This window comes from Ictidomys tridecemlineatus, chromosome 9, assembly GCF_052094955.1.
Source record: "Ictidomys tridecemlineatus isolate mIctTri1 chromosome 9, mIctTri1.hap1, whole genome shotgun sequence".
Taxonomy (NCBI): Eukaryota; Metazoa; Chordata; class Mammalia; order Rodentia; family Sciuridae; genus Ictidomys; species Ictidomys tridecemlineatus.
This window is the reverse complement of record NC_135485.1, coordinates 85915488-85987576: the sequence shown is the minus strand read 5'-3', so window position 1 is coordinate 85987576 and position 72089 is coordinate 85915488. Positions and strand designations below refer to the sequence as shown.

The window sequence follows — 72089 nt, the reverse complement described above, 5'->3', positions numbered from 1 at the left end:
AATTTCCATTTCACTGAACATTGTAAAGTAAGAAGTGCACGGACCCCTTAATATCCCGGATGAAAACCCTCAGGCAAGTTAGAGATGAAAAACAGTTCTATGTGTAAATAGTCAAACTAATTTAAGTCTTGACTCTCACTTTTTTATCCACACATATGACAACTCACTTTAAAGATCATTCAAGCACAAACTCATCACCTTATTCATATTGGCCACAAGCTTAAGCACAGGTGCTTTGTTGGCTTTTCCATTTCTTCCCATTTTTCTTACTTTTACATACTTATTTTTTTGTGACCTTGAAAATATCCACTTTGGAAACTCTGTTATTTGGGGAAAGAACAAAATTAAGGCAGCAAGAGACACAAGGAAGCTACAGTATACCTTATTTTGACCAAGTCAAAAACATTGGTGGGAATCTCACAAACTGTACTACCTGCAATTCAAAAAAAAAAAAAAAAAAAGACACAACCACAAACCAGAAACAAACACATTTATTCAGAACAAGTGTTAAAAAAACAAGCCAGCAAATCCTCTGTTCTAAATCAAATAGAAAACAGAAGTAAAAATTAAATCTGCTAATTTCAGAAAAACAATTCTGATCAGAAAATTTCTGTCATAATCAACTCTACTTTTTTGCTCACTTCAAATAATAAAACACATTCCACTTAGTTTTTGGAAAAAACAATATTTTATAAATACCTATCACTTTAGCATAATTCCATTTGGTAATGTAGCCAAGTAAACTTGAAAAAAAATCTAAATTCCTATTGTTACTAAGTAACAGATTAAAACAACAGAAATTCATTTTTTATAGTTACTGATGTTTTTATTTTCATGACCCAGGATTAATATCAAAGTGTTAAAAAAGCCACATTCTCTCTAGAGGCTCTAGAAGAGAGCTTCTAGGGACTGCTTGTGTTTCTTGTTTTATAGTCACAAGTATTTCTCATGGTGATGCAGCCTACAAAATATAAAGACGACAAACTAACTTTCTGTAGAACATGATGGTATTGCAACAGGTTACAACCTTCAAACATTACAGAATCTGGAATCTATAGCATCATAGATGGCAGATCCTCTAATGGGCTAATCTTTGCACAAATTGTTTGATAGAATTACAGCAAAGGAAATTTCATGCCCAAGAGAATAAAGAAAGTGAGGGGACCCTGGGCAAGCAAACTGAGCAGGACAGGTTAAAGATCCATAAATTTTAGATGAATAAAGAGTGGTATCATATACTGCTTCAAAAATCCTGAAAAAACAAAATTCATAGATCACCAAATATAAGTGCATTCATTGGAGAGAGTGAAACTCTGATGCAGAACAAAAGACAGAATCATGTCCAGAGAGCAGTCTTATCATGTTTTGCCTGGAATGTGAAAATTTTTTGAATCATTTTGGATAATTCCAATTAATATTCTATTTATACTTTGTGCATGACCTTATTCATCCTTTTACAATATACGTGCATGGTGCTTATCTGAATACTGTGAAGGGGAAATCTACATATACCAGGTATCACTGTTACTCGACTTCTAAGACATTTCCTTGTAAATTTTTATGTATTCATATCTCTGAAGGCCATGTTTTATTAAAATTTAAATCAGTGTACATCCAGTTATCAAAGCTGGAGCATGAAGTGGGAGAAAATATTTGGAAAGTGCATATGTAGCAAAATATTTTTTTTATTGCAGAATAAATGAAGTATTATATTTGTGAGGAAAAAAGACATACCAAAAGAGTAAAGCACAATGAAAGTATTTGTAAATGTATTTCACAAAGAAGGAAATATTCAAATAGGAGTATAAGTCATTACTACCAAGAGAAGTTAACACTAAAGCCAATACATTATTGCATATCCATCAGGAGGAAAATATGAAATAAAAAGGCAAAAAAGAAATCTAACAGTTTGATTGGCTGAGCTCCACAGGGATCTAGGCCTGGAGGTCAGCTTTAGCTCCCAAATTTTTGCAGCCGCCGAGCAGTGACTTGGCTGCGGTCACTCATCGCCTAGGTCGCCGAGCCCAGCCAGGACAGGCAGGGCGGCTTCAGCTTCGGTCCCACCTGGTTTCATCCCACCCAGAGCCACAACCTCAATGGAGCATCTTCTCCAGGGCCCAGGAGGAACAATGGAGTGGATCATGATTAACATGTGCGTGGGCCAGGAGACCTTCTATGATGTCTACCGAAGAAAAGCCTCAGAGAGACAGTATCAGAAAGGCCTGGATGACACATCTAAGACTGAACTTCAACAATCAATAAAATGAATATGAATAAAAAAAAAAGAAAAGAAATCTAACAAAACAAAATGTCTTAAAATTACAAACTTGTTAAGCAATGGCAATTTTCAAATCTTCTGTTGGTGATAAAAATTTTTAGAGCCACTATGAAAATTTACTTTGTACCAACTACATAGTCATATTTGAGCCATGATTTTATTGTGACAGAACAAAAATTTATCAAAATATTCTGTGAATACTCCAAGTGGTAGCTGCCACTGCTGCTTTCACCAAAAAACTAGACTGCAACTGCTATAACCTTCCACAGTCCAGGCCCCCTAACTCAGAGCCATAGTACACATAATTTTCACAAGTCTATGTTCAGTCCCACAAAAATGTCAAAGAAAGTGCCATAGTTGAAAGTCAAGGATCTGAAGAAGTAGATAGTGTAAGAAAATAAATACCGGGCAGAGGAGAAGAAAACATGTTGAAGTAGTAGGAGAACAAATCTGAGGAGCAAGAAAAAAAAAACTGCTGAGGATGCATAAGATTCAGAGATAAGAAAAAGGTGAATCCCAAGTGGGAGAAGACAGAAAATGTGACAGTATGACACTTATGCCACTGGCCTCATATTTGAAAACCCTTAAGACCAGGAGTTAATGGGGATAATCAGACAAGTATGACACATACCTGGCTACCTGCTATTGGAGACCTATTATATATGACACATTCATTTTTATTACTTTCAAGCCTTGTAATTTCTTTCTCCTCCAGGCACTCTTCAACCAACTTAAATATGTTGTTACTCTACTTTCTGACCTGTTGCATCTGAGGTCCCCAGCTTGATGCTTGTAACCCACATCCATGTTTTTCTTTTTCTACAACCCATCCCACTCATCCTTTTTCTCAGGTAAACTTTCAGAACCACACTCTCAGTGCCCCAACTCTGAAATTCTGAGCTATTGTTCTTGATTCTGATCATTGGACTACCCTCACATTTACTCCAACATTAAAGCATCATACAAGATTGTGGTCAGATTGGTTTTCTAGACAAGAAACTGTTAGTCTACCTCCTTTTTTGGTACAATTAAATAAAGAAATTGTATCACTTATGTTTTTTCTTTGTATTTAAAAGAGATAATACTTTAAGATACCTAGTTGTGACAAAACAGTTGTTACCAAAACCAAGAAGATATAATATGGTATTATGTAAAAATGTGGATGTGTAACTGATGTGATTCTGCAACTTGTATTTGGGGTAAAAAATGGGAGTTCATAACCCACTTGAATAAAATGTATGGAAGATGATATGTCATGAGCTTTGTAATGTTTTGAACAACCAATAAAAAAGAAGATATGATGGTATACTCTTAGAATTTTTAATGTTGTATTTCTGATAGAAATACTAGTTATTTTGTATGTTCCTGAAAAATATGTCATGTGTCTAAGTTAAAATTAAGGAGAAATCACACATTGGCTGGGGTTTTATCTCATCAGTGGAATCCTTGTCTTGCTCATGTGAGGTCATGGGTTTGATTCTCAGCAATAAATAAAAAATAAACAAATAAAATAAAGGTAATATGTCCACCTATAACTAAAATTATTTTTTTAAAAAAATCACAGACTATTAAATGATAAATTTACAATGAAACCAACAATACATTAGCTAAATATTTGTTTCAATATTTTGGGTAAGGCAATTTTTATACAAATAAGAGTAAAGCGCTAATAATAGGCAAAAAAGCAAAATTTAAATATATTAACAGTGAACATACCAAAGAAAGTATCAGGAAAGCCAGGTGTTGTATTTATAACACAGATTAAATTACAAAAGCTCTAGTAAATTTTACAAGAAAAAAATGCATACTATTTATATATTATTAAATTTAACATATAGTTTTATATAATGATGCTTCACTTAATGATGGGGATACATTCTGAAAAATGTATCATAAAGTGATTATATTATTTTGCAAATGATTCAAGGTCCTGCCTCAATTCTAGATGCTATAGACCACTACAAACCTAGGTTAGTATTTATCTATTAATGTACATGAAGTGCATTATTGATGACAAAAGATAGAAAACTCACTGCAGTAATAGAAAAAAAAATTACATCCTTTTCAAAGAAAGCTCCTGGGAAAATAGAGTACCTGCATGACACAAAATGCTCCTGTATTCTCTCCTGTTTTGACTCAATAGATCATTCACTTGTAAGAAATACTTGAATAAAAAAGAATAATAGAAGACAACAAATTTATATTAAGAAAGGGATTTAAACAGTGTATATAGTGGTATATGACTATAACACCAGGAACTTGGAAGAAAAATATCATAAAAATTGAAGGAACAAGCTAAGCTTGAGCAACTTAGTCAGAAGATTACTCAAAATAAACTTTAGAAAAAACTGTGAACATGGCTGACTATTATTCATGTCTATCTTCAATTACCCAAAAGAATAATACTAATAATACAGAAAGATGGTTATTTTTTACAAAGTTAAATACTAACTTTATGACAAAATTGGGAATATTAAAGTAAGTTTCATACACACACACACACACACACACACACACACACACAAACAAACACACACAAACATGTCAGAACCGCCCTCCAACAGGGGTTGAGGAGAAACACTAGACCGGCTAGTGTCTCCAGGCTGAGCGAGAGGGTGAGTATCAACGACTAGGCCAGCCACCCAGCCTGGCAAAAATCACACCAAGTCGGGAGTTGAGTCAGTCGAGATGGCGCAGCAACTGCACTTTATTGTGGAGGGGGTGGACTTGTATAGTGGAAGAAAGAAGAAAAGGGGGGGCAAACGCAGGGGACAATCAGAGATCAGAGAGTCCCCCAGGTTGGGGTAGCCTAGTCAACCCAGTTACAGAAACAGAGCCCCGTTACCCTAGTTACAGAAACAATACCCCATTAGGTATGTGTGTCCCTGTTGCTGGGGAGTTATTTTTTGTGTTTGCAGAAGTCATATCTTGGGGCTGTTAAGGCATGTATACAGAAGCCATTTCTCAAGCTCTAACTGTCATGTACATGGAAAATCACAAGACCAGAATCACGAAACTGGGGATTTCCCAACAGTGTTTTTTCTTCCTCTTTCCCCAGCAATTGCACTTCTGTGGTCAGCAGAGGTCCCAACACACACACACACACACACATACACACACACACACACAAACACACACACACTTGATACCATTAAAGAATATAAGCTGAAGTGACAGGTTGGAAGAAAGTGACTGCCTCACATATAACAAAATACTTTGAAACAGAAAAGAAAGAGGGTAAGGCAGGAGGATCTCAAGTTTAAAACTAGTCTCAGCAACTTGTTAAGGTCAAAAGCAACTTAATGAGACCCTGTCTCAAAACAAAACAAAAAAGAAGAGAGAGAAGAAGAAGAATATTACAGGGTATTGCACACTGGTTAATCATGCTGGATTTTACAATAAGTACCATAAAAATAAATAAAGAAAAGAAAGTTAAAAAAAAAGTAGGCACCCCAAGGAAGATAAGGGAAAGCCTGGCTCAGTGGCACATGCCTATATCCCCAGCAGGTTGGGACACAGAAGAAGAAGAACTGGGAGTTCAAAGACAGACCCAGCAATTTAGTGAGGCACTAACCAATTTAGTGATATCCCATCTCAAAATAAAATATAAAAAAAGAGCTAGGGATGTGGCTCAGTGGTTCAGCACTTCTGGCTTCAATCCCTGATACCAATAAAAGGAAAAGAGAAGACTTGAATGGCCACCTCATTAAAACATACATACACACAAACACACACACACACAAGTATTCAATAATAATTAAATCACTCTATATCTTTATAAATTAAAAAAAAATGTTGAAGTTAGGAACGCTGGAACAGACCTGTAATCCCAGTGACATGGGAGGCTGAGTCAAAGCCAGCCTCAGCAATGGTGAGACACTTAGAAACTAAGTAAGACCCTGTCCCTAAATAAAATACAAAACAGGGCTCAGTGGTGGAATGTCCCTGAGTTCAATCCTCAGTATCAAGGCAAAAAAAAACAAACAAAAAATGCATAATAAAATCAAATCTGTGAAACAAAATTAAATATTATCAGTAAGCATAGAGAACAAATAAATTCTCATGAACTGAAGAGGGAGTGAAAATTTATATTTTTTGAGGAAATTGGCTATTGAAAATACATGATTATTCTATAGCAGAAGCATATGCTTATAAAAATCACTGCATATATGAACCACAAAAACATATAAGACTGTGGCAGCATTGGCCCAAAGAGATAAAACCTAGGGTGTAAAGAAAAGGCAGTGTACATTGGGAAAGAGATAAGAAGAAAAGGGTGAGGAAAATGATTTCCAGAACCCATTTTCATCATACTGTATCCTGTTTGACAAATACTGTGAAACACCACCTAGTTTTTATGTAGATGACACATACATGCAATATTTTACATGCATATATTTGTAGAAAAATTGTAGCATTTGACAAAATATAAATATAAAAAACATAAAAGGTACAATGATACTCATAATTTGTGTACATCAGTACCAAGATGTAAAATTTCCCCTAAATCTAAAATACTACCCCATTAAAATGGTAGCATATTTTACTTTTTAAAAAAATGTTATTATTTTTCTTCCTTTATTTTATAATTAATGTGATGCTAAGGATCAAACCCAGCAACTCATGCATGCTAGGTGAGTGTTCTACCACTGAGCCACAACCCCAGCCCCATACTTTACTTGTAATGTTCAAAACATTAAAAAGCTCATGACATCATCTTTCATACATTTGATTCAAGTGAGTTATGAACTCCCATTTTTACCCCAAATACAGATTGCAGAATCACATCGGTTACACATCCACATTTTTACATAATGCCATATTAGTAACTGTTGTATTCTGCTACCTTTCCTATCCTCTACTATCCCCCCTCTACTCCCCTCCCATCTTCTCTCTCTACCCCATCTACTGTAATTCATTTCTCTCCTTGTTTTTTCCCATTGCCCTCACAACCTCTTATATATAATTTTGTATAACAATGAGGGTCTCCTTCCATTTCCATGCAATTTCCCTTTTCTCTCCCTTTCCCTCCCACCTCAAGTCTCTGTTTAATGTTAATCTTTTCCTCATGCTCTTCCTCCCTGCTGTGTTCTTAGTTGCTCTCATTATATCAAAGAAGACATTTGGCATTTGTTTTTTAGGGATTGGCTAGCTTTACTTAGCATAATCTGCTCTAATGCCATCCATTTCCCTGCAAATTCCATGATTTTGTCATTTTTTAGTGCTTCATAATACTCCATTGTGTATAAATGCCACATTTTTTTTATCCATTCATCTATTGAAGGGCATCTGGGTTGATTCCACAGTCTAGCTATTGTGAATTGTGCTGATATGAACATCGATGTGGCAGTATCCCTGTAGTACGGTCTTTTAAGGTCTTCAGGGAATAGTCTGAGAAGGGCAATAGCTGGGTCAAATGATGGTTCCATTCCCAGCTTTCCAAGGAATCTCCATACTGCTTTCCAAATTGGCCTCACCAATTTGCAGTCCCACCAGCAATGTACAAGTGTACCCTTTTCCCCACATCCTCGCCAGCACTTGTTGTTGTTTGACTTCATAATGGCTGCCAATCTTACTGGAGTGAGATGGTATCTTAGGGTGGTTTTGATTTGCATTTCTCTGACTGCTGGAGATGGTGAGCATTTTTTCATGTACTTGTTGATTGTATGTCCTCCTCTGAGAAATGTCTGTTCAGGTCCTTGGCCCATTTGTTGATTGGGTTATTTGTTCTTATTGTTTAATTTTTTGAGTTCTTTGTATACTCCGGATATTAGGGCTCTATCTGAAGTGTGAGGAGTAAAAATTTGTTCCCAGGATGTAGGCTCCCCATTTACCTCTCTTATTGTTTCTCTTGCTGAGAAAAAAACTTTTTAGTTTAAGTAAGTCCCATTTGTTGATTCTTGTTATTAACTCTTATGCTATGGGTGTCCTATTAAGGAATTTGGAGCCCGACCCCACAATATGTAGACCGGAGCCAACTTTTTCTTCTATCAGACGCAGAGTCCCTGATTTGATATCAAGTTCCTTGATCCATTTTGAGTTAACTTTTGTGCATGGCGAGAGAAGGGGATTCAGTTTCATTTTGTTGCATATGGATTTTCAGTTTTCCTAGCACCATCTGTTGAAGATGCTATCTTTCCTCCATTGCATGCTTTTAGCCCCTTTATCAAATATAAGATAGTTGTAATTTTGTGGATTAGTCTCTGTGTCCTCTATTCTTACCATTGGTCCACTCGCCTGTTTTGGTACCAGTACCATGCTGTTTTTGTTACTCTTGCTCTTTAGTATAGTTTGAAATCTGATATCGCTATGCCGCCTGATTCACACTTCCTGCTTAGAGTTGCTTTTGCTATTCTGGGTCTTTTATTTTTCCATATGAATTTAATGATTGCTTTATCTATTTCTACAAGAAATGACATTGGGATTTTGATTGGCTTTGCATTAAACCTATAGAGAACTTTTGGTAATATTGCCATTTTGATGATGTTAGTTCTGCCTATCCATGAACAGGGTATATTTTTCCATCTTCTAAGATCTTCTTCTATTTCTCTCTTTAGGGTTCTGTAGTTTTCATTGTATAAATCTTTCACCTCTTTTGTTAGGTTGATTCCCAAGTATTTTATTTTTTTTGAGGATATTGTGAATGGGGTGTTTTTCCTCATTTCTGTTTCAGAAGTTTTGATGCCAATATACAGAAATGCCTTTGATTTATGCGTGTTGATTTTATATCCTGCCACTTTGCTGAATTGAAGAATTAATACTAATACTTTTCAAATTATTTCAGGAAATAGAAAAAGAAGTAGCTCTTCCAAATTCATTCTATGAGGCCAACATCACCCTGATCCCGAAACCAGACAAAGACACCTCAAAGAAAGAAAACTACAGACCAATAACTCTAATGAACTTAGATGCAAAAATTCTCAATAAAATCCTGGTGAATCGAATACAAATGCATATAAAAAAATGTGCACCATGATCAAGTAGGATTCATCCCTGGGATGCAAGGCTGGTTCAATATACGGAAATCAATAAATGTTATTCACCACATCAATAGACTTAAAGATAAGAACCATATAATCATCTCGATAGACACAGAAAAAGCATTTGACAAAATACAGCATCCCTTTATGTTCAAAACATTAGAAAAACTAGGGATAACAGGAACTTACCTCAACATTGTAAAAGCTATCTATGCTAAGCCTCAGGCTAGCATCATTCTGAATGGACAAAAGTTGAAGGCATTCCCTCTAAAATCTGGAACAAGACAGGGATGCCCTCTATCACTACTTCTATTCAATATAGTTCTTGAAACACTGGCCAGAGCAATTAGAGAGATGAAAGAAATTAAAGGCATAAAAATAGGAAAAGAAGAACTTAAATTATCACAATTTGCAGAAGACATGATTCTATACCTAGAAGACCCAAAAGGGTCTACAAAGAAACTACTAGAACAGATAAATTTTTTATGGAATGCATAAAGTAGCCAAAGTCCCAGCCAGTAAAATAGGGAAATAAAAATATAGCAGAATACAACAGTCACTAATATGCCATTATGTAAAAATGTGAGTGTGTAACCGATGTGATTCTGCAATTTGTATTTGGGGTAAAAGTGGGAGTTCATAACCCAATTGAGTCAAATGTATGAAAGATGATATATCATGAGCTTTGTAATGTTTTGAACAACCAATAAAAAATAAATAAATAAATAAATGACTTCCAAGTGATCTAAAATAATGTAACTAATTTTCTTTTTATTATGGCTTCCACTTACATTTACTTGAATATGCTATGGCTATATGTATATGATGATTATTTTTTATTTCCTTATTGCTTGTTTATAATTTGTGATAAATATATGAGGAAAATATGTCTGTATACAAACTACAATTGTAAAGTTGCCAAGATTTTACTATACTTACATAATTAATATGCATTATTTTTTGATTGTGTCTCTGTGTGTTTTCAGTGCTTGAGATCAAACATAAGCATAGCAAATGTTTTACTGTTTGGTCACATCCCAAATACAAATGTACATTTATAATCTTGATTGCTTCTCTCTCTTTGTGTGTGTATATGTGTGTTTCTTTCTGTGTCTCTCTTTGTTGTTTTTGTTGTGGTTGTTTGTTTGTTTTCTTTGTTTTGTAACATAAATTGAACCTAGGGGAGTTTTACCACTGAACTACATTCCCAATCCTTTTCATTTGCTATTGTGACCCAGGGTCTAGCTAATTTGATTTGGCAGCCCTCAGATTTATAAATCTGCTGCAGCCTTTCAAGTTCTGAGATTAAATAAATGGGCAACCATGGCTGGATATTAATTTCTTTTGAAAGAATATGTAATGACACATTATTTATTTCCATTGTATGTATTTCTTATTGTTAAAGTGAACTTTTAGCACATCCTAATTAACACTGTTATGATTGTTGTTGCTGTTATATTAGTGAGTAAAAATTCCCCATTATTAACCATAATCTTCTCCTTCAATCTATTTATTGTATTTAAATTTTTTTAGAGAAAGAGAGAGTGAAGGAGAGAGAGAGAGAGAGAGAGAGAGAGAGAGAGAGAGAGAGAGAGAGAGAGAGAGAGAATTTTTTAATATTTATTTTTTAGTTTTTGGTGGACACATCTTTATTTTATTTTTATGTGGTTCTGAGGATTGAACCCAGTGCCCTGCACATGCCAGGTGAGCGTGTTACCACTTGAGCCACATCCCCAGCCCTTATTTTGAATTCAAACTTAATCGGCCTGCTGATTAGTGTGCTCAGTCTCAGAGTCCTCAGTTCTCTGGCCATCTCAGCCTCCTTATTCCTGTTTTGCTCTAGTTCAGTGTTAAAAATCTCCCTTACCTATGCTGTACATATGTCCTGAGTACAAGAATCTCTTTACTTGGGCTAGTGCTCCAGCCCTGGTTCTGAGTTTAGAACAGCAAGGCACAGTATTGTGTTAAAATAACAAAAAATTCACCTTCATCTATATCCATGTTTTCAAACATAACCCTTCAGATTTTTTTAATCGGATCCAAATAGTTACATTCAGTGGTCAAGAAATGGCATAAAGTATACCTTGAGCTGCCCCACAAGAACCACCAATTAATTCTAAAAAGAGAATGATGTAACACAATGGAATAAATAAATAAGAAGGTAACACATAAGTACTAAATGAATTTAAAAAGAAATTAAACCAGGCATGGTGGTGTATATCTATAATTTTAGTAAGATGGAATTGCGAGGCCATCCAAACATAAATACAAGACTCCTGATGGTGCATGTCTGTAATTCCAGGAGCTTAGAAGTCGAAGGCAAGAAGTTCTCAGGTTTAAAAGCAACCTCAAAATTAAGCAAGTCCCTAAGCAACTTAGTTTGACTTTGTCTCAAAATGGAAAAAATAAGCGGGGCATTGTGGCATGTCTGTAATCCCAGTGGTTTAGGAGCCCAAGGCAAGAGGATTGCATTTTCAAAGCCAGCCTCAGCAACTTAGCAACACTATAAACAACCTAGTGAGACACTATATCAAAATAGAAACATAAGATCTGGGGATGTGGTTAATGGTTATACATCTCAGGATTAAAAAATAAATAAAAAAGGGGAAGGGGCTTGGGATATGACTTGGTGGTTAAGTGCCCTAGATTTTAATCCCTGGTCCACTATATAAATAAATAAATAACAAGACCAATTGGGCAACTTAGCCAGAGATGGTATACCTCAGTAACAGAGCACTTCTAGGTTTGATCCCCAGTACAAAAAAGAAGAAGAAGAAGAAGAAGAAGAAGAAGAAGAAGAAGAAGAAGAAGAAGAAGAAGAAGAAGAAGAAGAAGAAAATAAAAAATTGTTTTATAATGAAAACAAAGAAATACAATCATTAAAAACAAATAAGAGCAACTATCTAATGTAAGGGAGAGAACCACTAATTTAGTAAATTAATTTCCAAAGTAAATAAAATAAAATAAATTAATCAGTACTTGAATTAAGTTTGCTGATATAGAGAATTTATAGTCTTGAAGCTTTGATTGTACCCTGAAAACCATTCATAAAATTAAACCGGTATTTTCTGAACCAAGCCAAATATATGTGTATTGGTGATTAATAAACTTGTTAAACACTTGAATCTGAATAGAGTTTCTATTCTTTTACATGTTTTTCATCATGAATCTCAATAGATGTTTCAAAGAAGACAATGAAGAATCTTGAGTATCCTTCCCAAAGAACATCACATCTGAAATGCACCTGAGAGAGCAGGCCACAGGCTCCATATGTAGATAAGAAAACTCAACCCAGAGACGGGGCTCTGCACTCAATGAAGTGCATGGTTGGTCCTATTTGGGGCTATCTTCTATTCCATCTTCTGCTTCAAGTACTGACTTTGTTATTGTGTGTGTCACTAGAACAACAACTAAAATAACACTTATTGAATTTCTAAAAGATTTTTTCTCAGTTTGTTCTGCATTTACATTCCCAATTGATTTTCACAATTTTCTAGTGGTTATGGTTATTATTCCAATTTTCAGAGGACAATGTTGAGGCTTGGAGAAATAAGGAACATTTTTTGGCTCCCTCACTTACTGCACATATGCCCTTGAATAGAGGCTATTAAAGCTATCATCTAGAAAATTATCACCATACTAAATTCCTAACATGGTATTTTAAAAGGTAACATTAGGCAGTTTATGTGACTACCCAGCACAGTGGTGGGTATAGGGTATGTCACAGCATCAGCCAGAATTTCTCAGAGTCTTCCAGGAGCTTCCATTTCCCAAAAATAAAATCCAGGTTCTTGACTCATCTATAGGGCCTGAGCTATCTTGAAACACCCAGTCTTTCAGTTTTGACCACTCTTCCAATTCTTCTCTTCATGAGACCCTCTCTACCCTAACGTACTATCCTGCAGCATCCACCTCAGAGACCATACTATTTAAAATTGTGGCTCCTAACTCCACCATTCTCAATACTTTCACTCTACTGTTCTCTTTTCTTCATAGTATTTATCATTAATACAGTGTATTTTTATATATTTTCTATTTTTATCCCTCCCTACCAAAATTTAAGCTGCAAGGAAAGAAATTAATGAACTTTCTTTTATTCTTGCTGAGCACTCAGTTGATGTTCCTTCATTAAATAAATATAGGGATATCCTTCTCTGTCCTTTACTTTCTTTCTCATTCAAGGTCACATCCTTTTTCGATCAGAAGTATATATTTTTCGAAGTATGCAAATACTTCAACTTTTATATGAAACATATTTAAAGGGTTACAAGACAAAAAGAAAAAAATCCAACCAAGCAATAACAACACAAAGTTTGAATCAGGGGCAAGTGATATTCCCAGGGCCTCTTTACCTGAACAGCAGCTCCTAGTTTGAGAAGTGTAGGACTTTTTGTAATTTTTTTCTCATTTTTTTAAAGTATTCATGAGGGCTTAGGCAGGCTGAATCACCCATTCTCTACTCTCTCATATTTCAGTAATAAGCATTCATTGACTGAATCCTCTCTGCACAGGACTCTGCATATGCCATGACTAAATGGAACACAGACAACACCTGTGCATCTCAATTCATTATTATATGATATTATATGATCTAAAAGAGCTCACCCCTGCTTTTCTATTCCATAATACCTAAGAAGGAATTATATTCTGAAGGACCTAAGTAGGGGGTATGTACCCCCAGTTGCAATTTCAGGGAACAAGTTTAGTGACACCTTGAAAGATATCCAAGATAATTCATTCTCTAAACAACAGAAGGGAATTCAAGTCAGTTCTCACACTGAGCAAATAAAATGTTGTAAAGTATCATATGGCACCCATGGAACTGTAAGAAGTTTTGTAATACTATGACATCAGACATGAGGCTCAGCCTCTCCTATGTGTTATATAAAAGAATCAGCTTTTATTTGTGGAAAATAGATTGATCCAAATTGTGTGCAGAATTATCTTGTTATTGAAAATGTCTTTAATCCAGGCTTACTGAAGATTTAAAAGTTCTTTTCTCCAAGTTATGGCATAATCTCTTTTATTTCCCTGCCATTATTTAAGCTTCCAGGTGACCTCTTAATCTTTAGAATGTACTCCTAAAGATACTTGAATGTCTGATTGTCCCTATATCCAATATAGTTTTATCAAATGGCTAAATTTTAAAATTCTCCTGAGACTGATGAATCTGGCCAATATGGGGTTCCCTGATAATTATTTAGTGCCAGTTTTTTTCTGAGTTGAAAGAGCCCTTGTGAGAGAAGGAACTAATAGCACTTTTCACAGCAGAGGACAGAGGAATGTGTAGAATCAGGTGAAGAGTGCATCCTGGCAGAGAATCTCACTGATGGCCTGAACCCACTAAGTTTAAAGTTAGAAAAGGATAGGCAGGAGAGGGAGATACAGGTCATAGAGGAGAAGATAAAAAGGAACTACAGTATGGGTAGAACAGAGAGGGATTCTCTTCATTTCAAACCTCACCCTAATGGGTTTTAAAAAGAAACATTAGCACCTATATACTTGTGTATTTTATTACTAATTAGACCTAACATACTTGTCAGTTTTGATTGAGGTGTTTAGTGTACAGTATGCTCAGTGAGCAGGGGTGAGCTCTTTTAGATCAAGATTGATGTCCCAACAAGTAATGGAATGTTTCACTTAGGTAGTTTGGTTCTTTAATATCTGCAAATATTTTTAAAACACAATATTTTTCAAAAGGTTTCTACATGGTATTTTGTTATGAAATATTGCAAGAAATAATGTGGTTTGAAAAGTACTGACAATACTGTAAAACGTAAACAATTGGCATTTCCATTTTCACTTACAAGAATTTTCTTTTTATTTTTTTTTTACTTATATTGGAAGTATCATTTGTTTTTCTTTAAATAAGAAGGCAATGAATGACTTCTAGCCCACTTCCAACCAAAACCCAGCTGTATTATGTTATTTGCTCCCTTTTTCAGTATTACAGCCTGGGAGAATTTTTAAGTACTATTTACTTATTGTTGACTTAAAATATCTGTTTATCAATAGGCTACTCCTTTAATATTAAATATTATAGTGATTTCTACAGTTAAAATGTTTACACCTAACATGTTTAAAAAATTTTTTTAGTTGTAGATGGATACAATACCTTTATTTACTTAGTTTTATGTGGTGCTAAAGATTTAATCAGTGCCTCACTAGATAAGATAAGCACTAGATAAGCACTCTCCCATTGAGTCACAACTCCAGTCCCACATAAATCCTTTAATGTAATTACAAAATTGTGTCCAGTGGATAATATTAGAGGGTTGAGAGAATAATTTGGCTGAGATACTGGTTGTAATTATCCCTATATACAGAAAAGCAACCTGTGTCCCAGTAGGGTTAAGTGACTGCCTCAAAACGGAAAATTCATGAGAAGGCACCACCAGGCCCCAAGTAGTCATTGTATAATTCTATAAGGTAGAGACTTTCATAGAAATATATACTGACCATGTGCCAAAGATTGAATTCATGAATGAAAAATTTAGAAACATGACAAAGTTGGTTAGAAGCAAATGGGGAAATCATATATATATATATATATATATATATATATATATATATATATATATATATATATATATATATATATCAGAGAGTCTGTTGAAAAAAAAGTTGTAAGAAAACTGCAACATACTGGGGGTACAGTGTCTAAAAAACTGGATAATATTCTATAAGGCAAGAAAACCCTAAATTTTGGAGTTACATTTTCTAGTAAACAGAAAATATTTGCAGCTTGTCAATCTTTCTTAGTTTAACATTTAATTTCAGAGAGTTCATGTACAAATGTATAGTACTAGTTAGATATCTTCCTCTATAGCAAGACTTAGCAAACATTTTTATATGGCACCAGGTAGAAAATATTTTTGACTTTGTACACCACAGATACATTTTTACATCCATCTAGCTTTGTTATTGATATTAATATTAATTGATATTAATATTAATATTAATTATTAGTTAATGTTAATTAATTAAGTATTCATTACCTATCGCCAGTAGCTGCTTTCTGCTTTCAGCAGCTATTGGCAATAGGTAATGAATAAAGATGACTCTGTTCTCATATGTCTATATTTACAGCAACAACAACAAAAGAGTCAATGGCTAGATTTGACAGGACATAGTTTTCTAATCCTTTTGTCCTAGATTGGACTGAGGGAGAACCCATATCCAACATTATAAGAAATTAAAAGTGTTGTAAATGTGGGGAATTAGCTCTGTGGTAGGGCACCCATGGGTTAAATACCCATTATCCCCCCAAAAAATGTTTTAAGGATGAAAGTAATCAGGGTGAAAATTCTTTATATTTAGTTATTATCACATATGACTTAGAATAAATTCACCTATAGCACTACTACTATATGTTCATCGGGATACTAGAAAGAAAGTAAAAGCATCATTTCAATTGTTTAACGAAGTACAACATTGAGGTAATAATAATTTCATAGGAAAGTTATACAAACTTTAATGACTATATGAAGAATATGCCAAAGTCAAACTGTAATTCTGTTTTGTATTTCCAACATGTAGTATCAAAATTTTACATTCCTTTTTATTAATTAAGCATAATCTACAACCTAACAAAAATTATTAATCAGAAACTGAAGTTGTGTGTTAATTATGATCCATTGAAACATTTTGTATTTGCAGTATTAGGTTTTATAGTATCTCCAGCTTGCAAAACTAACATTAAATACTGTGTGGATTAATAGCTGTCATGAGTGCTCTACTTCAGTATAAAGTAATATAAATTAGCTTCATAATTTGTCAATTAATATAGTTCATCACTTCTGAAATTCTTTTAACTCTTATGTGCACTTACTGCTATAGTTACAAGTACATATTTTTCTGAAAAAAGCTTTTTCTTGATTCTTAAGTTATAAGAAATAACTTTGGTTCTGTTTTTTTCTCTCTGTATTTCAGTTTCCTGAATGAGCAGGCTACAGAGATAAGACATTTCTGAGTAAACTCAGTGGAGAGGGAACCAGACTTAAGGCAATGACCCTGAGCATCCACCATCAAAAACCTTTGTGCTATTTCCTCCAGCAGTTTTTCTCATTAAAAAATAAATACACTTTAAAGCATTTTCTTTTCCTAAAAGTTATTAAAGGTTGAAAAATGAATTTATTTCATTTAAGAAAAAAACTATTTTTAAAAAATAATGGAATAGTCTTATTAATAAATGTTTAGCCTCTTTCTCTTTCTGTTTCTCCATCCATATTCCCTCCCACTCACATTAAATATCTTTCATAAATCAACGTTGCTGTGTCCTCTAGAAATCAAGTAGCCTGTAGTTTCCTATAGATCACAGTTCTCGCTTTATATGAATAGGTTTTGGCAACAATTCTAGAGCTCATTTCCCCAATTCTAGAGTTTCTTTACTCTCATCAGTCAACCACCACAGCAGAATGTCTTAATTATGTTGTTAAAAATATCATGTGTCATGCAATGCCCACTATTTTGCCTAAATATGGGTATTATTAGTAAACAAATAAGCAAAACTGGAAAAAATTAGTATCTCAGGCAACAGAAGAATACCTTCAACCGTGGCTAAGAAAGCTTAGAAAGGTGTTGCATATACAGTCTCACCAGCTTAGAAAGAAAGCTTAGAAAGGTGTTGCATATACAGTCTCACCCAGCTTTCTTTTGTAAAGGCTTGCCTTTGCCCCAGACCTTAGAAATCAAACATTTATGACCAACTTCAGGGGGAAAAAATAAAAGACACTTCCTGTTGGATATGTTCTCCGCCAATAACATCAAGAAGATGAGAAAGCCTGAGGTAATGGCTGAAGTTATTAATTATAAACTTAATTTTTGAAGAAAAGAAATTAAGTTTGCTATAGCAATTGAGTTGCTTTCTAATAATTTCTTTGATACTGAATTGGGTTCTAAGGGCTGCCTTAAAATTAACTAAAAGTGAACTGGCATAAAACAGCAGACATTTGCGGGGCTGTAAGTCTGAAGTCAAGATACCAGAGGACTGTGTTCCTCTGCAATCTCAGGAGAATGTGCATGCTGTTCCAATGTCTGGGGACCCAGGCGTTCCTCACCAAGAAGATGCCTCTCTGCTTCTGCCTCCACATGGTATTCTTCCTGATTTAGTGTCTAAAGTTCATTCTTCTCATAAGGACACCAATCATATTGGACTATCTTCCCTTCCTTTCCTGATGTAATTGGGTGTGGGAACTTGGCTCAGCAGGGACGCGCCTGACTGCAATAGAGGACACCTTGGGTTTCATCCCTAGAAACGGGAACAAAGACAAAAGGTAAATGATTCCGACTGCATTTGTAAAAACTCCATTCTCAAAAGGGTAAAACACCCATGGAAACCGAAAGCTATCCGTTTCAGGGCCCGTTCCCTTTGTCCTGACGCAGGGCAGGAACCCGCAGTCCACGCCCCATCTCGTAGCTCTGCCCCAATACCCCTGGGCACATCCTTGCCCTGGAAGCACAGGTGCACGCACTGGCGCAAGCCTCCTGCTAGCACACGCTCGCCCGCAGGCACCGCCAGCTGCTTCTGCGCCCTGGGTTTCTGGGAGGCCTGGAAGAGGCCTGCAGACCTGGGAGAAGGACATACCTTCCAGTCCCCCAGGTACTTCCTGATGACTGCTACGTGGGCTCTTCGCTCCTGGTCCCATGGCTTCATCGCCCTCTGGGGAGGCATGGTGGCACCTTTCCCCTTTGCAGTCCCCGGTGAGATCCTGGGACTCCCACAGGGGCAGCCTGGGCCCTCACTACTGTTCTGCTGTTGGCTTTCCCGGAGCCAGGAGAGCCTCAGGTAGGGCGGACTTCAGTATCCCTCGCTGTGTGTGGCAGCGGCATCAGGCGAGGAGTTGGGCGAAGCAGTGCGTGGAGAGGGGGCGCGCTGTCTGTCGCTGCGAGGCAGTGGTGCTCTTATAGGTGGCTGGGTGGATGCAGTGGAGATTATAGTTGTAGGGGCAGAGGAGGGGGTGTGCTGTTCCTGGTGCTCACTCCTTCAGGCGGCTGAGTGGGTGTGGTGGGGTTATAGAGCTCATAGTTGGGTGTAGTTGTGGGACAGTGGAGTGGGTGTACTTGGGAAGCTGCTGGAGGTGGAGCCCCTCGCCTGAACTGGGGAAAGGGAAAGGGAGAAGACTAAAACACGTGAATTCAAGGGAAGCTTGTCTATATTGTTAAAAGAATGGATGTATCATATTTTAAAAACTGTTCTGAACTATATCTGCAAGTGTTTTTTTTTTTCTTCACAGAAGTAAATTCCAATTTTTCAGTGTAAGTCCAGCCATTAGCTGATTTGTAATGATTCAATTTTTTTTTAATATACCAATGGCTTCCATATTTTAAAACAACCCATTTTATGGAAACCATTTTTGAAAGTCCTCGTTTACTTTGCTTTATATTTCACTATTTCCCAATAAGTAGAATTACTCTCCATTGACATTTTTCTTTATGCTATGCAAAGGATATATTCGTTCTGAAATACTTTGATGTGCATTCTTCCAGTGTGTCTTATGCATGCCTCATGGAAAATCAGTTTTCAGTTGGTTTTGTCTTAAAATGAGAGATAAGCACTGGAACTGAAATGGTTAAGTTTTAAGACATTCACCTAATGTCTTCTGATGACATTTTTCTCTATTGAGACATGTATTTTATAAATGCATGTCTTTGTAATAACACATATATTGCATGCCTTTTGTTGTTTATACAACCAGTTACAGTAAGAATTATTTTTGTTATTGTTGTTATTTCACATTATCATTTGATGGCTTTGAACATCTGTCCATTGTTCAATAGGTGGGGATTTATTAAATTTATGATCAGCATCCTGATAAAAGAGGCTGTTAGCTAAGTTAGGGTTATTTTCATTTTACCACAGGGTCATATGTCATAACTAGATTTCTCTTAGGGGTTACACAAGGTAACACCAAAATAGATAATTAAGAATATTAACATATTAACAAGAACTATTACAATTAATTTTTTTTGCCTTTGAGATTTCACCATGGGATTGAGAACTACATGAGGAATATCTCTTAGAAGTTATTTTAAGTGTAGAAGCTTAATAAATTTGTCTAGATGCAACCAAGCTTATATATTTTAATTGAACTACTAAAACCCTAAAATCATATCACCTTCTGATTTTCAATATGTAGAATACTTTCTGAGGGTTGGTTATAATTGTCTGAGTTCACTTTAAAATTTTTACCATTAAGAATACCTCAAAATGCAAATGAAGGCTCTCATGAGGAAAGTAAATATGTGAATTTTCGTTTTCCCATAGCAGTTCTGTGGAGCATCCCAGAGCCCCAAAGTCCCTGATAAGCTCTTCTAGTTGGACATTGTAAATCTTGCTAAGTGCTGCTGATGGTGGGGTATGATAATGGTGGTAGAAATGAAGAGAAGGGATGCATACTTGATTTTTTTAAGTTTCTTCTAATTATAAGTGACAGTAGAATGAATTTTGAGATGTCATACATAAATGGCATTTAACATCTCATTCTTCTAGTTGTATGTAGTATAGAATCATATTGGCATGTAATTATATGTGTACCTAGGGAAATAATGTTCATTCATAGGTATTCTTCCTACTCCTTTATCCCCCTCCCCTCCCTTCACTCAGCTTTGCCTAATTGAAAGAACCTCTATTCTTCCCTAGAAGGAATCCTCCTGTCTCAGTCTCCCACCTCATTGGCATTACAGGTGTCCACCACTGTGCCTGGATTTCATTCTCATTTATTCTGACTTAATGGGTAATATTTCTTTTCTCAAAGATTTATTTCGGTTGGCACATAGTAAGTACATATTGATATGGTATAGTGTTATCATTTTGTTTAATGGGTAATGATCTATCTCAACTTTTATCATTGCTTTGTTGTAAATCTATTTTTCAAAAATATTCCCTATAGTTAGTTTTGGATATACAATACATTACTTCAGCTATATTCACCCAGTTCTGCCATAGAACACCAGAACTTATTCCTCCTAACTGTAATGGTGTTCTGGTTGATAAATCTCTTTGCATCCTCTCACACTCTTCCCAGCTTCTGGTAACAACTATTCTCTCAACTGCTGTGAGATTTATTGTGTTAGATTCGACATGTAGGTCAGATCAGGTAATACTTATCTTTCTGTGCCTGGCTTATTTTATTTAGCATAATGTTCTTCCTGTCCATCCATGTTGTTGCATATGACCGGACTTCATTTAATTTTATGGCTTCATAATATTTCTTTTTATATATCACATTTTTTTAAAAATCAGTTTGTCAGCTTATGGGCACTTCTGTTGTTTTCATTTACTGGCTATTATGAACTGTACTAAAATCAATACAGTAGTTAAGGTGTTTCTTTAACATGTCCATTTCATTCCCTTTTGTGTAAACCCAAAGTGGAATTGCAAGATTATGTGGTAGTTCTACTTTTAGTTTTTGGAGGAAACCATTATTGTTTTTTTGTAGCAACTGAACTAGCTTACATCCAACTATCACATTCTTCAAAAATGGTTTTTGTGATTTGCCTACCACATGTATCCCAATACTTTCCCTAATATTATGGCTTTCCAAAATGAAAATATATGCCTAGCCAAACCACTATCTCACTATTTTCAATAGTGTCATGTAAAAGGAAAGTTTCTAAAGTTTCTCAAACAATGACAGTTTCTGTCTGGAACTTTATTAGATTTTTATGCAGAGTTATCTTTGACTTTCTTAATCATTTCCACAGTTCATTTCAATAAACTTAATTTTTAAGTTTCCACTGTATTATTAGTTTTAAAAATTTGTCATTTTTACTTTACCATATTTGTTAGTAGTGCCTCAGATCTACCTTTGTATCCCAGACTGTAGTTTAAAAATGGAGAACTTCACAGATACTGTTGAATTTATGTATTGAAATGCAAAAATAAATAAAATGGCCATGTGAAGCATGAATTAAAAAAAATAATTTGATATTGTTCAAAAATAATTTTAATAACAATGCTATGAAATTAAGATGCTAATATTTCAAATATATTTACTTTTCTAGCACTTAAGACAAATAATTAAACTAATCACCAAGAAAATAATAAGTATATCCATTATTATTTAGGCTGTTTATATATCCCTGTGAGTCTCAGAATTATTGCATTTTATTTGGTTCTAAAGAAAAGTCATATATTACTATTGCTGCATCATTTAAATAAAATCTTTTTCATTATTGTTTTAGTTCTGCCTGGCATTTCAAGTATTTCTAGTAGACTTAGTGTATTAACTTATTAATAGATTCTGCTTAACTTGCATGGTAGATTCTTTCAGATTATGTGGGAATATTTTGACATGCATAATGTATTTTTATTTGGTCAACATACTTGTGGTGAGCCGTTCCTGCGGACTGTGGTCGCCATTACATGATGGCGCTGGCTCCGTTATGGTCTGTGAAGGACAACTCCATATCAAAGAAAGTTGGCGTGTTCCCAGCTCCTTATCAGAGAAAGTTGGCGTGTCATTTTCTAGCACCCTGTGAGAAGGGTACACCTGGCAGCTTTGCATTGGGGTTCACGGTGCTTTATTAAGGCTGGGAGGGGCATCCAAAGTTTAGTAGAAGTGGGAGTAGAAGAATTATTAGAAGAATATCAAGGGCCTGAATAAACTGCTGAAAGAAGATTCCTGAGTCGCGTCTTCCTTGTGGGCAAGGGGGGTCGCGACACATACTGTTTTCTTAAGTTATATAATTATGAACCATACAAACAAAAATATTTTACAAAGGTCACATCAAAATGAAGAGAAGTAAAGCAATTTTATTAAAAATATAACATTTTGTGTTCACCATTGAGCATCAGATTTCTTAATTATCATATCTTGTCATTTTTCTCCTTCATTTCCTAACACAAATTATATTATTTAATACATCTTATAAAAATTGATTTTTTTGTTTGTTTGTTTTTGTTTTTGTGGTCCCTATGGGGAATTTTTTTTTGTAGTGCTGGAGATTGAACCCAGGGCTTTCTGCATGCAAGCCAAAAACTCTACCAACTGAACTGTCTCCAGTTCTTGAATTCTTATTAATAATTTTTTCCAGCCAAAGTGAAATTTTCTAAATATTTCTATGTGTGTGTATAACACATAACATGACTATGGGTCATATTACATTTATGTACATTCATACAACACATATGGGAGAGAAGGAAAGAATGACTATTTTTTAAAAAAATATTTTTTAGTTGTTGATGTACCTTTATTTTATATTTTTTAAATTATTTTAATTTATATGTGGTGCTGAGGAACAAACTCAGCGCTTCACACATGCCAGGCAAGTGCTCTGCCACTGAAGCACAATCCCAACCCCAGAATGGTTATTTCTATGTTTAGGTAATGATATTTGTCTGTATGTGTATTTTCCCCATAAAATTTGAACTTAAAAGTGAAGTATGATAAAGTGATCTGAAATTAAATAGTTAATAAACAGAAAAATTAAGATTCTAAGTCTGGTCTGGTGCTACATTCATTTTTCTGTAATAGGCCTTTGAATATCAGATATTGATCAGGTAAAATCAGTAACAGTGAAACTGATTATCTGGGGAAGATAATCAATATTAAACATATTTGAGAAATTCAGAATATCAACTGTGTTTCCTTTTTTCCCCTTTTTCTCTTTTTATCATAGTTTTTTTCCCCCCACTAATTGCAAAGTATAGCATCTATCACAACCTCTTTTTGTCATCCACTTTGGCTACCTAAATAATTTGTTTAGAAAATTTATAATGTATTATCCAATATGATATATAATTGTAAAAATTTGAGACAAAGGTTTTCAACTTTTTGTACATTATTTTCATTTCTGTGATTTTCTCACATTTATTTTAATGAGAACACATGTAATGGGAGATAATTTTTTTTTAATTTCAATGTTGTAATTTTTGTAGGTCTTGATCTTCATGTTTGTTGTAATATAGAGTTATATACTAACAAGAGAATAATCTTATTTTGAAAACATAGGACATAATGTCAATTAAACAGGAGAATTTACAAGTTTAAGGGCAGCCTCAACAACTGTGTGAGACCCTTTCTCAAAAATGATTCCATCTTCATCACTGAAAATAAAAGTTGGGGAATCTAGCTCAGAGGTAGAACACCCCTGGGTTTATTCTCTGGTGTTCAAAAAATATGAATAAAAATAAATAAAAAATGACCAATTAGTTGATAACAATTTTTTAAAATAAGCTATTAAAGTTTGTTTTGTGATTTAATTGGAACAAATTAAAGGATAAGGCTATTTTGTTCTAATCATAATATTGTACAACTCAAAGGATTTATTTTGATTAATTTTCATATTACTGAAATATTGGAATATTACATTAATTATTTATCTCTCTGTCAATAACTAGTTGTCAGCTAGTTATATCTAGTGTATAGTCAGCTGGATTTGGCCACAATTCTTTGATAATGTCAATCATTGAATTATAAATATGGCTCAAGAAACTTAATCTGGATGCTTACTGAGGCTGGGATGTGAGTGAGAAATATTTAGCATGAAAATAATAACATGGACTTTTGAAAATATTTCTCTTTCTGTTTTTGATATAATAATCTATTTATCCATTTGCTTAAAAACACATTTGATTGGAGATTTAAAAGGCAATTTGATATTACAACATTTTATATGACAAGAGAGGAAACAGCTACCTTGTCCTCTGTCCTCTAAATGGAGAAGACATGTGTTCTCTTCATGTCAGATCATCAAGATCTGAACCATTTACTATTAAAGAACTGAAGCAATTTTCTTATTTTCTTTGTGTTCCTAGTTCTCCATCTAAAAGTAGTAATAAATGTAGTAGTTTTTTAAGAGCATTTTGTATTAGTTTTAAGTAAATAGCATATGGAGACAGCTTACATATGTAGCCAATACCTAACAAAAATAGCAACAACTTTCATTTTTTAATTGTCATCCATCTCATGGTCCTTTTTCATTATGCTGCAACAGAGCCATAGGATTAGAGAGATTTAATTTCTGAGAATATCAGTCATTCTTTGTGATGTAAGGTGTGACAGTGAGCTATCTTTCTGTGTTTCATCTGTCATAAATCAATTGGTGATGAATGGTTTCTTTTCTGCACATATGTTTGAAAAGTTTATGTATTGGTAAACTGTTGGGTGACATATTTGGAACACAGTCAGTTGTAGCTATATTTTAAACAGTATTACTAACAGCCTTCTAAATTGTCTTCATGAAACCTATGTTCTGCACCTTTTTCTATTATTTTCACTTCCACCACAATTTTCTTTCTAAAAATAATCTTACTCTTGTCACATTACTTCAGGTGTACCTTTAGGATAAGAATACAAACAAAAAAGAAACTAACAAATATAATGGATTCCTTTTGTTAGGCAATAAGCTAAATGTTCTGTAGAAGTTATCTAATTTATTTCTTCCACTGATTCTTTAATAGAGGTGATTGTTTTCCCAATTTTAATTGCTGAAGAAACTGGCAGAAGTAAGATGAATCATGTTCTAGTGGCATCATCCTCTCATTCTAATTGAGAATTAATGAAATATCTGTCAGTGATTTTCTGCTCCTTGCAACTTAGAAGAAACATGCTTTTATGCACTGAAAATAAATATTAAAAAGAAATGTCATGTTACACATTTTTATTAAGACAGTAGAACAATAAAAACCCTAAGTATCAGCAGTCTGATATAAAATAAATATAATTTTAATATCTACATCAATATTTCTGGGAATAAAATTTAAAAAATGATCTAAGGTATTTGAAAAAAGCTACAACACTTCACTGAAATAAGTAGCACTGTTATATTGCTTTTTTAACTAAAATAAACACTCAGGATATATTGAATTAAAAATAATTTCTAGAATTAAGCTATAAAGTATGATATTTAACTAGTTCAATTTTATTTAAAATATTTGTGTATTTAAAATATTTGTGTAAGAAGTGTGAACAAGACTAACTAATCATAACAGAGATACCTGTGAGTAGTTCTACCAAATATTCAAATCTATCATGATACTACAGTAAAGCATTATAGTATGGACACAAGATAGTAGATCTGTTATATGAGAATTAGAGTAGAAAACTAGAAAAGTTTCTAATTCTTTTGAAAATACATCTGATAATGCAATTTTAGAACTTGAAATTTTTATATTATTAAGTGCATTTCTAGAAATTTTGCCTGAAGTTACAGGAAAAAAAAATGTGACATTTTTTTTGGATGAGTTCATGCTATTATATTGTAAGTTAAATAGCAGAAAGTTGCTTTTTGTGTTATATTTTTCTTTTTACAGATGTTTGATAATGGGATCCCTTAAGTTTGACATATCTTATACAATAAAAAAGTTGGGAAATTATTCCTGGTGGACAGTAGTTTGCTTTTTTGTTCTCTTTAATGGTCCCCACGACAGTTATTTAGGCTGACATCTAAAAAGGTTATTGCTGACTTTAAAATACATGTTAGACCAGTTTCTGTTATCATGATATTAATTATTGTCATAACCTAGATTCAATATCATACCTAACACTGTGGGAGAGTAGTAGGGATTGTTGAAGAAAGGGGTAAAAAAATAGAACACATTGTATGTTCAAGTTCTTATAGGCATGACATTAAGCACCTTGCAGCACAACAAGTTGTAGGTAAATTCTTCTCAGTCACATTATCACTTGTATCTTTAGTAGAAGTGCATGAGCATCTCAATATAGAATCAATGCACAATTAAGGAAGGCTGACAGTAATTTTTATGTAATTTTCCATCTGCCATCTTTAGTAATTTAATTAATATATATTTTCTTCTGCAATAAATGTAACATCAGCATTTCAACTGTTTTGCAGAAATTTAAAATTCCTGTTTCATCACAGTGAGAGCCTTAATAAATTTGTTATAATTCTTAAAACATTTATGATAAATATTATCCTAATTCATTATTTATAGATCAACCTACTTTATATTCTTCCCTAAAAATAGCATTTTAAGCAAAAATTGTATATTTATTCCTACTCCCATTTTATTTTTAGGTATGCATCTCTAAGAAAAGCAGATTTTTCTGAAAAGTAATAAAAATTACATTTGTGATTAGCTTCAATGTATATTATGCAATTTACAAAGAACACTATAAAATATGTATACATGTTAAATGCATTTAAGTATATATATATATATATATATATATATATATATATATATATATATTATAGTTTATTCACATACACATGTATGCAATATGTTTTGTTGTTCTAGAACAGAAGTATCTAGGGAGATCTTTCAGATTCAATTACACTGAATTCTAAACAAGCAAGTTGAAATGGATATATTTCTCTCAAATCAACAAATGGAAATAAAGAAAACTTTGATTTTTAAATTAATTTAACAACTGTCTATTGTGTTCAAAAATAGCAATGTAGTTAAATTAGAATTCAAATTCATACCTATAGATTTTTTCAAATATGTGAGCTTTTTAAATTTTTGCATGAGTCCAAAATAACAATGAAATTACCTAAATCCATAACCTAAGGGACCAGTTTAGCACTTTTCACTTCCCAGTAACTAATTGTGTATCTATTCTTTTCCTATTCTGCAATAACTCCTGGTAATGACTAAAAGCTCTTCTAGAAGTAGTAGTAGTAGTAGTAGTAGTAGTAGTAGTAGTAGTAGTAGAATGTATTTTTTAATGCCATTTTTGTAATCTCTTTATTCGAATGGGACATGGCTGCATTATCTCTGCCAACATGTGGTTTAGAGATAAGTAACAGAGCAGAAGGGTGAAACTCCTCTTCACTGTGCTATCGTTTATAGGAACACATTAGTAGCAACAAACCTGCTCTCATTTAATGCAGATATTGAAGCCAAAAACATGGTGTACATCAGTCACCATTATTTCTAAATTATTTGAAATATATTTCTTTAAAATTAACAGTGATGCATGCTAACAAATACTGATTATAAGCAGAATTTTCTTGATTAGAATAGTAGCAAATGTTGAAAGTTCTCCTCGTATTCCTTCTCCTTCTTTTGTAGCTCATATGTATACTTAGTTTGTCTCAATGAATTGAGTCCACATTTAGAATTCTAGATACTCATGTATAAACCTTAACTTCAAGCTTCTCTGAAGGAATCTCATGTGGTCTCACTTGAGCCATAATACTTTATGGTGTGGTGTACAGGGGTGCATCCAACATGCTGGAAATATGTGTTCTCCAGTTTGCTGCTGGCAACTACAGCATTCACTCAGACTACCAACTTTGCCTCTATAAATGAATTTACAAGTCTTTTGTAATATATTTTGATAAAGATTTCATAGAGGTTTCTACTGATATACAAGAACATGGCCTACATGATATATTATGCATCTATTTGAAATGGGATTAAATTTTTAAGTTTAGAATTTGGCATTTGAATAGTTTTCTTTCTATATACTATAAAAATCATGTTCCCATTAGAATTTTTGAAAGTCTGATTAGGTTACTCATTGTTAGAAGTGGATAAATAATTGCTAGAAGTGGATAAGTTATGGATGTTGCAAGCTGTTATATGTATTACTTTTCAGTTTTGTTCCTTAAAAATGCAAGTGATTTAGTGTCTTTCATGATGCTAAAAATAATCTGTATAGATCAACATAAATCTTGTTGATACACAAAATTTCTGAATTAAATTTTTCCTAAAATTATAAATAATTTTAAGTAGCAATTAACATGGAACCAGGGTTAATTTTTTTTTGAAAAATAGCTTAGTATTATGTTACCAGGATTATCATTAAAAGTGAGAATACATTTTTAACATTATTTTTATTAGAGTCTATATTATACATAGTATTTGGGTTAATTCTAACAAAATCATACAGGAATGGAATTCCAGTTGAGTTAATGATCCCCTCTTTTCCCCTTCTGTCCTAACTCTCCTCCTCCATTCTCTTCTTCCTATTCGCCTAGACATTCTTTCACTTGTCTATTTATTTATTTGTCTATTTATTTATATTTGATTGCTTCTTTCTACTTAAACATAAAGGTGCTATTCCCTGTATTATATTTGTATATGCATATAACATGATTTTTAAAGAATCCCTTCTTCATTGCCTTCTCTTTCTCATTACCACTCTTCCTCTCAATCTCCTTTTTTTCTACACCAGTGGTCTTCCCTATGTCTTATGATATTCTGTTCTTTCCTTCTCTTTTTATTTAACTTCAGCTTCTGATATGAAACTTTTGACTTTTGAGTTTCTTGGTTTGGCTTATTTCACCTAGCATGATATTCTCCCCGCCCCCATTTACCAGCAGATGGCATAATTTATTATTTATGGTTGAGTAAAACTACATTGTATGTATGTGTACCACAATTTCTTTATGCTTTCATCTATTGACAGGCACCTATGTTGATTTCATAAGTTAGCTATTCTTAATTGTGCTACTATAAACACACGTGGCTGTATTACTATACTAAGCAAATTTTATATTAGCAATTTTGGGAAAATACTGAGTCATGGGATGGCTGGGTCATGCTATGTTTCTCTTTTTAGGTTTGGGGGAATCTCCAAACTGTTTTCTTTCTTTTTTTTAATTTTAATATTTATTTTTTAGTTCTCGGCAGACACAACATCTTTGTCTGTATGTGGTGCTGAGGATTGGACCCGGGCCGCATGCATGCCATGCAAGCGCGCTACCGCTTGAGCCACATCCACCGCCCTCCAAATTGTTTTCCAGAGTGGTTGTACTAGTCTGCAGTCTCACCAGCAGAGTACAAGTGTGTCTTCCCCCTACATCCTTACCATCATGTATTACTCTTTGTGTTCTTGATCATTACCAGCATGGCTGGAGCAAGATGAAGTCTTAGTGTAGTTTTGGTTTGCATTAATATAATTGCTAGAGATGTTTCATGTATTCTGGAGGCTTTTTTTTCCTTAGAAATTTCTGTTTAGTTCTTTTGCTCATTTATTGACTGGGTGTTTTTTGTTATTTTTGATGGTAAGTTATTTTTTAATATTTATTTCTTAGTTGTAGTTGGACAAAATACCTTTATTTTATTTATTTTATGTGGTGCTGAGTATCAAACTTAGGACCTCACATGTGCTAGCCCAGTGCTGTACCTCTGAGACACAATCCCAGCCCAGTATTAAGTTCTTTTGAGTTGGTTATTTCTGTTTGTTAATGCCCTATCAGTGGATTACCTGGCAAAAATTCTCTCCATTTCTGTAGGAAAAAAAAATTTATATTGAGCTTTCTAACATGTAAGATAAATATCTCTCATAAATAAGAGAAGACACAGGGACTAATTAAGAAAAAGCAACATAGTTTATTCAAAGTCTGTCTCTTTTAATTCAGAGCCCATTATCTTTGTGACCCTTTTGGAACAGGAATGCCTGACATTGGTATCTGGGATTCTGATTGCATAAATTGAATCAAGAGGACTTGTATAACATGGAGAAAACTTTCATGTCATTGGGAAGCTTTCAGAACTATATCCATGCAACTTAAATTCTTTACATGTGAATGTTTCCTTTGAAAAATCAATGTTAAATAGGTGTTAAGCAATGAGAAACCTATTTCTGTAATATTGGACATACAATGCACAATTCCTCTAAAAATAAAACAAGGAATCTTACTGATGAGGCTTGGTATTTCTGGAAAAGTAGACATTCTTTAAAATATGATTGATACACCCTACTGGCAAGTTGAGAATTTTGCTCGTTAATTAAATATAATACTTAAATTCTTTACTAACATGTGTTAGGGAATGGGGCTAGTGAGATAGAAGATACAGTTCATGTTCTCGAGATGCTCTTGGTTGAGGTGTGTGCAGTTTACTTAACTCCAAGATGCCATGATGAATGCTGTGACAAAGGCAAGGATTTGTGGAAAGAGTAAGTGTTGGAAGCAATTTTGGAAATGACTGGAGTTCATGTGGCCACTCTAGGCAGAGGGGATGCATTTCAAAGTGAAACAGCAGCACATATGGAAGCAGAGTGGGAAGAGTAGGAAGTGGCTACTCTTAATTTACATTATTATTATATGCTTATATTCATACAGTATTTTGTAAGGTTAAGTTCAGTTGAGAAGTATTAATTTTGTGAATAAACTATTTATATTTTTTTCAGAGTGGCCAATCACCAGTTTTACTCACCATAAAGAAAAACAGACTGATGATGGCAGAATAAAGCAACCATACATACAGTTGATGATATGGGAAGGTATAGCACATTATTTATTTATTTTTTTAAATTTTTTTAAAGGCTTAATATTATAGGGAAAATCACTCAAGTTAAAAATATTAAATTAATGGGAATGACATAACCATTGGAATATAGTGAAATAGATGAACATGAACTACAATTTAACTGACTGATGAAAATAAGACTATGTCGTATGACTCACATGTTCTTATAATTATTAGTTGATGATTATTATTTGATTTTATTGATCACATGGTCTTGTATTAGCTAGAGTGTTCATTTTAGTTTTATAAATATGGACTTTTAGTTTGCTTTTTTTTTCTCCAGTATTGAACTTTTTAAACTTTCTTTTAGATTTTATCTCCTCTTGGTATAATTTCCTTTTGGAAATGCTTTGTTGAGCATAAATAGACATTGAAAAGAATTTTGTTCTTTGGATGATTGTTTGCTTTAAATTACTTTCTTTGTGGAATATTATTTTTATTATTTCTAAATGAGTTCTAATTGCTGTTGACACACATTGTCAATTTCTAATGAAAAAGAGGGTAACATATGCTTGAAGGCTTGTTGCAAGATTATATATGTAGCATTGATGCTTCTCAGAGTGAGTGACTGAAGCAACAATAATAATGACTATTATTATCATAGTGCTACTGTTATTGTATTATACCTGCAAATAGCTTTTTTACTTCTTCACCTTTGGCTGACTGTGAATTACAATGTTACATCACCCTAGGAAGCAAAAGGAGCTTTATTCATCAAAATCTTTGCCAACTCCAGATAAATGACCTAGTCATAGTTACTGTCCATTGAAGGATTTTAAGTTTGTAACTCTCTTCTTTGGGGACTAAAGATTTCTTTTTTTGTGTGTTTGTTTTCCTTTTAGACTTACAAATGATTTTCAAAGATAAAGGCTTGATCTTCCAAGATGTTTATGTCTGTTAGTGTATGTAAAGAAAATATATCAAATTGCTAAAATATAATAAATTGGCTGTTTAAATAAATTTATTAAAAATACTTAAGGTTAAAGTCATCTCTCTTTTTTTTAGAAAAACCCTCATGTTGGCTGTGGAACATAAAGTAACACAAATAGTTGATCTGCTTTTTCAATGTGTTGTTAATGTGTCTCTTCAGATAACTGTGGATGGGTTGCCTTGTCTTATGGAATTGCTAGTGGCAATACTGCATAAGTATTTACATTAAAATACTAGTCAACATTAGATGCATATTCACAATAGTTACACCTGTTGCATCTCACACATGAGGTGAGATTTTATACTGTCACTATGTATGGAACAGTAGTGAGTTAGGACAGTTCATCATTCAGAAACCCTTCAAAAGTCTACCCTAGAGGTAGTGATTAAACTTTGGGTGAGGATGAGGGAGGTGAGGTAAGGGGGAATGGGGGCAGGAAAGATGGTGGAGTGAGATAGAAATTATTACCTTGGAACACGTATGATTGCAAATTTGGTGTGACAGTACATCATGTACAATCAGAAATGAAAAGTTGTGGTGCAATTATGTACAATGAATCAAAATACATTCTGCTGTAATTAAAATAGAAAAATAATTAAAATAAATGAATTAATTAAAAAAAGTAGTGATGTGTGCATGAGTCACCTCGAAGGTGTGTTCTCTCCTCTCTCCTCCCCTCCCCTCTCCTCTCCTTTTCATGCATTGGTAGGAAATTGTTCTAGCACTGAGGTATACCACTAGCCAGTATCTTAAAACTTTGTAAGCCTTTATCCTTAGGGTTTCCAGCATCATCCATTTCATTCCAAGCATAACCACTACTCATGTGCACAAATTGTATCGCACCTATGATTTTTCTAATTAGCTATTTGGGTCTTGAAATGCCCAGTTTAGCAGAATTTAGCTTTTCCACTATTATCCTTTAATTTACCAAGGACCTAATAATATCCTTGAAGTCTAAGGAAGATAATTCTGTAGTCAGATGGAGGAAGATAAAGGGATTTAAAATCGTTCCTTTGTCTCTGTCAGTTCTGTTACTGTAGTGTTTCTGCCAGAACTGACCCCATAGATTGGTAGTGAATAGATTTTATTACAACATGTCCTGAGTCCCAATCCCTGAGTTTTCATGATAACACACACTTAGACTCAAAAGTTACAACATTCTTTTTAGGTCACATGCACTCATGCTTTTTTACTCAACCATTATTTTCAAGCAGCAACACTGTTCTTTGACAGCTTGGCCTCTAGCTTTGACCAACAAATATTAAGTACTCTGACCCTGTATCCTTTTAGGAGCCTTATTTGGAACCCACATATTAGCCTTACCCTTTGGGTACATTATTGTTTGAGGATTTTATCTTTTCTATCAGAAAATTGATATTATTCAAAGCTATCAGAGAGCTTCAAATAAGGTCACTGAAAGAGATGAGAGTTTTCTGTCATCTTGGTTAACAGGTGTGTACCCTGAATTGTTCCCTTTTTTGAAATAGATTCCCTTTAACTGCAGGGGCAGGGGGAGGTGGAAATATCACTGTTTCCCAGGATAGGTGCCAACTTTTCATTGGCACCTCTAGTGGTTTGTTTTTTTCGAGTAATTAAAATTTCCCCAGCTGTTACAAATACTGCCTAAAGTTTTCGGCATATATCAAGTTGTTCTTCAAAAGAAAGAGATTAAGCAGATTCATTAAATGTAAGAGAGCTAAACCCCATTATGACTCTTCAGTATCTGTTGTGTTAAAAAGGATTTTGTCTTCCAAGTCAGTTGGAGGTCATCATGGAGATGTAGCTACTCTTACAATGATCTGCTGATTCTGTTCAACTAGGTGGAGAAGAAATAGTAGTAGTCCAAACCAGTTCTTGCATTTGTTGTTATTGATTAGTCTCTCAAAAGAGGATGATTGTATTCTCTAATTTAAGAAATATTTATAAATAAAGTTATAAATTAACTTAATTGCTGATTTGCTCTGAGTTACTAAACACAAAGAAGAGCACGACTGATAATGAAAATTAGGACTCGAGCATTTTTTAATAATTTTAACATTTTAATACTAGAAATTATGGAAAATGCATATTGGTTATATTTGATATTCTAAAAAGTTAAATATGCCATTATTTTACTACTTCTCTTAACATGTTTCAATATTTCTTAGTAAATCTTCTTAACAAGCTGGTGAACTAAAGTGATACAACCCATATTTCCTACAAGGCTTTAAGCCTAAGACTTGTGCAAGAACAAGGAGATATTGTTTACAGAGACAGAGAATATTCTGAGTTCATGCTACACTAGTTAATATATTTGTCTGTCTTGCTCTCAAAGCATGATCATTTCGTCTTACTTTTTTCTTTTTTATTACAAGTTATGGGTGCACTGGCACATGCATTCACTCCAGGTACTTGGTAGCCTGAGCCAGGACAATTGCTTGAGCCTTGGCCATTATCGTGGAATGCCATCTCAAAAATAGAGCAAACATTTTAGAAATAATTTTCAAGTTAATAAAATGTCTATAGTGCTTACAAATTTGGAGAGTATATGAAAAAGTTCTGAAAGTAGATCTAAAATCCTATATTTGGTCAGTGTTTTCATATGAGTATTAAAATACGAATTTCATTACTTTTTTCAAACATAGCAACAGGAATCTAATTCTTCAAAATATAAAAGCAGAATCTAGGATGTCAGCAATTTTCATTCCAGGTAAGACTTACAAAAGTGAGTTACACTTGGTGTGCATGCCCTGTGTAATAAGAGTAAGAAAGTTTTGATCACAAAAGAATAATGGAAAAAAGTAAATGTTTAAATTCCATTCATATTTTTCTAAGTTTTTTCTTGATCACATAGAATCCAGGATTATTTAGCAATTAATTGCATTAAATTTATTATCTAAATGATATTGTCATAACAAATTTTATACTCATTTTGAATCTGAAATTTTATATCTTTGCAGAAATAAGAAAAATATTTTTAAATTAGTAGGTTTTGTTTCTTTTATCATGATATTTTAACAAATTGGGCTTTTCTATAATGTCACCTGTTATAAAAACAGGTGTTCCTGTGAACTATTAATATCAACTCCTATTATATGCACAAATTGGTGGATTTCACAGTGGTAATTTGATACACACATATACAATACTTGAATCCTAACCACTCTCCTTACTTCCATTTTTTCCCCTCCTTTCTCTTGTTTCATTCCCAAATACCTTCCCTCTTCTTTAATAATCTCTCTTCCATTTTCTAGTCATTTTTATTTTCTTCCAAGATTAAACATGTTACGGAGAGCATGTGATACTTGGATTTTTGTTTCTGTTTTATTTTACTTTTTTAACATTTACATGATGACCACCATTTCCATCCGTTTTACAGTTTTTGTCCTTGTTTTTTTTTTTTAACTTTTTTATTCAGGGCTTGAAATATACCATTTCTTGCTATCCTGGGCTTTACAGTTTCTCCTCAGAAATCTAATATTTTTCTTATGTGTTTATAATTGCTTTGACTTTTATAGATTTCAGTGTACCTTTGGTAATTTTGTAGACTATTCTGTGGAAATGTTCTTTTCTGGTCATGTCCATTTGGTGTTCTAAAAGCTTATTATACCTGGATGTCCATAACTTTCACAAGATTTAAGAAATAATCTCTTTTATTCACTGAGAAAGCTTGTATTGCCTGTAGCTTGTACCTCTTCTTCATTGTGTGTACCAATGATTCATTAGATTAATCTATAAATGTGTCCAATGGGTTTTTAAGGTTTTTTTTACAGTTCTTTTAATTCTTCTTTGTATTTTTGAATGTGAAATTTCATGATCAACTTCAATCTCTGATATTTTTTCCTTTCACTTGATCTACTCTAAAGGTCTGACTTCAACTCGAAATTTTTATTTGAGGTGTTGAGCTCTTTATTTTCAAGATTTCTAATTGATTCTTTTCATAATCTGTATTTAATTGTTCCTTTATGTCCTGCAATTTTTTTTAAAAAATTGTGTTTTATTTATTTTTATTTTTTTAGTTGTAGATGGACACATATCTATATCTATCTATCTATCTATCTATCTATATATTTTTATTTTTTATTTTTTTTATGTGGTGGTTGAATACCAAACTCAGGGTCTCACACCTTCGAGGCAAATGCTCTACTACTGCATCCCAGCCCCAGCCCTGTTTTGTATTTTATTTAGAGACAGGGTTGCATAGTGCCTCATCATTGCTAAAGCTGGCGTCGAACTCTTGATCCCGCTGCCTTAGCCTTCTGAGCTGGTTTTTTGAGTTCCTTATGTGTCTGTGAGATTAATGTTATCTGAGATTCAGGTGGTAAAGAGGTTTTTTTACATTTTGCAGGCTCTACATTCATTTTCTTGATCATTTCCTTTGCTGTGAAAAAGCTTTTTACTTTGTACTTTCCCATTTATTGACTCTTGATTTTATTTGTTGCAATTTAGAAGTTTTGTTGAGGATATCAGTTCCTAGGTTGACTTGATGTTTTCTAGTGGGTACAGGATCTCTGGTCTAATGCCTAAGTGATGACTTTAAGTTGAGTTTTGTGCACGGCAAAGGATAGGAGTTCAATTTGATTCTGCCATATACATATTTCCAGTTATCTCAGTAGCAGTTGTTGAGAAGGCTGTTTTTTCTTTTAATGTATGTTACTGATGTCTTTGTCTACTATGAGATAGTTGTATTTATGTAGTTTTGTCTTTGTGTTGTCTTTTCTGTTTCATTGGATTTCTTGCCTGTTTTATTGCCAAAATCATGACATTTTGTAGCTCTATAATTTGAGATTATATATTGTGAAATTATTTCACTTTTCTCACTAAGGATTGTTTTGGAAGTACTGGGCCTCTTGTTTTTTTTTTTTAAGTGAATTTCACGAATATCTTTTCTATTTCTATGAAAAAATATCATTGAAATTTTATTAGGAATTGCAATCAAAATATAGTATTTTGGTAATATGGCAATTTTGATAACATTAATTTGCCTATCCATGAACATTGGTGATCTTCCATCTTCTAAGGTCATCTTCAATTTCTTTCTTTAGTGTTTTCTAATTTTTGTTATAGAGATCTTTTACTTCCCAAGTATTTTAAATTTTTTGAGCCCATTGTGGTTCACCAGCTGATTCATAATTGGTGTATAGGACCATAATTGATTTATGGGTGATAATTTTATATCCTGCTACTGTGCTGAGTTTTTTTTTTAGTTCTAAGTTATTTTGGTGTAGTCTTTGGTCTTCTAAATAGAGAATCTTGTGGTCAGCAAATAGGGAATAGGGATAGCTTGAGCTCTTGTTTTGCTAGTCATACCCCTTTAATTTCTTTTGCCAAACTGCTCTGGTTAGAATTTCAAGGACTGTGTTGAACAGAAGAGGTGAAAGAGGGCATCCTTGTCTGGTTCCAGGTTTTAGAGGGAATGCTTCAGTTTTTCTGCATTTGGAAGGATGTTTGCCTTGGATTTTTTGGTATATAGCTTTCAAAATATTTGGATATGTTCCTATTCCTAGTTTTTCTACTGTTCTAAACATAAATGGATGCTGTACTCTGTCAAATGTCTATTGAGATAATTTTGTGATTTGTTTTAAGTCTGATGATGAATTACATTTTTTGATTTCCATGGATTGAGCCAATCTTTATTATGGTACACTATATTTTTAATATATTTTATGCAGTTTTCTAGTATTTTATTAAGATTTTTTTGCATGTGTGTTCATCCAGGATATTTGCCTAAAGCTTTATTTGTTTGATGTATCTTTGTCTGGGTTTGGTATCAGGGTGATTCTACCTTTAGAGAATTAGATTATACCTTTAGAGAATTTAGAGTTCGGAAGAGTTTCTTCCTTTTGTTTTTCATGGAATAATTTGATGAGTATTGTTGTTAGTTTCTTTATAGAAGTTTGGTAGGAATTGCTAGAGAATCTATATGGTCTTGGACTTCTCATTATTGGTAAGTCAAAATACTGATCCATAAAAAACAACTGGCTTCAAAAATGCTAGAAATGGCTGGATTAAGTGGTGCATACCTATAATCCCAGTGGCTTGGGATGCTGAGACAGGAGAATCATGAATTCAAAGCCAGCCTCAGGAATAGTGAAGTACTAAGCAACTCAGTGAGACCCTGTCTCTAAATAAAATACAAAATAGGGCTGGGATGTTGCTCAGTATTTGATTACTTCTGAGTTCAATCTCTAGTATCAAAGAAAAAAATCTAGAATGAGAAAAAAATATGGATGTATATAAATGTCCATGAATTATTCAGGTCACAAACAAGAAAGGAAAAAACATACAATTTAAAAAACAACAGATCTCAGTGCTTTTGTGGTGCTTGTGATTGACCCTATAGCATCATGAAATTGAGGTACATTCTCTGTGAGTGGGCTATATTTATAGTCCTTATCTTCCCATTCTAAATAGTTTGAGAGCATACACATTACATGCTGAAGAAGTATGGCATCTATAAAGGTCTGCCACTTAAGAGGATTATTGAGAAAATTGACATCATGCTGTATGACACAGTACTAAATGAACCATCCTGCTCTGCTGAAACCAGATATACTCTTTTCAATGTATTTGACAGTCTCAAGAAGTCATAGTTTATAAAATGATCATCAAAAACTTTTATAACTACCTTGCCATGGGAAATAAGACTCTAAAGGGAATAGCATGCATGAATTGAAATATCCCTCCTCTTTTGAGTGGTGAGTATAAACTCAGTCTATATAATTTTAACAGTACAATTCTTTTCAAAATTAACATCATCACTATTTATTTCACCGTTGGGGATTGAAACAAGAGCTCACACATTCTATGCAATACAATACCACTTAGCTCCTTTGTCCTCAGTATATTCTCTCAGGGGAAGAAGAGTCACATTATTTTTTGTTTTATTTTATTTTTTGTTTTTTTTGTTGTTTTCTTTGTTTTGTTTTGTTTATACATCTAATGAAACTGAAGGAATTTCTTCTCCCATAGGAGATATACGGTTGGCACATTCTGAAAGCATGAGTGAGTTAATAGCCTATTTAAGTATTTTATCAAATTAGTTATGATATTGTCATATAATATTACTATGTAACAATTTTATGCTACCTCCCTAATTCTTCTTTCTACATTTCCCCAGGACAATTCAGTGTGGATAAGAGTGTATAAACTCTGAATGGTGTCATCTTTCAACAGTTTTTATCCCTAGGGGAGGTAAAGTATTTGTACCACACATAAGATAGGAAAAGTAAAAGATTAGCATCTTTTCTGTCTCCTATACTGGAATGTCTTTGTAAGCCTTCTGTCCCCGGTCTGTTGACTGCATTCCTCTATGTTCTATAGGTGTTTTCATATATTTGTTGACCATTTATATTTCTTCTTCTGTGCAGTGCCTGTTCAATTCCTCTGCACATTTATTAATTGGGTGATGTTGTTATATTAGTGTTAAGCTTTTTGAGTTTTTTATCTATCCTGGAATTTAATGCTGTTTCCCCCCTATTCTAGTGGCTCTCTTTTCATGTTCTTGGTTGTTTCTTTTGCAATGAAGAAACTTCTCAGTTTGATGCCATACCATTTATTGATAATTGATTTTACTTTTTGCTGAAGGGCCTGCCTTTCAGCATCAACTGTGGGGAGCTTGAGGGCACAGAGAAACCCCTCCAGAGATAGTTTCAGAGAATGGTGTCTGCTTTATTGTGTAGCAAAAATAGCTTTTATAGTGGGAATGTGCCTATTTACTGCTAACAGTCATGATAGGCCAGAGGTGATACACAACATCATATTACGGGAATCCTGACACCAAGAGTCTAGGAACTGCCACATAGGCTGACCTTGTACCATCAAGGGAATAACTTCTTGTCAAACGAGCAGGGAAATGGCGCTTGCCAGGGTTCTGACAATACTCTGTCCCAAAACAGTGTTGTACATTAGGACTGCCATGCTGCACAATGAGCAAGTAAGCATTCCCCCATGTAGATCCAAGGTCAGGCCCACCAATAACTTCTTTTGCTTTAGGGATCTTATTAAGAAGTCAGTTCCTAGAAGCTGCAGGAAAGTGAGGTGGGCTAACTGCCCCTTCTTAGCCCTATCTCCGGCGGGTAACAGCCCCTGGAGGCGGGTGCCCATTGGCTGGGCAGCGGGCCAATGAGGGGTGCAGGGTGAGAAGTGGGCCTCACAGGAGGGGGCCGGTGAGGGTTGTGTGCGGGTTCGAGAGCCAGGGGCAGGCAATGTAATGGCCTCTTCCCCACCCCACCCTCCCAGGCAGCGACCCGGGCGGCAGCGGTAGGGTGCAGGCTGAGGGAGCCTGGCCTAGACGCCCTCCCTCACTCTGTACCCCAGGAGCCCTATCTAGTCCAGGAGGGGCTGGGGGTGGGGTCCCCATGGAGCCTAAAGTAGCATTCCATGGAGGTGCGAATCGCTGCTGGAACTCACTGTCGACACCAGCAGCAGGTTGTCTGATGTATTCAACAGCGTGATGTTGACTGGCTCTACTTCCTTCTATGATTGCTACAAATCGCAGAATGAAGACAATATAGACCTAAGGCAGACCTACACTCCACTTTCTTCATCCACAGAATATGCAAGTTCTATAGATTCTTCACTTTTCTATGCACCATGGTCTACTTATGGAGATGATATTAAACAATCTTCTAATTCCCAGATCAATGTAAAGAACAGGATTCAAACCGAAAGAAATGACTATGGCAGTGAAACAGACTTATATGGACTTGTGTCTAACATTCTGGAAGAACAAGATAAGTGACAGCCATATTTTGCTGAAGGGACCTGCTCGACAAATTTAAAGTCAGTTTGGCCAATGAACACAAGCAGATTTGTAGATCACCATGATCTCTTGACAGAAACCAAAAGGCCAATAGATACAGCTATCTCTCAGCAAGCATTTTATAGTGGTGAATCTGTGTCAGCAGTGGAAAAGCAATACTTGCATAAAAGTAATCTCACACCACAACAAAAAATAGATGAACTTTATCATGGATTTACTGGATTGGACCTTGAAGAACAATGGATATACCCCTCAAGAAGTGATCATTCTGTTACAATATTCAGACAAATGATACAGCTAAGGCAACATTCCAAGAATATCCATTTATCAAAAACTGTTTTACACCACAAACTGGTCTGTCTGATATCATGAAAGAATCAGGAATTGATACTTACCCTTATGGAAGAGAGAAAATGTGTGCTAAAGGTCTTGAAGCACCATTACAACAAAAAAGAGCAGAGATATTTCTTTCCCTATTTAATAGATACAATGAAAATGCAGATTATTGTAGATACCCAGAATATACTCATCCTAACAAGGCTAAGCTTAATAAATGTTCAAATTTTAGTGTCCAGGATGGTAAAAATTTAGCCAATGGCACACCTGAAACACCAACTGTAGAAGCAGATGCCTGTACAAAGTTATTTCAGGTTAAACCAGCAAATCAGAAAAAAAAAATGGAGGAGACAATGCCTGACCAGCAGAATTTCACATTTCCGAAAACCACACCACATTTAACTGAAAAACAGTTTGCAAAGGAAGCAGCAGCATTCACAGCTGATTTTGGCTTAAAATCTGAGTATGGACTAAAACCTCACACAGCTTGTCCAGCTAATAATGATTTTGCTAATGTCACAGAAAAGCAACAATTTGCTAAGCGTGATCCCCCAAATTCTGAGTATTTTAAATCAGTGAATTTATTATCAAACTCAGCAACATCTTCAGGAGGTATCAATTTAAACAGACTAACTTGGATGAATATTCAAACAAAAAATAACACTCCTGTTCCTTATAGAAATCAAGGTAACTTGATGAAATTAAATAGTCATTTAAGTGCAGCTTCAAAAGGTTCTAACCATTCTTCAGATTTCCCCCAACTATCATCCACAAATTTAACCCCAAATAGCAATTTATTTCAGAAGTATTGCCAAGAAAACCCTTCAGCATTTTCTAGTTTTGATTTCAGTTACAATGGTGCAGAAAGAATTCAATCTGTCAATCACATGGAAGGACTGACAAAGACTGGAGAAGAAAATATCTTTGAATCGGTTACAGATAAAAAAATAAAGCAGCCAAATGGATTTTGTGATAATTATTCAGCTCAGCAGTATGGGATCATTGAAAATGTAAACAAACATAATTTTCAAGCCAAGCCCCAGAGTGGACATTATGATCCTGAGGAAGGTCCAAAGCATTTAGATGACTTATCTCAAAACACATATAAAGATCTATTGGAGTCACAGGGTCATTTTAATAGCCACCGACAAGGAAGTGGAGACAGCAATATTAATAGCCGTGTGAATTGCACACAGGCATCATGCTTTTCTAATAATTGTATGATGGGAGATTTAAGGCATAATCAGGGTTTTCAACAACTTGGTTCAAATGGTTTTCCCCTAAGATCCACCCACCCATTTGGCCATTCAGTTGTTCCTCTGTTGGATTCCTTTGATTTGTTTTCTTATGATGACTTAAGCCATTTATACCCTTATTTTAATGATATGATGTATGGTGATAATTCCTTTTCTGGTTTCGTGCCAACTTTTAGATTTCAAAGACCAATTAAAACTCGAAGTGGACCAGCCAGTGAACTTCATATTCATCTAGAAGAGTGATATGAACAATGGAAAGCATTAGAAAAGGAGAGGAAAAAGACTGAATTAGCTCTTGCCAAGAATTATCCAGGGAAAAAAGTATCCAGTACTAACAATACTCCAATTCCAAGGCTGACCTCCAACCCATCTAGAGTTGATCCCTTAATTGTGGATGAACTTCGAGAACAAGCCAGAGTTGTGACTTTACTAGGCAAAATGGAACATCTTCGAAGCGCTCCCCTTCATGCCAATATCTCTACTGCTCTTGATAGACACTTGGAATCCATTCACATTGTACAGTCACGTAGAAAGGATGAAATTGTTAATGCTTCAAATCGGCAACGGCAAGGAGTGCCTAGATGCCAAGATGAAAGAGATGTTTTTGCCCTTGCTTCAGAAATTAAGAGATGTGTATGGCTACTCGGAAAGCACGCACTACTCTATGGTGCGCACTGCAGATGACCTTGCCAAAAACAGCAAGTACGGCTGGTCAAGCAGATGTGGAAAAGGCTTTCCAAGATATAGTAAACTGTGAAGAAAAAGTTCATGAAAGCATAAATAGTAGCAATCCAATGAACCAGAGAGGTGAAATAAACAAACATTAAGGAAATGCCAGCAGAAGGAAGAATTAAAAAGCTGATAAGTAAATGTATCAAGACATGCTAAAATTTTTAATGAACTTGTCAAACTTTCAGCACGTTAATTTTCTTTCAGATTTAAAGTTAATACCTTAATGAAGTCTAACTTCTATTTAAAAAACTACTTGGAATGAATGAGAATACAGTTTAAGGAAAATTCAAAGGTAAAGTTGACTACTCTAGGAGTTCTGAGTAGTCAAAGATAACAAGTTTATTTAAGTAAATTATTTCCTAACAGCTAATATATTGCTTAATCCCATTCTGTAGTGCAGGTAAATGCAAATATGAAATTCTTCTAGGAGATAAGTTTCATTTAGTTCTGCCTTAGTTAGTATAATTCCAAATAATGAATCTTTAAATGACTGTAACCCAATTAAGGATACAGTCTAGTAACCAAGACAAGTTTTGATTGTGATATAAAAGTGTTTTCCTTACAAAACTGGATAATACCTGGGAAACAAAGGAAAACAGGGACAAACCCAATATTCATGTAAATTTAAAATAACTACCATATTTATAAATTTGAAATCTTAGTGTCTATATGGAGGGAAATGCATCTGATTCTCCTAAATTAGTGATAAAAGTGCCAGTGTAAAAACCATGCAAGTTACTGAATATAAAACCTGTTCAAATCATTCGTGTATATTCTTTAAAATTTAATTTTACTATCAATTATTAAATATTTCCAATTTTAAAGTATTTAAATTGAATCAAATCAAAACATTTCCTTTATCTGGATCTTTTAGACTTAATGCACAGTAACTAAAATAATGACTATTGTTTTAATACCCTTAGTTTGCTGTCTTTTATGAGGGTATCATAAAGTTCTAAAATGTATTTTTTTAAGGTTAATCTTTAACTAGTTTAGTTTGCAATTGGTTAGTGTATATTTTGTGTAGTTGTGTTCTTTAGTTTGCTTCTGTATTTTTTTTAAAAAGAGCATTTGAAAGGTTGGCTTTTTCTGTTTCTCATCACTTAATATCTTTATATGGAACCCAAGTAATTTAATCATTAATATGAATTGTTGGTATTATGTGACTCAGGAGATCTTGGGTTTTAACATTTCTACATGAGTTAAACTATAATATAATGTACTGATGAAATTTAATTGAAATATCCTTGACTAGAAACACTGATGTTTTAAATGTTGGTGTTTTCCTTCGTTTTAGAAATCCTGATATTTAAAAAAAAAAGAAAGTGTAATCACACCACATAAATTTTCTTTAGATAATGTGCAGAAGAAACTGATTGAGAATGCAGGAGTAACTGTAGGGAGAAACATTTTGATCACTGATATGCCTTAGAACTACCCAAATCAATTACATTGAAGGCAGTAAAATAAAACAGATCACCCCACCACAGTCACTGCACAGAAAGTGGTTAAGTTTGACATTAAGACATGTTGGATGTTCTGAAAACAAATATTGTACTGAATTTAGTCTCTCAGGAAGAAATAAATTACTTTGTTAAAAAAAAAAAAAGAAGTCAGTTCCTGACTGTTGCAATCTGTTTCTCCTGTTGGAGTTTTGGGCCTACATTTTCTTCTAGTGGTTGTGTGGATTCCGGTCTAATACCTAAGTTACTGATACAATTTGAGTTGAGTTTTGTGCATGGTGAGAGGATTAGGGTTCAATTTTATTCTGTTACATATGCATTTTCAATTTTCTCAGTATCAGTTGTTGAAGAGGCTATCTTTTTTCCAATGTACCATACTGGTACCTTTGTCTAGTATGAGGTAACTGTATTATGTGAGTTTGTCTGTATCTTCTGTTCCTTTGGTGCTCTTTCCTGTGTTCTTGCCAATATCATTTTTTAATAGCTCTGTAGTGTAACTTGAGGTTTGATATTGTGATGCCTTCTGCTTCATTTTTCTTGATAGGGATTGTTTTGGATATCTGGGTCTCTTGTTTATCCAAGTGAATTTCATGATTGCTTTTTCTATTTTCTGTTAATAATATCTTTGGGGTATTGAAGGGAATTGCATTGAATCTTCATAGCACTTTTACTAGTATGACCATTTTGACAATATTAATTCTGCCTATCCAAAAACATGGGAAGTCTTTCCAACTCCAGTGGTCTTTCTCAGTTTATTTCTTGAGGGTTTTGTAATTATCATTGTAGAGGTCTTTTACCTCTTTTGTTAAATATTTTCCAAGATTGTTTTATGCTATTTTGAATGGGATAGTTTTTCTAATTTCTCTTTTAGCTCATTCATAAATACAGTATAGAAACACAATTGATTTAAGTTTGTTACTTTTGTATCCTGCAATGTGATAAATTCATTTGAGTTCTAGAAGTTTTTTGGTAGACTTTTTTTTGGACTTCTAAATATAGAATCATGTCCTCTTCAAATGGAGCTAATTTTAGGCCTTCTTTTCGTATTTGTACCCCTTTAATCACAATAGTTTGCCAAATTGCTCTGGCTGCAGGTTAACAGACCTGATTTGTTCAGCTCTCTCTTCATCATTCATTAGTAAAGTTGGTGGTCTTGTGTTTTATTTCATTATGATCTGATAGATTACAGAATATTATCTCTACACTTTGTATTTGCTAAGAGTTGCTTTGTGTACTAATAGAAGTAGTGAAAGTAGGAATCCCTCTCTCATTTCAATTTTTAGAAAGAATGCTATAGTTCTCCGTTTAGAATTATGTTGGCCTTGGGTTTGTCATATATAGCTTTTACAGTGTTGAGGTATGATATTTCATTCCTATTGTTTTTAGTGTTTAAAGCATGAATGGTTATGGTATTTTGACAAAAATAGATGCTGCATCTATTTGGAAGATTATGTGTTCTCATCTCTGTGTCTATTCCTGTGATGGATTACATTTATTGATTTCCATTTGTTGAAACAATGTTGCATTCCTAGGATGAATCCCACTTGGTCATGGTGCACTATCTTTTTAATATGTTTTTGTATATCAGTATTTTATTGAGGAATTTTGAATCTATGTTCATTCAGGATATTAGTCTGAATTTTATTTTGTTGAGGTGTCTTTGTTTGGATTTGTTATCCGTGTGAAATAGGCTTCATTGAATGAGTTTGAAGAGTTTCCTACTTTTCTATTTCATGGGATAATTTGAGGAGGATTGGTATTGGTTCTTGTTTAAAGGTTTGTTAGCAATTGGCTGAGAATTCATCTGGTCCTGGGCTTTTCTTTGTTAGTAGGCTTGTGATGACTTTTTCATTCTCATTATTTGTAATTGATCTGTTTAAATTTTCTGTTTCCTTTTGGTTCAATTTGGGTAGCTTATGTCTCTAGGGATTTATTGATGTCTTTAAGATTTTCTAGCTTATTGGATTATAGTTTCTGTAAAATAGCTTCTAATTATCCTTATATTCAGTAGTATTTATGGTGATATTTCCAATTTCACCATAGATTTTGGTACTTTGTATTTTTCTCTCATAGTTAGCTTGGCTAAAGTTTATCAGTTGTTAATTTTTTCAAAGAACCAACATCTTGATTTTTTAAAAATTTTAAATCTTGATTTCTTTGATTTAATCTTTGATTTTTATTGTTTCCTGTCTTTTGTTGACTTTATTGTTTTTTTTTAATTTCCCCTAGGATCTTGAGATATAATGTTAGATTATTTACTCAGTAACTTTCTCTTCTTTTAATATATGGGCTCAATGCTCTACTTTTCTCTTAGGACTGCCATCATAGTGTCCCAAAGATTTTTATATGTTGTACAAGTATTCTCACTTACATTTAAATGTTCTTTTTATATTCAACCCTGATTTGCTTAGCTATCTATTCATTATCCAGTAGTGAATTTAGTCTCCTAGTTTTAGTTTTTATTTTTATCTTGTTGATTTTTAGTTTTATTCCATTATGATCTGATAGAGTGAAATGTATTAGCTCTATTTTTGGTATTTGGTAAATGTTGCTTTATGTACTAAAATATGGTATATTTTATAAAATGTTCCCCATGCAGCTAAGAAGAAAGTGCATTCAGTCATTGATTGTTGAACTATTCTATGTAATTCTGTTAAGTCTCAATTATTAATTATAATTTTAGTTCTGTACCTTTTATATGTAATTTTTATTTGTATGATCTGTCTAGTGATGAGAGAGGCATATTAAGTTCTCAATATTATTGTTTTGTGATATGTTTGTTTCTGGATATTGAGAAGAATTTATTTGATTACATAGATGCTCCATAGTTTGGATCATATATATTTACCATTGTTATTTCTTGTTTTTGTATTACTCTCTTAAGCAGTATGAAATGGCCCTTTTTATCTGTTCTGATTAACTTTTGCTTAAAGTCCACTATATCAGAAGTGACAATAGAAACAACTGTTTGTTTATGAGATCCATATTTAATGAGATGGGTTTTCTATCCTTTCACAGTACATCTATGGATGTCTATGCCTATGAGGTGAGTCTCTTGGAGGCAGCATATTGATAGGTTGTGGTTTTTGCCAGTGCATTTCTTTTGGTGAGATGATTCCATTAACACATTCAGTGTTATTATTGAGAGATGATTTTTATTTCCTATTGTTTTGATTTATTTCTAGTTTTCACATTTTAGATTTTACTTTAACTATTCTTTAGTTTTAGTTTTCCTCTCTGTTGATATATGTATGTATATATGTTTATATATACACATATATATTATTTTTCTTTACACAATATTTTATTAAGTATGTTTTGTAATGCCAACTTTCTAATCATGAATATTTTAAACTTATTTATTATAGAAGGTCTTACTTCATATTCAAATCTGAACAAATTTAGTATTTTTGGTGTAATCCATTTTTTTTCCAGAGCTTGGCATATATTATTTCAAGACCTCTAGCTTCTAGGGTCTTGGTTGAAAAATCAGCTGAGATCTATATTTATTTGCCTCTGAATATGACCAGTCATTTTTCTCTAGCAGGTTTTAAAATTCCATCTTTATACTGTATGTTAGGTGTTTTCACAATGTTGTGGCTAGGAGTGAGCCTATTGTGATTCTATATATTTGGAGTTCTATATACTTCCTGTGTTTGATTTTCCATTTCATTCTTAAGATTTTGGAAATTTCCTGTCATTTCATTGAAAAGATTGTTAATTTTTTGGTTTGAAATTCAGTGCCTTCATCTACCCTAATGAATCTTAAGTTTGTCCTTTGCATTTATTTATTTATTTATTTTTGAAAATTCTGTTTATGGTCTGGTAACATCTTTTCTCTATGATGAACTTTATTTTCAAGAATATGTACTACTTATTCATTACTTGAACATCTGCCCTTGAAGTCATCTACTCTTTTGATGATACTTTGCATTGAATTTTTAATTTGGTTTATTGATTCCTGCATTTGAGAATGTCTGATAGATTTTTCTTTACAACTTTTATTTTTTTATTGAATAGTCTTTTACTTTTTATGTCTTCTTGTGATTTCATTCCTTAAATCATCTTTTATCTGATAGATCAGTTGAACTATAAACTTTATGAATTTCTTTTCTGACATTTACTCTCCTGTGGTTTTTGTGGAATCTGCTGTTGAATCTTTCTGGTTTTTTTTTTGGGATGCTTTGTTCTCTTGCTTGTTCATTTTGTTTGTTTGTCTACTAATGCATATAAATGGGTCTGAAGCACCAGAGCTTCTAGTCTATGAATTTCTTGTGATCTTGTAGATATCTTGTGCCTCACAGATTAGGGGGGAGCCAAATAATTGCAAACAACTGTGTGTACAATGCATAGCACTAACTTGAACACTTTTTATTTTCACACAATGTTAATTGGCACAATAAACAAAAATGTATCAATATTTGTCAGTAAAAACAAAAGTATTCATGAATTATATCTTTCATAAAATCAAAGAATAGGCATTTCCTGTGGTTTCAATTGTATTACTTGTTGCTGTGGTGACGTCTGGGTTTTGTAAGCCAATTAGTGTTATGAAAAGTTAAGAATAGAGTTCATTAAGAGGAAAGAAGCAATGGGGATTTGTAGTTTCAAGATATGAATAGGGAAAATATAAAGGTGATATAGAATGTGTTGTTTATGAGGGGGAAGGAGGAAAAACTATGAAGTAAAAAATTAAAGAAAAAAGAGAGAATAATGGAATTTTACTATTAGTAAGAGAAAAGAGAGAAATAGAAACAAAGGGAAATAAAAGTTTTGAAACAGAATACAAAAATCAATTCAAATATGCTAATTGAAAACTTTAACCCTCAAAAACAGAGTAAGAAAAAATAACTGAGAATGCTAGAAATGAAAAAGCAGAAACAAATATGTACATGTACAAGTGTGTAAATGTCCATCATATATCCATCAGTACACACTGAAAAACTTAAAAAAAAAAACCACAGGAGTGTCACTAAGAGTATGTGCTTGTTGTCTTGTGAGTCTTTCCATCTCTCAGCTTCCCTTCTCCATGGAATGATATGGGGAGCTGTGAGAGGTGCTGTCAGTTTGCACCTCCAGAGTATAGGTTATGCTGGGTTTACAAGGTGTTCTCAGGGGAGGCATTAAGGTCTAGTCTTTGCCCATGGTGTTTTATTGCATGGAAAGTTAATGGGCATAAATGAATCAGTGAACCTCTTGGAGTACACTGCACTCTTCTCTCTAGGGCTACACTCATGAGAGGGGAAGCCAGTCCTTCACCAGTTTTGTTTCTCAAGGGTACTGTTCTTCCTGGCCTCCTGAGATTTTCCCCAAAGCACCAAGCTCCATCAGTCCTGCTCATTCAGATTTTTAAGACACTGCCACTGGTCCTGGGCACTGTTGTGTCAAGGGAAGAGAGGAAGGAAGGCTCTCTTCAGCTTCTCTGACTTGCATGTTGGAAAGGAAAAATGCTGTCCATGCCATAATTTTTTCTAATTTGCTAGGCTCAGTTTAAATCTTGTGACTGGTGTCTGCCAGAATCATGTATCTGTCTAAGTTCCACATGAATCTAAGTTCCCAGTTTGAATTGGTGCTGCTGTAGTGAAGATGTCCAAACACGTCTCCAGCTTCAGCTCCCCAAGAATAGCATACAGACTAGAGGTGACATTCATGCAGCAGTTTAATGAATAGAATAGCTCCTGGGTCTGACCAGAGCCAGCTTAACTCTCTTGTCCCATGTTCTGCATGCCAAGATTGTCTGCAGCATATTATTACTACTACTACTACTACTACTACTACTACTACTACTACTAGTAGTAGCAGTAGTAGTAGTAATAGTTTTAGGTGGACACGATATCTTTATTTCATTTTTATGTGGTGCTGAGGATTGAACCTAGTGCCTCATGCATGCTAGGTTTACATTCTACCACTGAGCCACAACCCTAGCCTTTTGTATGCAGCACTTTTTATTCTTTCTTGTCCTTGTGTACTGACTTCCCTCACTTCTATCAGAACCTAAGCTCCAGTTCTGTTTCTCATTTTTGTCTAATCCACCCTTAATTAGCCATTTTTCCAAGGTTCTCTTTCCAACATTGAATATCAGTAACATTCTTTTATGACTTACCTCACAGAGAAGTAGTTTTCTCACCCTCTAGGTCCCATGTAATGGAGCTGTGAGAAGAGTCACTTCCTGCTAATCCACCATTGTGTCACTTCCTGCTAATCCACCATTGTTTGACACTGTTATCTTTATGTTACTTAATTTGAAAATGATAACATTTTCTTTCATCTTGAAGCTTTTAGTAAGGGTTATGGTTATGGGTCCAACAATTTACTTTTAAGTGTCAAATTTTTATTATTCCCTCATTTCTTTTTTGCATTTATAAGTACAAAGTAGGAGACATAAAAATTGTTAATGCATTTACTTGCCTGTCAAAAATGCAATTAATAATAATTATAAAAATTTATTCAGATATGAGCCTGTAGGAATATTTTATAATAAAATATCAGAGTCATAAACTTTTAATATTTTAGATTTCTGCCATTGATTAAATATATATTTTACTATTTTCTTTAATAGTGAAAGAAAGTTCTAAAGATGACTTATTAAAAAGGTATAAATTTATAGATTAAAAAAATTATCTACTAACTAAGTGGTGAGTGAAGATAAAAGGATTGTTGAGTGTTCTAGTCTGGGACAGACATATTCAGTTAACACTTGTTTTCCAAAGTTGTCTTACAAAGACTTTGAAAGTGTCCTTGCTATTATAACCTGTTAATTACTGCTGATGCAGTTGTCATTCATAAGGTTGACAATTTGTCCCATATTTACTTAATTAATAAATATTAGGCCTGTGGTTAGACTGTAGCTTTACCTAGCTGAAAAATCCATTGTAGTGCCTCATTCTACAGATTGATACCAAGATGTATTATCAATTCTATATCATCAATTCAGAAATTCAAAGGCAGTTGTGTCTTAACTGATTTACATTTTACCTGTGAAGCCTGGTTATAGTCCAAGAAATTTGTCCTTGACATTTTTGACAGTTCCACTTGTAACCATTTTTTTAATACATCAAAACTTTTATGGAAAATCTCACAGATCTATGGCCACATGGTTTTCTAATAAACAAGATCAGGCAAATACTGGAGAGATTATTTTTCTGGAAGTGAAGAATACCAATGTTTATATAATGTAGTATTAATTATATTAATCCTTAGAGGACATTCTAACTGATTTCTATATTTTCTGATTTTCTTGTCAGTTATCCTTCAATTACTTCCCCTACCCATTTTAGAAAGACTTTTTATAATCTTCTTTCCTTTTTCTATGAGTGTAATCTTTTCTTTAATATCTATTTTTATTGTCTGTTTTGTTCTCTTGGTGTTTTTGTTTTATTTTATCAATTGAATATATTTTTTTTTTCTGTTCACGGAAGCAAAAATTCAGAGAATTTCAGAATCTTAAGGAATTTCAGCAACTAGACAAAGTACCCTCTAGTCTTTCATCATGTGTTTGACAGACTGGCCAAATAATGGATTCCCAGAGAAAGGAGAACATTTAGGTAATATTCATTTAGATAATATTCAGGGAAACAGAGGTACAAATATCAAGACTCTGTTTTTTCTGTCAGTCTTTATCTTTGAGTGTCTGAGTACCTGTAACTATTTTAAAGTGCTTGCTAGTTATTTGGACCTGAATAAAGTGATATTTGTTTAGGAAAAATTGATTTCATAATTTGTTTTAATGTGTCTGACAGAAGTATTCTAAATTATATATATATATATATATATATATATATATATATATATATATATATATACACACACACACACACACACACACACACACATACATATGTAGACACATATGTATATATCTGTATTCTAAATATATATATATATATAATCCATATATATTTGTGTGTGTGTGTGTGTGTGTATATATATATATATATATATATATATATATATATATATATATATATATATATATACTTTTTAACTTCCAAAAATTTTAAAAGATTAGGGGAGCTCTTTGCACTAGTTTTGGGTAAAGACAACTAATAGGATATTTTTATTGGTGACTTCCATGCTGAAGAACAATGACTGCCATTTTTAAGCCATCTTGCTTATTATTTTACAGAGAGGAGACTCTGCATCTTGCTACCTTGTCCTTGATTATCAGAAGTTTGCTTCAGTTCAGGTGAGAAAAAAAATGTCAGACATTATTTGGGTTTTAAGTTCAGCCTTCAAGCCAGGCAATTTTCAAGAATAAATTATTCTCAGGTTCTGCTGATATATTGGCTTCACTCAGAATTGTAACTAAAAGTACCATCATTAAATATTTCATAGATTTGGAGCAGTAGAGGCAGAAAGAAGTAAATATGAGTATTTTTATTTTTAAAAAATGGAGGTCATATTTAATTATATTAATCAAGAAACACCATTTAATAAATGATGCCTAAACTTTAAACAGAGTTTATTTTAAAAAGAAAACTACTCACCTATTTTTGTTTTACAGTTTTGCTCTAAAGATATACCAAAAAACCTCACCCAGGTGATTCCTGCTTTACAGTGGATGAGGACATCTATGATGCTCATATTAAGGTAAAGTGATCTTTTGTGAAATGTATGTTGTTGCTCTGAATTTTGTGTTTTAATGTATTAATGCTGGAAAATTAGATATATTTTCTAACATTTTATATGAAAATTTGCTAAGAAGAATCTATTTTAGAGAATTATGTTGATTTAAAAAATATTTTTGTATTAGTGTTCTCTCAAGAGGGTCTTGAGGGGTGGAAAAAAAGATAGGCTGGGAAATACATAGTGACAGACAAATTGCATTAGGAAGAGCTTTATAACTGCAGAGGAAATATGATTTTTAGTCAAGGATTTTTTGGGTCAGTTTACATTATTGTGTCTTTTAAATTGTACTTACATGACTTATAATACTTGTGCCTAAATTAATTTTTATAGAATCATAGAAGTTCCCTGGTGGTTTTAGTTCAAATATATAATTTGCATGGCAAGTAGCTTTTCTTTTTTGACTTGAACCCTGGATATTTTTGTACCATCACATTTAATAAAACCCTTTTTCCTCTATTTCTATCATTTGCTCTGTATTTATACTAAAGTAATATTGGGAATTGTGGCAACTCAGAATTCTAGAATCTATATCTTAACACTTGTATTAAAAAGGGCTTCCATATCTATACTTTCTGAGTCTTTCCACTAAATTGACACTAATTTAAAAAAAAAGTAGAAGTAAATAGCAGAAAGATCAGTAGAACAGAAGGAAGTACTAGGGTCTGAATTAGACCAAATTATATTCTATGCTTTTATAATTATATCCTAGAATATAACTTCTGCTGTGATGTATAACTGAAAAGAACCAATATAAAATAAAAATAAATAATTTAAGGAACCTTTTCTAAAATTTTTCTTTTCATCTAATTAAAGAATAGATGGTCTATGCAAAGTAATAACCAGTTCTGGAAGCAGAGACTCTCAATAATTATATGGTAATACTTGAGTTTCCCAGATTTTTTTTCCACTATAGTTTCTTAAAATATTCAAATACTTATGTCACATTCTGAAATTTGGATGTTTCTATATTTATTTATTTAAATATTCATTGTAAAATTCTACAAATTTTGTGAACTATTCCAAATTAGGAAATATATTTGCAAATATCCTGTAGCACTTAAAATAAGGTTTCAAATGTACAATACTTCTTTTTTTTTCTTTGAAATGACTTTTTGAATTTTATTTCAGACATGAAGAGCTAAATATTATGTAAGAATGGTGTAATTTTTATTTTGGGGAAAATAATGTGTAGAGCTATCATACTGTGTTCTATTTAGAATGCTATCATTTGGCCTGGAGAAATGCACCATTTCTAATAGTTGATGTTATATATATTGTTGAACATGAGTATATGTAGAGAAAATAAATTTCTACATAATTAATCATCGTATGTAATATAATGTGCATGATATAACTAGTAATTAAGTCTACTGAATTTAAAAATATGTTTTAAGTTTGCATTCTCTTTTAATATATGGGATGTGAAAGTTTGAGTAAGTAATCTCAAATTGATGTCATAAAGGAAGAATAAACAAGTTAGAGTAATGTCATAAATATGAAAGTAGGAACCAGAGTATCCTTCAAGCCTGCTCCAAACTTGAGTTTAGATTTGGTCTTCAGATGAAAATTTGCTTGTTTCTTCCTTCTTGCTTATCTTTTTGAAAATGCCTTATTTCATTGTCTCATTACCTATGTCAAGCAAACCTGGTGATGTAATCGGCAGTGCCACCTATTTTTTTAAGTATTTTATTGTTTTATATCTTATTATTTTGTTATTTTAATTATATGAAGGTACTAGGATAAAAAGAGCATACATCTCTTTCTAAAACAATGACATACTCCAATTCTTAATATTTCCTTGCAGAATACATCTCTTCAGTGTCTATTCATTGTGCTATCTGTCACCGTGGTTTGTTTATTGAGTTAATATTTCTGTTTAGCAGCTCTGTGTGGTTTTTATTCATTGATATCATCTCCACAAGATTGCTTTCGTCATTTCTTTTTTTCTTGGAAGGATCAAAATTTGTATAATCGTTTATCTTCAGCTATTTGACATATAGGAACAATGTGTCACATTTTTCCATAGGATGGACAAAACTTATACTGTTTATGAATCGAATCAATCTTATTTAATAGATAACTCTAAAAGCTCATGTCTGATGAGCTTTCTCCTTAAGAGGTAATTCATGCCAATATAAATCATTAAAAACATTGAAATATCACATATAATTTCTCATATTATTAGTCTTTTTTCAAAAGTACTCTAAATACAGATGACTACCATTTTTATCCTACATCATTCAGTTTAAGAAAATAGTATAATGGATTTCAGTATTTGTGTAACAATCAGTTGGATATAAGTGGAGTGACATTTTGGAGATCTCTGTTTCATGACTCCTAATTTTTACCCCATGAGAATATACAGTTTAGTAAGAGATAATTCAGTTTGAATATACACCAAAATGATTCAGAAACCTCTGCTCTTTCTGTTGTACCCTGCAGTCATGGAAAACATTTATTATTTTGTCAACTTTTAGTTCTTATTATGCCTTAATCTTTTTTTTTTCTTTCTAGAACACCCCAGAAGAAGGAGAAAAATTAATTGAAACTTCAAGGCAATCTATGAAGGATGGTAAGCTATTTGAAGACTGCCTGATTTTGTGCTGCTTATTGACTTGAAATTACAGAATTTTTATATACTGTTTATTTTGTTTTTATTGTCAGAAGTATAATATGATACTGGGAACAAAACAGTGGAATCTAACCTGACAATGGTAACCCTGCCATTAAAAAGAATGACATAGTTGAAACCACACTTGTGCAGGCAATCAGAATAAAGAATGATTGTCTTTTCTTTCCATCACCTGACTCAAAGGTAATGTGTTTTTAAAAATTCTCTTTCCATTTTTTTTACATATCATCTTTTATGAAGACAAACATCCTAGAAAGAAATATAAGGCTACAAGATTATAATAGAAAACAAGAAACAGGTGAGGTATATGTATAGAATTAACACTGATAAAATGTGGTGGGAATAAAGAATTTTTTGGTGTGTCCTTATGGAAGGAAATAAATAGAAAATAAGCCCAAATCACAGCTTTATGAATATGAAGCTGAGAAAAGGGGATGTATACAAAGAATTTATTTATGAAGGGAAAGATAAATATCCAGATTGAATGATTGTCAATATGGCTAATATTTAAAATAAGAAATATTGAAATTAATAAGAGCAGCAATTGAATATTAGGCCAAACATAGGAATGTTTAGAGGAAGTTCATGCTAGATATATAGAACAATGTGTCACATCTGTCTATCATTTACTCTTGATATCCTTCAATGAATAGAAGGCAGGGTGTGTGATTACCATCACAATCATTTTGGTATTATAATGAATAGAAAAATAAGAAAATAAATGTGGCATATTTTAGATACTTAAGAAATCAATATTTTCTTCTGTTTTTATTAAAGCTTCAAGTAATTTATATTTAGCACCAATCAGTATAGGTTTAAAACTATTGATGGTCAGTGCTTGTTGAATTATACCAAAATAGATTCTACTGACACATATAACTGAAAAGAAAACAACAACAACAACAAAAAAAAAACATAAAAAATATATATAAATAGGTACTGGTATTCAAAGAAAAATATAAATTCAAACAGAAAAAGTAACAATAGTAATGAACATGATAAATTAAAAATAAATGAACTTCTAAAAATTAAAAAAGGACAATTTTTAAAAATTAATGCCCAAAGTTTTCACTGTGGCATATTTGTACATACATGTAGATCAATTATACTTCCTCAATCCTATCTTCAACATTCCTTCCTCCGTACCTCCAATTTTATCTATGTTAATGGATAAAATTTATTATCCATCCATCTGTTTTCATGTTGATCATTTCCACCTCTAGTTTTCTATATGAGAGAAATATATGATACTTTTTTTCTAAGTATTGCTTATATTGCTTAACATGATGCATTCCAGTTTCCTTTATTTTCTTAAAATTGATTTTTATTGTTCTCTATGCATAGAAATCTTCCTTGTGTATATATGGCACATTTTCTTTATTCATTCTCCTGTTTACAAGCATCTAGTCATGACAAATATGGGCATATGTGTATCTCTAAAGTTTGCTGACTTTAATATTTTCCAATAAATACTGAAGAGTAGTGTAGTTGAATCATAAAGTAGTTCTATGTTCAGTTTCTTGAGTAGCCTTCATACTGATTTCCATAGGAGTATAGTAATTTGTGTTCCTACCAATAGCATACAAGAGTTTTTGTCTCCTCAATTCTTCCCAGTATCATTTGCTTTCTTCAGGATTGCTTTTTCTGGATGGTGGAAAATGGGGGATTGGTGTTGCTTTAATTTGCATTTCTCTGATTGCTTGAGATATTATGCATTTTTCCACCTATGTGTTGGCCATTTGTAACTCTTATTTTGAGAACTAAGCACAAAAACCTATTTAATAAATGAGTTCATTTGCTCATTTATTAAATAGGTTTTTGTGTTTCTGGTGTTAAGATGTTTGAGTTAATATTTTCAGGATATTGACCTTCTGTCAGAAAAGTAGCTGGCACAGATTTTCTCCCATTCTGGAGGCTACCTCTTCTTACTGTTGCTTGTTTCACTTACTATGCAAAAAAGTTTCAATTTGATGAACTCTCTGTTATCCATTGTTACTATTATTTCTTGAGCTGTAGGAAGCTCTATTCAGGAAGTAATTGCCTACATACTGAAATGTTTTCTGTATTTTTTCTAGCAGTATTAAAGCTTCTAGTCTGGTACATATGTCTTTAATTGTTTTTGAATAAACTTTTGTACAGTGTTAAAAAACAGGTATCTAGTTTTCTTCATCTAGTATGGATGTCTAATTTTTCCAACACTATTTCTAAAATATCTTTTGTCTTTTCTCCAACATATGTTTTTGGCATCTTTGCCTAGAATCACATGACTGTACCTGTGTGGGTTTGGCTCTCTGACTTCTCTTCTATCCATTGGTCTATGGGTCTTTCTTTACACTAGTACCATGTTTTTTATTACTATGGCTCTGTTTTTTATTTTGAAATTGGGCATTGTGTTATATCTATTGTTGCTCTTATGATCAGCACCACTTTGTCTAAGTTTTTTTTTCTTTCATACAAATTTAAAAGTAGTTTTTTCCCCCATTTCTGTGAATAATATCATTATAATCTGAATGAGAATACATGATATCTATAATTCACTTATGGTACTATAGCCATTTTCACAATATTAATTCTGCCTTTCCTTGGACATAGGAGATCTTTTTACTTTCTATTGTCTTCTTTAACTTCCTTTTTAATCAATCTGTTATTTTCCTTGAAGATGTCATTCACTTACTTGGTTAAGCTTATTTTTAGCTATTTTAAAAGCTATTTGAATGGGCTATTACCCTTGCTTCTTTCTCACCAGGATATATAGACAATTGATTCTTATATGTTTATTTTGTATCCTGTTACTCTGATGAACTTATTCATCAGAAGTAGAATTCTCATGATGTAACATTTATGATTTTCTAAGAATACGACTATATCATTTGCATATAGAAATAATTTAACATTTTTACTTTCCTATTTGAATCTATTTTATTTTTTTGTCTTCTCTAAAATTTTAAGTACTGTGATTAATGAGATTGGTGGCAATGAATATCCTTGTCTTTTTCTGATTTTAGAGAAAAATTTCCAGTTTATTATACTATTGGCTTTGGGTTTGATATACTTGTTCTTTATTATCTTATTACAAGCTTCTCCTATTTCTATTCCTCCTGGTTTTGTAATGAAGGGCCCTTAAATTTTGTCAAAGGCTTTTTTTTTGTAGATGTTGAAATGATCATGTAGTTTTGCCCTTGATTCTGTCTGTAGTATATCAGTATTATTGATTTGCATGTATTGAATTAGCTGGAGCAAAATCAGCTTGATCATCATATACAGTTTTTCTATGTGACACTAGAGACTCAAGCCAGGAGCACTATACCACTGATCCACATCCTCAGCCCCCTTTATTGTTCACTTTGAAACATGTCTCACTAAATTTTCCAGGCTGGCATTGAAATTACAGTGTGCCTGAGACAACCTACTTCATTTCTGAGAATATAGACATACCACAATGCCCGACTCTGCATGTTCTTTTTTAATGTGTTGTTGAATGTGGTTTGCAAAGATTTTGTGAGAATTTTTATATTATATTCCTCAAGGATGTTGGTCTCTAGTTTTTTCCTTGTTGGGTCCAAATTCACTTTTTCAATCATGGAAATACTTTGAAGATTTACTTAGGAAGCATCTTTCCTTTGCTCTTCCATATTATGGGAAGATTAATATTAGTTCTTTTTTTTGAGAGAGAGAGAGAGAGAGAATTTTTTTAATATTTATTTTTTAGTTTTCGGCAGACACATCATCTTTGTTTGTATGTGGTGCTGAGGATTGAACCTGGGCCACACAGATGCCAAAATAGCACGCTAGCGCTTGAGCCACATCCCCAGCCCCATAGTTCTTCTTTAAATATGCTTTCACCTCTGGTCCTGGAGGCTTTTTGTTATTGCTTAAATCTAATTGCTTGTTATTGAGCTATTTGTTTATCTCTATCCCTTTGATTCAAAATTTTTAGGTCATATTTCATCAATGTCTTCTAGATTTTTTTCATGTGTTGCAATTTAAGTCTTTAAAATAGTCTAGGTTTTCTCATTTATTAAAATATAAGTTTTTCAAATAGTCTCTAGATATCCTCTGGATTTCAGTGGTATCTATTGTTATATTTATGTTTTTGTTTCTAGCTTTATTCATTTGTAATGTATCCTCTTTCTCTATTTTTTTTTTTATTTTTTAGTTACCTTGGCTAAGAGTTTATCAATTTTATTTACCTTTTCAACAACCAACTATTTGTTTCATTATTACTATGTTAGGTTTGTGTTGTTGTTGTTGTTTTAATTTTCTACTTTATAATTTTGCTCTGTCATTTATTAATTTCTTTTGAATATTGGTTTTAGAATTGATTTACTGATGTTTTTCTAGACTTTGAGGTTTTTTTAATTTGAAATATCTCACATTTTTAAATGGATATAGCCATTGTTATAAACATACAACCACTTTTGGTGGATCAGCGGAGGGATATGGGAAAGAAAAAAAAGGCACTGGGTAGTAATATTGGTCAAAATATGTTATATGCATTTCTGTATATGGTATAATGAATCACACTATTAGGTATACATACAATGTCTCAATAAAAGAAAAGAAGAAAAAGGAAAAAATAATGGCTTTTACTGTATACCATACATGTGTGGATGCTGTGTTTTGATTCTCATGTGGTTCTGAGGTATTTTTTGAAATTTCCCCCCCAATTTCATCAGTGACCCTTTGATTATGCAACTGTATTTTTCATTCCTTAGGTGTTCATGCAGTTTCTGTAGTTTTACTCACTGTTTACTTCTTTTTCTTAATTAGATCATTATTTCCTACATAAAATTGGGGTTCATTTTAATAATCATACAAGCATATATATATATATATATATATATATATATATATATATTTATATTTTCAGTTTGGTTACCAGTACTCTCCCTTTTGCTTTCTCTGTTACCTTTCTTCTATTCCACTGATCTTTCTTGTATTTATTTGTAATTGTTTTAATTAGTGCATCATGATATATATAGAGGTCAGATTCAGTGTGATATATTCATAAGTGCACATAGGAAAATTTGTTCAGATTCATTCCACCACACTTCCTTTGGCAGTCCCTCCATCCCTCTCAATATTCTTCCTCTGCTTCACTGACCTCTCTTCTATTTTCATGGAATCCCCCATTTCCCCCTTATTTTTATCTACCTTTTTAATATGAGGAAAAATATTCAATCCTTGACTTTGTGAGTCTGAGTTATTTCACTTAGTGGGAAGTTTTCATTTACTAGAAAATACCATCCTTTATTATTGATTGCTGACTGAACAGAAATCTATTATGTATCTATCGCACATTTTCTTTATACATTTATCTGTTGATTGGCACTTAGACTTTTTTGATAGCCTGTTTATTTTTAATCATGCTGCCTTAAACTTTGATATGGCTGCATCCCTATAATATGCTTATTTAAAATATTTGAATATGTACTAAGGACAGGGAGAGCTGGGTCTAGGCTCTGTCTTTATGCTCTTGTTTCCTTTGGTGTTCAGAAGTATTTTAGTTGATGTAATACTACTTAATGATTATTGTTTTTTTTCTCATGCTTTAGGAAATTTGTTAGGGCAATTGTTACTTGTGTCAATATGTTGAAGAGTTCAGCTCACGATTTATCTAGCAGTTGTAAAGTTTCTTGTGTAATTCCTAAATATTTGACCCACTCTGAGTTGACTTTTGTGAAGGGTGAAAAATAAGGATAAAATTTTGTTCTTCTTAATGTGTATATAAATTTTTCCCAGACCCACTTGTTAAAAATGCTGTATGTTTTGTTTTCTAATAGCCATCCATTATTATGTGATAAGGGGTGAAAGGAATTATTTTGGTTTTTGTATTTACTAAGACTTGCTTTGTATCCTAATATATGATCTATTATAATGAAAGTTTCTTGTATTCTGAAAAAAAAAAACGAGTTCTGCTCTTGTCAGATGAAGTACTGTGTAGACAACTGTTAACAGTATATGAAGTAAAAGTGACATCTAGAAACTTTCTTGATGTTTTGTCTATGTAACCAGTCTCTGATGAAAGTAGTGTAGAAGTCACCCACTCTTCTGGTTTTTTATCTGGTTTTATCTGTCCCTTTAGGCTGAATAGTGATTATTTTATAAAATTGGTTTCAGTGCCATTCATGTGTAAATATTTACAGCCACTTATTTTCTTGTTGGATTTTTCCCTTTAGCAGTATGTAGTAACCTTCTTTGCCACCTTTGAGTAATTGTTGCTTGAAGTCTCCTTTATCAGGTTTGCAAATAGCTACCACTTGGCTTTTTTCTTTCTTTTTATTTATTTATTTATTTATTTATTTATTTATTTATTATTTATTTATTTATTTTTGGCTTCCACTTATATGGAATATCTTTCCATCCTTTCACTTTTATTCTGTGAACATCTTTGTAATTCAGGTGTGGTTTTTTTAGACAGTATATGTGAACGTCTAGTGCTTTCAGGTCCCTGGGTAAGGGAAATCACCAGGACACAGGGGATGCAGAGCCAAGGCAGCAATTGCAACTGCATGCTGAGGTTTACTTGCAAGTTCCTTTTATATTCTTCTTCTAACAAAGCAAGCAATTCTTCAGTAACATTTCATCTACATTGCCCAAATATCATGTCTCAGCGGGTACACAGAGCTAAATTCAGATTGTTCCTGTTCATTTGATAAGTACCCTCCCAGAGTTCTTTGTAGACATTATCTAATCCCCAAATGTACTGTTCCCAGGTCCAGTATGCAGGAAGCTTCTTCCTCTAGGCCAAACCATGCAGAAGCTTGTGTCTTGTGATAAGGGGAAGAGAACTTTTCCTCCTCCTAGCGAGGCGTGCCTCAGCTGACCTAAATCACAGGCACAGCCCTTGCAAAAATTCAGGCTGAGGGAGCTAAACTCTGCACACTTAAACCCCAACAAGTATACAATTGGGTCTTGTTTATTCATTGAATATTTCAGTGTATGTCTTTTAAGTTGGTAATTAATACAATGTGAATTCAGTTTTAGAATGTTGAGGTATGTTTCTTTATAATATAAGGTTCACTCTTAATTCCCATTTGTTTATTCACTTTCTTATGACATTTATTCTCTTGTATTCTCCCATGATTTATTTTAATCTTCCTCTTATATATATAGAATTCCATTGTGAGTCTTCTGCAGTGTTAGCTTAGTTGTCATAGGTTATTTTTGTTCATTCTTTTCTTGGAAGGTTTTTACTTCTACTTTTATTTCTGAAGAATAACTTTGATGCAGATACCAATACAGGCTGGCAGTACCGAAGTAAGACAGATGAGACTGGACACCAGAGGAATTAGGCGGAAGCAGATTTATTGTCTGCAGCCTGTCCAGTGGGGGCTTTCACCTAAAACAAATTCTCCCTCTAATGCCGAGTCTAGACATTTGTTGAGCTTTATGCACAGTGGTATGGAGAGGGGAGTTTGGAGGTGTACCTTTTTTCAGGGGTCTACATTAAAGTCATTTTTTTTCCCTGCAAGTTCTCAGAAGTTACCTATTATTCCATTTCTTAGAACAGTCAGGGATTATATAGATTATACCACAAAAGCAAAGTATATTCATTAAGTTCATGGGTAAATTTAGTATTTGCAAGACAGAGCAGAGCAACAGGAAATAGAGTGTCTAACCACATTTGAGCCATTTTGTAGAGATCTTTGCTGATGTGTTGTTAACAAGAAAACTGTGGTGAGAGTCTCTGTGGAAGCTTAATGAAGATACATTGGTGGAGGAGAGTGTGCCACTGCACTATTTCTGTTTTAGTGCTTGAAATATATTTGCATGTACTGCTGGACCTTAGAGTTATACAAGTGCGTATCATTTATCAATGACTTGGTGCTTCTCTCTTGAATTTTTATAAATCTTTCTTTGCTCTGAATTTTGGCATTTTATCCAAAATATAATGTGGACAGTTTCTTTTTTGGTCAAGTCTATTGGCCTTCTAAATGCTTTCTGTGCCTGATATTCATCTTATTTCTGCAATTAAGGGTCATTTTTCTGGTGTGAGTTCACTGAATAAGTTCTCTTTGCCTTTAGTCTATATATACATTCCTTCCTTCAGACCTTAGTCTCAATTAGTCTTTTAAAGTTGTCCTGGAATCCTTGTATATTATTTTTAAAGTCTCTCTTTTTATTACTGCAGGAAAGTTCTATTTCATCAACTTTGATTCAAGACTTAACATTCTTCCTTCTGCCTGATGTAGTATATTGGCAGTATTTTTATTTGGAATTTTATTTGAGTTAATAAACTCATTACTTCTAAATATTCTGCCTTTTTTTCCAAAACTTTATCTCATTTTGGGATGTCCTTTCAAAGCCTGGATTGCCTTCAATAATTTATTGTTTAGTCCTTTATTTCTTTAAATTATTTTTATAATAAGTTGTTTAAATTTCTTGCTCACCATATCTTACACATCAATGTATGTGTATTAAATTATTAGGGATTAAAACACTTTGGGTAGTTTCTTAGTTCCTTGCTCTATCATGTTTCCTGTTTTAAAATGCAGAGGTTTGAGCAGAATTTCAAATGGATTTCTATTCCCTTCTTAGATGTGGGTCATATTGTTGAGCATATTTCTCTTTGGATATTCTCTGAACAGAATATATGTTCTATTTTCAAAGGCCCAAGTCATTGACAGAAGTGCTGGGACCACTAATCCAAAGCACTTTAAGAGGAAAGAATAACCACCAGTAATATAAAAAAAACTTATAAGCTAAGCACATGATGATATATAACCAAAGTAAAAACTTTTTAAAATGATCTCTAAAATTCCAGTAACCAATGAAGAAGTGGTAATAATAAACAATGCCCAAAATTTAAGCATTAGTGATTCTAAAATCAATACTAAAATATATAGAAAAAATGGTAAGATGGAAAAAAGAAGAAGAAGAAAATGAAAAAGAAAAATAGTGCAAATACAAATGAAAAATAAGAAAACAAGTGCAAAGAAAATAAAAGAATTAAAAGATCATGTAAGTTAGAAAGTGAAAAATAAATGATAAAGAAAAGCCACTTAAAAGTGCAGTACCAAGAAAAGTATATGATTTCCTTATCTGATATAATTCAAATATAGACACTTTCTTCCCCTACTTCAAGTTTTGAAATTCACCATTTTGGGAGTGTTTCTGGGGAGCAACTATAATTGTACTGGTTTCTTCTCAATTCTAGCCCAAACAGGCCAGTACTGGTTGTGGAGTCTTGATTGTGGAAAAGCTTCATCCGCGCCTATGAGGAAGTGTTATAAGACAGTTTTCATATGAAGAGGTAAATCATTCACAATATTGGTTTTTGTGTACTTGGGGATTGGACTCTGGCTATACTAGAAGCTGTCAACAAAACTCTCACATGGACCCTGTGGGTCAGTCTGTGCTTAAAACCCCAATTCCCAAATTTTTTCAGTGAGCTCAGGATCATGCAAAACTCCAAGTCTTCGTGGTGTTTGGTCCACTTTCTCTAAGTATAATAGAAATGGACCACATGCAGGATCTGTGCTTGGTTGGGGGAGATGCAGGAAACAACTTTTCACAAGACTTTCCCAAGCACTCCAAAAGTGTTCTACTCCACAAAATTACACACAACTCATCTTCTTTCCTGTTACTAATCTCAAAACACCAGTTTTAACAGGGTGATGTCCTGCACTGCCCTTCATTTTATAAGGTGGCCAACCAGCAAACCATGAATCCTGCTAAGAATTTTCAACACGTCTCTGTTTATCTGGACCAAAAAGGTGGGTACCCACAATTCCAGTAAAGAGAGGCATCCCCTATGTCTTGGAGATGTAAAACATGCAGGAGATTCTGATCTCTTAAAGACATAGTCCTAGCAATGGGATCTTCTAAAGGGGGAACCCCCTCTGTTAATCACCAGGGAAGTGATTGTAATTGTTTCAGTTGAAGAAGTGGGATTTCTTCCTTCACATGCCTCTGAGCATAGTGAGATGGTCAGACCCAGGAAATCAGCTCTCCTCTCTTGAGATTGTAGTAGCAAGTTTTCTACCAAAATCAATCCTGACACTCACTGTCACATAGTTCCTGTAGGCACATTTAATTGAAACTTACCTCAGTTTCTATCCATTGGATAACCATGTAACCATGAGTACAGGTTTCCAGAGCTCCTTACAGGACTCCAAGTGAAGAAGTATCTTGGGAGTTGCTTATGATTCTACTGAGAAGAATCTGCAGTGCAACTGTCCTCCATTGACATCTCACAGAATCCAATTGGCTGAAACTCTTTACTGGAATTTAAAATATTATTTTATTGAGATTATAGAGGGTGTGAGCCTACTAGAGAAGAGCTTCCACATAGACAGAGTGGAAAACTGCTGTAGTTAATTTTTTTATGAAACTTTTATTACTCTAAGAAAAACATATTCCTTGTTTTTATCTGTTCATTGGTTCTGTGTATTTGCATTCCACTGTTTGCCCCTTCCCAGTGTTTGTGCAGTCACATAACAATTGATTTAACTCAAATTGAGGGTGTAGTCAGTAACCATTGTATTCATCTTCATACATGCTTTTTACTGTAGTATGATTTCTTATAATTTTTTTCTTGAGTGGAAACTGATGCATATTTTATCCCATATATTGATAAAGAAAGAAACCTTCTTTAAAAAAACTTTATCATTTTATTAAACTAGTTTTTCTATCAGTAAAAGTTTTACCAAAAGATATTTAGATTTCTCTTAGCCCTTGCTTACCTGAATGAAAGAGTGGGAATGTGGCTTCTTTTCTACTTGATGTGACATAATTCAGGATCTATAACAAAATATCTAAGTTAAACTCTAAAAGCTTATAATAAGAATGTTTTAAATGTTTAATGATGTGTACCAAATATATATATGTATACATATGGATATGTGTGTGTGTATACACACACACAACTTATATAAGTTATACATATTATATATTATATGTGTTATACAAGGTAGAAGGTCCTATAATTTTTAGTGATAAGTGATGAGTAGGGTTAGGTGTAATGGAGTTACTTCCTGATGAAAATATGCACATCAGTTAGTGTGCCACTGGTTGATTTTTATCTATCTCTTTTTTCCTAATTCTTTTGATTGTTGATGGAACTTTGTTTTATTCATTTATATGCAGTTCTGATAATCAAACCCAGTGCCTTCACATGTAAGGCAGGCACTCTACCCCTGAGCCACAACTCTAGCCCGCATGTTGATATTTCTCTATTGTCCTTCTTTCTTGGTTTTATAGAGTTAGTAACCAAATGACTATAATATTTGGCTGATTTGCAGAGGATACATGACACTCGGATATAAAATGTTTCAATTTTTAATGTGTACTTCTCTAGTTTTTAAGTCTAATCTGGAAAGCTATGTGTCTCCTTAGAACGGTGATTAGGAAATCTTCATGCAACTCATTAGTGATATTAATTTTACCAGAGTATCTCTCAGATTCTTTCTCAGAATATTATTGGTCATTTATCTGGTGATGCATTTCAAAGGGCAAAAGATGGTGTAAATGGACATATAGAAGGTAAGAACCATGCATTATATAATCATTGGATATAATGCATATTTAAAACATAAGCACTAGTATGATTTAATAGTGGAAGAAATGAAAATAATAAATAATAAGGATATTGAAATAGTGTAGCTTATCAATGGTAACTTTGAGTGTCTCTAGAGGAGTTGAATTTTTATTAGGTTCATTTCCAGACCTGCTTAGATTAGAAGAAAGATGGGAAATAAGGAAGAGGAGGGGAGAAGTGGGAATGAAGAATGAGAAAAAAACCATAGACAACAACAACAAAAAAAAAAAAAAGGAAAAAGAAGCAGGTGCACATTGATCATGGCCTGATAAAATGTTCCCTGGAAATATTATGACTTCTAATACACCTACAAATTGGAGGACAAGATAGGGAGAATTTCAAATATGTAAAATTAAATGGCCAGGCATATGGTGCATGCCGATATTCCCAGCAGCTCTGGAGGCTGAGGCCAGAGAATTTTGAGTTAAAAGCCAGCTCAGTAATTTAATAAGGCTCTCAGAATTTTAGCAAGACACTGTCTCTAAATAAAATATTAAAAGGGCTGAGAATGTGGCTCAGGAGTTAGGCAACAATGGGTTCAATCCTCAGTAACAAAGCAAAAGAAAACATCAAATAGGCAAGTTAAGTTAGAGGAATCAGTAGAAGATTAAGCATGCATAAGAACTCTCAAACTTTTGGTAATCAAATGTTGGGGAACATGTACAAAATATATGTTCTGACTCAGAGGACTTTGGTTTTCCTTATCTCGTCCTCCAAATTCAAGTAAGGAGTTGAGATGAGAAACATAGCATTTCAGAATCACTGGGCATTTTAAAAGATAGTTAATTTTTTCTTTACTGAAATCATGGCTTTGGGAATGCTAGGAATGCACCCGATTACTCTGCGAAGTCCTCATTTCTAGATAGCTAAGAGTCTGATGGACTGATATTTCATGAAAATCCTTGAAAATCTAACAAGATATACCAAACCAGGCTCATTTTGTAAACAGCAGATTGTATATGTTAATTTTTTGAATACCTTTTTTATTCTTTGAAGAACTGTTATTCTTTGTATACATACCAATTAATTTGAAATTTAATAGGCTATTCATATCATAATTATTTCACATTTCAGTTCACTTTTCCCATTTTGATTACCATATTTTAATAGTTTATGTTTATTAAACATTATTTATTAGATATAGTCCTTGTGTTTTCTCAAATAAGTGGATCAAGAAACTTTCAGTGGGTTAGACCAGAGGTTACAGTAAAAGAAGATACACCACTGTCCTGCCTGGATATGGAAAAAATAGATTACTTTATAAGTATATATGTAAGCTGATCCGTTCAGAGAACTTTCCTCAATGGAAATGAAGTATACTTTCCACTGGACTGTTATCACACCTTTGGATTTACTATATTGTAGGACAAATGGAGGAATAGGATATATACCTGTAATAAAGTTGATTAAATAATTGTGATAGGCTATATTAAATACACAGGCTGTTAATTTTTTTTCTTCATTTTATATATTTATGCCCTGAAATTCCTGCTTTGCTCCTCTGATTAGATATCCCCATTCCTTCAATCACTCCACACCTTTACTTGATATATGAACATTACCTATTATATTTATGGTACTTAGAAATGTAATCTCACTTTTGAAAACTTAACTCCATGTTTAATTAAACTAATATTGGATTTTTTTTTAGTATTTGAATCATGTTACTACTCAACAAAAACAAGCAAACACAGAAAACCAAAAGCTAAAATATTCTTTATCAAAGCTGACCCATGGAACATGGCTCCACACTGACTCAGCAGGAATATGTGCTTACTTTTGTCATATTCATATTTTGTGGATTATATATTTCTTTTGCTTTTCAATATTTCAGGATTTTACATATTCTTTTGTAAATGTAATTATAAACTTCTATGTTTATCTTAAATTATTAACTGTGTATTGTATAAAATGTACAACATGTATTTATTACTTATTTCCAAACCCCTACAGCCTATCCTAGACAGGAGGTATTTTCTTCAAAAAGAATACAGTAGGGACAATTTAAGAAAGGATATGCAAATCAGGTAAATTTTGCAATGTAAGTTCTGTAGAAAAAACTATATTAAAATATTTGAAATGCTAGGAGATTTTCCCCTAAGTAGTAGGAGGATTTGACCAAAAAAAAAAAAAATGCCAGCATCTATATTGGCATACAAGTTTAAAAAATATATCTTTAAAGACACAACAAAATGATTTCTAAAAAATCTTTATTTCATACCTTTCTAAAATTAAAGTTACCCAACTGGAATCTTTATACCTTTTAGGTTAGTTATGAGGCTCTATTTTCCCCTCAGATTTTGGAAAAGTTTATTGCATAGATGCCAATAAATTCCAGATCTTGGGAGATAGACATAAAAATATTTGTTTAAACCCAGGATTAGGCATAGTGTGTGAAAGAGAACCCACTTAAAATTTAGTTTTCATTCTAGTATAATACCCACTTTATTGAATAATTACATTGAACCCGTGTTGTACTTGATGCAACTGTTTATTCTGTGTCCATTGTCACTCATGTGATTATGTCTGTAATAATTCATATGAAGTATTATTTTGTATTATTTTTTTCATTTCATATAAAACTAATAGAGTATTTATAGAAAATTAGTATTTACTGATTTTTTTAACCCAGAGTTGTAAATTCAAATTTATTTACACAAACAATTATGCATATTCCCTTTTCATGCTTTCTTTGCTTGTGTTTGTTGTTGTTGTTGTTGTTTGTTTGTTTGTTTGTCTACTTTTTAATTGTGGGGACTTAACACAGATTCTTTTTCATGCTAAGCAGTGGTTCTACCACAAAGCTTTACCTCTGATTCATGGGAGGTTTGGGTAATTCCGAGATTCAGGAAGTTGCCCTCAGAAAACCAAAATGAGTCCCTTCATCATAGGAAAATGTGAAATTGAAATAATACCTGGTAAATCCAAAGAATTTAATCAGTTGCTGTGTTTTATTTCACATGTCATTTGAAATCTTGTGTAACAGTCTAGAGTTTCTTATTCCAGAGACTCAGATTTGTCCTTTATTTACTTAATGAAACTTCATTTTATACTGATCACAGAAAATGATATATCCTCTGTGTTTATTGGATCATTCCCTCCATTATGGCCTGCTTCCCTTTTTTTGGCACTTCTGCCACCTGCTTATTTATCTTGGCTCATGCATATGCTCTCCATACTCACCCTGTCCCCAGCATTTGGAGCCATCTAGCTCCAATGCAAATGTGACCATGAATCTCTCTCTAGAGCATGAAAGGTCAGTTTTTTAAATTACACAGAAATCTTCCATAACATGAGTTTGGCCTAACTCTATTTCTTCTCCTGCTTTCACTGTCCTCTGGCATTGCTCCTGAGCAGTCCCTATATTTTCAGGCACAGACTGACCCACTTAATGCTTGACTCTGTGTCTAGCTACAGCCTTTCAAGCTCTTTCCACTTTCTGCCTCTGGATGGTAACCTCACTTCATTTAGTCTCTGCTGAGACCTAGCTTAAGGAAGCCATGAGCCCTAGCATCGTTTTACTCTCTTCTCAATTACAAAGGAACATAATCAATTTAGGGTTCAAATAAACTGTTGATGCCAATAATGTAAAAGAACTCCCCTCAAGTCTAGGAGCCAAAGGGCTAGACAAGGGAAGGAGTAATTTACACATCACCTGGTAGATATCCAATTGACCTGTGGCTGAAATACTAAGCTACTCCAAGGAAAGAAAAACCACTTTATGACAAGCAAATTCATAATTATGCAGAACTGAACAGTCTGAGTCTGATAGAAGAACACAGTTTTCAGAATAATGAAGAAAAATATTTTAAGATGTTCATTGATAACAGTATAGAAAATATCAGCCATTGTGGAAATGACTTCTGAATAATAGTTGCTTTTAAAAGTAACTGTTTTGAGGAAGAGAATAGCAAATTTTGTGAATCCCCACATTTCTATAGTGTTTTTAAAATTTGCTTCTGGCAACTTTTCATTCATCTTGAGTGGATATACCTTTGAGATATTTTTGTGTCATGAACCTGGTGATATGTAGTGTCTCCCCAGGTCAGGATCACTGTTGAAGTCTTACATCACTAAATACATTTCCTTAAATAATCAGTATTTGCTGGGTCCAGCAGGTCACTTCTAAACACAGAACAAACACTTTAGGACCTAGCCTAAAAAAAAAAATATATATATATATATATATACATATATATATATATATGTATATATATATATATATATATATATGTTTTTGGATACAACTCTGGCAGAGCGCTTGTCAATGTTGTAATTTAACCCAGAGGGTTAAACCACCTAATACACACAAGTATACCACACCAATAAACAATTAAAAAGGTAAATAATCACCTAAAATTCAAGCTTATTATTACTTTTTATTTTGACAGACTTCG

The 72089-nt window shown here is 33.3% G+C and overlaps 1 pseudogene; it reads left to right on the top strand.

The window, feature by feature from the left end:
- Positions 1 to 40194: 40194 nt before the first annotated feature.
- Positions 40195 to 43522, top strand: LOC144366469 (meiosis-specific coiled-coil domain-containing protein MEIOC pseudogene; annotated as a pseudogene).
- The last annotated feature ends 28567 nt before the right edge of the window (positions 43523 to 72089 follow it).